This window comes from Triticum aestivum, chromosome 2A, assembly GCF_018294505.1.
Source record: "Triticum aestivum cultivar Chinese Spring chromosome 2A, IWGSC CS RefSeq v2.1, whole genome shotgun sequence".
NCBI lineage: Eukaryota > Viridiplantae > Streptophyta > Magnoliopsida > Poales > Poaceae > Triticum > Triticum aestivum.
In genome coordinates, this window is record NC_057797.1 from 679,332,824 (window position 1) to 679,404,912 (window position 72,089).

General features: G+C 44.9%; 1 protein-coding gene across 1 annotated transcript; it reads right to left on the reverse strand.

Annotated features, from left to right (window-relative positions):
* Positions 1 to 7,728: 7,728 nt before the first annotated feature.
* Positions 7,729 to 60,391, reverse strand: LOC123191838 (protein argonaute 2). Its single transcript, XM_044604417.1, has 5 exons — positions 60,243 to 60,391; positions 60,065 to 60,158; positions 13,339 to 13,831; positions 10,016 to 11,096; positions 7,729 to 9,593 (listed from the first exon to the last, which is right to left on the reverse strand). The coding sequence occupies exons 1-5, from the start codon at positions 60,389 to 60,391 to the stop codon at positions 8,078 to 8,080; spliced, it is 3,333 nt and encodes a 1,110-aa protein (XP_044460352.1). The 3' UTR covers positions 7,729 to 8,077.
* Between the last annotated feature and the right edge of the window lie 11,698 nt (positions 60,392 to 72,089).

Below are 72,089 nucleotides of genomic sequence, written 5' to 3' on the forward strand. Positions count from 1 at the left end.
GGTTGTCGCTTTATTGTATGCAATGCAATCGTGATGTAATGCTTTACTTTATCACTAAGCGGTAGCGATAGTCGTGGAAGCATAAGATTGGCGAGACGACAACGATGCTACGATGGAGATCAAGGTGTCGCGCCGGTGACGATGGTGATCATGACGGTGCTTCGGAGATGGAGATCACAAGCACAAGATGATGATGGCCATATCATATCACTTATATTGATTGCATGTGATGTTTATCTTTTTATGCATCTTATCTTGCTTTGATTGATGGTAGCATTATAAGATGATCTCTCACTAAATTATCAAGAAGTGTTCTCCCTGAGTATGCACCGTTGCCAAAGTTCGTCGTGCCCAGACACCACGTGATGATCGGGTGTGATAAGCTCTACGTCCATCTACAACGGGTGCAAGCCAGTTTTGCACACGCAGAATACTCGGGTTATACTTGACGAGCCTAGCATATGCAGATATGGCCTCGGAACACGGAGACCAAAAGGTCGAGCGTGAATCATATAGTAGATATGATCAACATAATGATGTTCACCACTGAAAACTACTCCATCTCACGTGATGATCGGTTATGGTTTAGTTGATTTGGATCACGTAATCACTTAGAGGATTAGAGGGATGTCTATCTAAGTGGGAGTTCTTAAGTAATATGATTAATTGAACTTTAATTTATCATGAACTTAGTCCTGGTAGTATTAGCTTATCTATGTTGTAGATCAATAGCTCGCGTTATTGCTTTCATATGTTTATTTTGATATGTTCCTAGAGAAAATTGTGTTGAAAGATGTTAGTAGCAATGATGCGGATTGGATCCGTGATCTGAGGTTTATCCTCGTTGTTGCACAGAAGAATTATGTCCTTGATGCACCGCTAGGTGACAGACCTATTGCAGGAGCAGATGCAGACATTATGAACGTTTGGCTAGCTCAATATGATGACTACTTGATAGTTTAAGTGCACCATGCTTAACGGCTTAGAATCGAGACTTCAAAGACGTTTTGAACGTCATGGACCATATGAGATGTTCCAGGAGTTGAAGTTAATATTTCAAGCAAATACCCGAGTTGAGAGATATGAAGTCTCCAACAAGTTCTATAGCTAAAAGATGGAGGAGAATCGCTCAACTAGTGAGCATGTGCTCAGATTGTCTGGGTACTACAATCGCTTGAATCAAGTGGGAGTTAATCTTCCAGATAAGATAGTGATTGACAGAATTCTCTAGTCACCATCACCGAGTTAGTAGAACTTCGTGATGAACTATAGTATGCAAGGGATGACGGAAACGAATCCCGAGCTTTTCATGATGATGAAATCGATGAAGGTAGAAATCAAGAAAGAGCATCAAGTGTTGATGGTTGACAAGGTCACTAGTTTCAAGAAAAAGGCAAAGGGAAGAAGGGGAACTTCAAGAAGAACGGCAAGCAAGTTGCTGCTCAAGTGAAGAAGCCCAAGTCTGGTCCTAAGCCTGAGACTAAGTGTTTCTACTGCAAAGGGACTGGTCACTGGAAGCGGAACTACCCCAAGTGATTGGCAGATAAGAAGGATGGCAAAGTGAACATAAGTATATTTGATATACATGTTATTGATGTGTACTTTACTAGTGTTTATAGCAACCCCTCAGTATTTGATACTAGTTCAGTTGCTAAGATTAGTAACTCGAAACGGGAGTTGCAGAATAAACAGAGACTAGTTAAGGGTGAAGTGACGATGTGTGTTGGAAGTAGTTCCAAGATTGATATGATCATCATCGCACACTCCCCTATACTTTCGGGATTAGTGTTGAACCTGAATAAGTGTTATTTGGTGTTTGTGTTAAGCATGAATATGATTTGATCATGTTTATTGTAATACGGTTATTCATTTAAGTAAGAGAATAAATTGTTATTCTGTTTACATGAATAAAACCTTATATGGTTACACACCCAATGAAAATAGTTCGTTGGATCTCGATCGTAGTGATACACATAATCATAATATTGAAACCAAAAGATGCAAAGTTAATAATGATAGTGCAACTTATTTGTAGCACTGTCGTTTAGGTCATATTGGTGTAAAGCGCATGAAGAAACTCCATGCTGATGGGATTTTGAAATCACTTGATTATGAATCACTTGGTGCTTGCGAACCATGCCTTATGGGCAAGATGACTAAAGACTCCGTTCTTCGGAACAATGGAGCGAGCAACGGATTTGTTGGAAATCATACATACTGATGTATATGGTCCGATGAATATTGAGGCTCGCGACAAGTATCATTATTTTCTGACCTTCACATATGATTTGAGCAGATATGGGTATATCTGCTTGATGAAACATAAGTCTGAAACATTTGAAAAGTTCAAAGAATTTCAGAGTGAAGTGGAAAATCATCGTGACAAGAAAATAAAAGTTTCTACGATATGATCGCAGAGGTAAAACATTTGAGTTACGAGTTTGGTCTTCAATTAAAACAATGTGAAATAGTTTCACTACTCACGCCACCTAGAACACCATAGTGTAATGGTGTGCCCGAACGTCATAACCATACTTTATTAGATATAGTGCGGTCTATGATGTCTCTTACCGATCTACCACTATCGTTTTGGGGTTATGCATTAGAGACAGCTGCATTCACGTTAAAAGGGCACCATCTAAGTCCGTTGAGACGACACAATCTGAACTGTGGTTTGGCAACAAACCAAAGTTGTCGTTTCTTAAAGTTTGGGGTTGTGATGCTTATATGAAAAAGTTTCATCCTAATAAGCTCAAACCCAAATCAGAGAAATATGTCTTCATAGGATACCCAAAGGAGACTGTTGGGTACACCTTCTATCACAAATCCGAAGGCAAGATTTTTGTTGCTAAATTCGGAGTTTTTCTAGAGAAGGAGTTTCTCTCGAAAGAAGTGAGTGGGAGGAAAGTAGAAAACTTGATAAGGTAATTGTACCTTCTCCCTTATTGGAAAGTAGTTCATCACAGAAATCTGTTCTTGTGACTACTACACCAATTAGTGAGGAAGCTAATGATGATGATCATGAAACTTTAGATCAAGTTACTACCGAATCTCGTAGGTAAACCAGAGTGAGATCCGGACCAGAGTGGTACAGTAATCCTGTTCTGGAAGTCATGTTACTAGACCATGACGAACTTGCGAACTATGAGGAAGCGATGATGAGCCCAGATTCCGCGAAATGGTTTGAGGCCATGAAATCTGAGATATGATCCATGTATGAGAACAAAGTATGGACTTTGATGGATTTGCCCGATGATCGGCAAGCCATAGAAAATAAATGGATCTTCAAGAGGAAGACGGACACTGATAGTAGTGTTACTATCTACAAAGCTAGAATTGTTGCAAAAGGTTTTCGACAAGTTCAAGGTGTTGACTACGATGAGAGTTTCTCACTCGTATCTATGCTTAAGTCTGTTCGAATCATGTTAGCAATGGCCACATTTTGTGAAATCTGGCAAATGGATAAACAAAACTGCATTCCTTAATGGATTTATTAAAGAAGAGTTGTATACGATGCAACTAGAAGGTTTTGTCGATCCTAAAGGTGTTAACAAAATATGCAAGCTCCAGCAATCCATCTATGGACTGGTACAAGCATCTCGGAGTTGGAATATACGCTTTGATGAGTTGATCAAAGCATATAGTTTTATACATACTTGCGGTGAAGCCTGTATTTACAAGAAAGTGAGTGGGAGCACTACAGCATTTCTGATAAGTATATGTCAATGACATATTGTTGATCGGAAATAATGTAGAATTATTCTGTAAAGCATAAAGGAGTATTTGAAAGGAGTTTTTTCAAAGAAAGACTTCAGTGAAGCTGCTTACATATTGAGCTTCAAGATCTATAAAGATAGATCAAGACGCTTGATAAGTTTTTTCAATGAGTACATACCTTGACAAGATTTTTGAAGTAGTTCAAAATAGAGCAGTCAAAGAAAGAGTTCTTGCCTGTATTACAAGGCGTGAAGTTGAGTAAGACTCAAAGCCCGACCACGGCAGAAGATAGAAAGAGAATGAAAGTTATTCCCTATGCCTTGGCCATAGGTTCTATAAAGTATGCCATGCTGTATACCAGATCTATTGTATACCCTGCACTGATTTAGCAAGGGAGTACGATAGTGATCTAGGAGTAGATCACTGGACAGCGGTCAGAATTATCCTTAATAAAATAAGGATATGTTTCTCGATTATGGACGTGACAAAAAGGTTCGTCGTAAAAAGTTACGTCAATGCAAGTTTTGACACAGATCTGGATGACTCTAAGTCTCGATCTAGATACATATTGAAAGTGGGAGCAATTAGCTAGAGTAGCTCCATGCAGAGCATTGTAGACATAGAATTCGCAAAATACTTACGGATCTGTATGTGACAGACCCGTTGACTAATATTATCTCACAAGCAAAACATGATCACACCTTAGTACTCTTTGGGTGTTAATCACATATACAATGTGAACTAGATTATTGACTCTAGTAAACCCTTTGGGTGTTGGTCACATATCGATGTGGACTATGGGTGTTAATCACATGGTGATGTGAACTATTGCTGTTAAATCACATGGCGATGTGAACTAGATTATTGACTCTAGTGCAAGTGGGAGACTGAAGGAAATATGCCCTAGAGGCAATAATATAGTTATTATTTATTTCCTTATATCATGATAAATGTTTATTATTCATGCTAGAATTGTATTAATCGGAAACATAATACATGTGTGAATACATAGACAAACAGAGTGTCACTAGTATGCCTCTACTTGACTAGCTCGTTAATCAAAGATGGTTATGTTTCCTAACCATGAACAAAGTGTTGTTATTCAATTAACGAGGTCACATCATTAGTTGAATGATCTGATTGACATGACCCATTCCATTAGCTTAGCACCCGATCGTTTAGTATGTTGCTATTGCTTTCTTCATGACTTATACATGTTCCTGTAACTATGAGATTATGCAACTCCCATTTACCAGAGGAACACTTTGGGTGCTACCAAACGTCACAACGTAACTGGGTGATTATAAAGGAGTACTACAGGTGTCTCCAAAGGTACATGTTGGGTTGGCGTATTTCGAGATTAGGTTTTGTCACACCGATTATCGGAGAGTTATCTCTGGGCCCTCTTGGTAATGCACATCACTTAAGCCTTGCAAGCATTGCGACTAATGAGTTAGTTGCGGGATGATGTATTACAGAACGAGTAAAGAGACTTGCCGGTAACGAGATTGAACTAGGTATTGGATACCGACGATCGAATCTCGGGCAAGTAACATACCGATGACAAAGGGAACAACGTATGTTGTTATGCGGTCTGACCGATAAAGATCTACGTAGAATATGTAGGAGCCAATATGGGAATCCAGGTCCCGCTATTGGTTATTGACTGGAGACGTGTCTCGGTCATGTCTATATTATTCTCGAACCGTAGGGTCCGCACGCTTAACGTTACGATGACAGTTATTATGAGTTTATGCATTTTGATGTACCAAAGGTTGTTCGGAGTCCCAGATGTGATCACGGACATGACGAGGAGTCTCGAAATGGTCGAGACATAAAGATTGATATATTGGAAGCCTATGTTTGGATATCGGAAGTGTTCCGGGTGAAATCGGGATTTTACCGGAGTACCGGGAGGTTACCGGAACCCCCCGGGAGCTATATGGGCCTTAGTGGGCTTTAGTGGAAAGGAGAAAGGGGCAGCCCAAGGTGGCTGTGCGCCTCCCCCCTTCCCCTAGTCCTATTAGGACTAGGAAAGGTGGCCGGCCCCCTCTCTCTCTTTCCCCCCTCAAGGAATCCTATTCCAACTAGGATTGGGGGGGGGGGGAATCCTACTCCCAGAGGGAGTAGGGCGCGCCCTCCCTTGGCCGGCAAGCCTCCCCCCTCTAGTCCTTTATATACAGAGGCAGGGCACCCCAAAGAACACACAAGTTGATCCTTGAGATCGTTCCTTAGCCGTGTGCGGTGCCCCCTGCCACCATATTCCACCTCGATTATATTGTAGCGGTGCTTAGGCGAAGCCCTGCGACGGTAGTACATCAAGATCGTCACCACGCCGTCGTGCTGACGGAACTCCTCCCCGACGCTTTGCTGGATCGGAGCCCGGGGATCGTCATCGAGCTGTACGTGTGCTAAGAACTCGGAGGTGCCGGAGTAACGGTGGTTGGATCGGTCGGATCGGGAAGACGTACGACTACTTCCTCTACGTTGCATCAACGCTTCCGCAGTCGGTCTGCGTGGGTACGTAGACAACACTCTCCCCTCTCGTTGCTATGCATCATCATGATCTTGCGTGTGCGTAGGAAATTTTTTGAAATTACTACGTTCCCCAACAGATGACGGTGATGATGATAATGTGGGCATGGCCGCTGTTGTCATGCATGCCACAACCTCCTACAAGTTCACCATCCTCTTCGACTCCTCCAACGAGAACACGCCTAACACTCATCCGTACTTCATGGCCAAAGAGGTAAAAACAAAGTCCAACTCTCCTAAATCTACCTTCCACACTCCCAACGCATCCTGTGAATATTACACATGGCACTATGCAAACAGAACCAAGGATTGTTACGGATCAGTTCCTACCAGATAACCTAATGTAGGTGAATTGCTCAACATGAAGACATTTTCTTTTTTGCCAATTGTTCAACATGATACATAGTTTTTCATATGACCTTGTGAATGTGGTTTAGCTTCTCTCTTTGTGCATGGACATTTTGTACTTGGCCACAATTTTGGTCTTAGTACCTCACAGAACCTTCATGACAAGTTGAACCATTTTGGTCAGGTTTGCATTCATCTCCTGATAACAATGTGCAGTCTTATCGATTAGTTGTCAGGTTTATCAGTTCTTGTGGCATGCGGGCTTGTGCAGTTCCAACCCTGCAACAGCAGCCATTCCCCGGGAATGGTCAACTAACAAAAGTGAGTTGTTTCGAATCACTGCTTGTCGAGAAGCTTATGCTTGATGCCTTGTTAAGGCATTTGACATTTCTTGTCTACTTGATGAAGTAGTTTTTTAATTCTGAAGTCTTGACTGCATGGTATATGCAGTCATATTGTGAGGTGTGGTTCATACCATTCTTGATGCCATAGTTCAAGCGATGGCACACTGCTGCAGGCCTATCCTAGTGACATGTGCGCGCTGCAGTTCATGTAGACGAATCCCCAGACCGGCCATGAGAATGGCGATCAGAGTCAGTCATCGATACGGGTGTGGGATTTTCTCCGATCACTATGGTTATTACCGGTCAAATGGTGACTGGCTGACCACAACCTGCTGTACGGTGCGTCAGTGGTTCAGTTATAATGCTACCCTGCCAGCCTCCCCACATGTAATAAGAGGCAGATGTTGCCCAATCTACATGATGAGTCTTTCCTCCAATCTACCGAGTGATATGAGCTTGTTTGGCTTAGATAACTGCCATTGTCAAATTCATTGTGATGTGCCCTGAGGTTCCTATGCAGTAGTGCATCCCAAAGGGATATTTTGTACCCGCTCCGTCCCAAAATAAGCGAGTCGCTTATTTTCGGACGGAGTGAGTCATTTATTTTGAGACAGAGGGAGTATGTAACTGTGTGCCTTGTACATACAACATTTGGCTGATCCCAAGAATGCCAAAAGAAATGGTAAAATAATCTCATCCTTCCTCAGGACTGCAGTTCTCAACTTGTTGGAAACTCACATCCAACATCTGCTGGAATATGAAATATGATAAAGCAAAAAGGAAGGAAGACTGAAACTAGTTCTTTGTTGATTTACAGTAATCAGGAACAGAATGTGTGCAGAACAAGTTTGTAACAAGCCAATTTGGCGAGCATGTACAGAAACACAGCAAAGCTGTAACAGCCAATTTGGCGAGCATGTACAGAAACACAGCAATGCTGTAACAGCCAATTTGACGAGCATGTACAGAAACACAGCAATGCTGTAAAGAGTCAGTTTGACGAGCATCTACAGAACACAGCAAATATGTAACAGAAGCGCCAGCCAAAGGCCTTCACCATACACAGCAAGAAGGCGCACACAAGAAGCAGAACGCAGCGTTGGAGCTTATACCATGCTGAAAAGCATGCGGCATCAGATGAAGAAGGAGCTTATACCATGCTGAAAAGCATGCGGCATCAGATGATGAAGATCAGCGTGCACCTCGGGCATACCCCGGAACAGGGGAGCACCCGCGGGGACGGAGGCCGACGATGATGGCCCGGGCTCCTGGACCTGGAACTGCTGGGACACCATCCTGCTGTCGTAGTAGTCCCTGCCGCGGTAGGCCGCGGTGTCGGCGTACTTGATGGGCGCCGTCAGCGACACTGGCTTGGTGCAGCGAGCGAACATGAAGCACATGCTGTACACCAGCTTCTGCAGGTCCACGGGCTTGAAGCCGTGCCCGTTCTTCAGCATGTAGTAGTGCGTGGGCCGGCTCGTCCCGTGCAGCCCGTCGTGGCTGCAGAGGAAGAAGTCATCGTGCGACCCGTCGACCACGACTGTGTCGACGACCGTGCCAGGGAGCACATTGCCATTCGTTGTCTGCAGCTCGTTTTCGTCCTTGGGGAACAGCCGCGTGTTGTGCCGCTTCTTGGCCACGACAACTGTGATCGTCGGCGAGTAGTCGTCTTCGCAGATACCCTTCTCCATAGACACTAGCTCCTTGTCAAGGACCATCTTGAACTGCTCGTCGCTCACGCCATCGCGGAAGTAAATGATCTTGTCTGGCTTGAAGCCGCCGTTCCTTTCCATGTAGACTTGGATGAGCTCCTTACACATGGTACCGAGGTTATCGATCTCCTCCGTGCCGCGCTTCTGGGCACGGATTCTCGGCACGTACTGGCTGGCGCTAGGGCAATCCATGGACGCCACAACAGCTGCTATCGACAGACTCACCGTGTCTCCTGGAGGCGGGTGGTTCACGTCCGCGCCGATGAACATGAAACGTGAGCCAGTCACCTTTGGAAGCTGGTCAGATAGCTGCATGTTGCTTCCCCCGAGCTTGATGTTGATCTTGAGGGCAAGGTTGGACAAGTACTGGTCCTGGCCCTTGCCTTTGTTTGCGAGGTGGCTCAACAGACACTGGGTTTGGATCCCCAGCTCTGTCTCGCAGATCATCTTCAGTATCTTGTACCCACGGTGCTGCTCAGACATCGGGCAGAAGAGGAGTTGCAGCTTCTTCTGCGTGCGCTCCTCCGCATCCTTCTTCACCTGGATAAGCTCCTTGCGTAGTTTGCCCGGATCAGATAGCACTGACATTGCTGACCGACGCACAACACAGTCTTGTCCGTCCATCTGAATGCCAAGGTTAAGACACTTCCTGACAATATTGCGAATGAACTTGTCTCCATCAAGCGGCCCTTCCTGGCCAGAGTGAGATGGCGTTGCACTTGCACTGAAGTCGAGAATGCCCCAGCACTTCAGTACTTTGCCGTCTACCAGTTTCATCCAATTCATGAGGTTCCACTGGCAGTTTTTCTTGGTGATATTGTAGTCGCGGCGGCCAGTGGAGGAGCCGACTGTCAGGGTGGGGGGAGCAAGAATAGTACCCGTGACTTCTGTCATCTCTCTGTTCAATGTAATGTTAAATTGCTGGCCTCTGCTACTGCTGAAAGTAAAGTGATAATTAGTGACTGATAATAAACATGAGTTCAGTTTGCTAAATTTTTACAATTAGATCAGATCCTTTCTTGAATGAAAGGCAAAGATCAGTTCTGTCCAAAGAAAGAAAATTCCAGAAAATACTTAGATACAAACATGGTTAAACTTCATTTTTATACTGAATCCAAGCATGGTTAAACTTCTTTTTTTTCAATTAGCATCTATGTTAGCACAACTTTCAAGTTTTATTCTAGATGTACTGTTTACACAGAAAAAAACCATTGAACTGAATAGCTAGCAAAATGCATTGCATTGGATTTAACAAATAAACAACACGTATAGATTAAGTCGTCAGGTTTGACAAAAAGAAAGAATGCATGGTCAGGCGTTTACAAACAGTAGAAGGGCACCCAAACTCAAAACAGTTACCTGCAAGGCCCTTCTGGAGGTTTTACCATATCCAGAATCCTATCTTTCCGGGCATTTGATTCGAGTGGCTTGTCCTTTGGCTTCTGCTTGGAACCCTTGAGTGTATTGTCCTTGGGATACTTCTGCCGTCGATGAAGAGTACAGAGCTCAATCGGGACATAATTTGGTCTGCCATTTGTCGTGCTCAAGTCCAAGCATGGAAGCATCTTATACTGAATCTCCACTTCATACTGCTCACGATAATACTCAACAAGCTTATGGGGGGGCTTCCCTGAATCAAAGTCCTCGAATGTGATAAGTTGCGCAGGCTCGGCTGTCAAACCTTGAACCTTGTACTTCCGAATTCTGGTCCCATTGTCTTTCCCTTTGGAGGACTTCTTCAGGTAATTCACTGTGATACAGAGGCCTTTCAGCTGACTCTCCAAATATTTCTGTTGCTTCTCGTCTAGAGCTGTTTCCATGTCAAAGGGAATATCAGTGTCAAACCGCTTCACCAAGTGCTTAACAAGATCCATAACACTGCTTCCATCTCGGCAAAACTCCATAACTGAATAGTCTACGCACAACACCAGCCCTTGCTCGGTGGCTTTTAGGGTCTGCATGGTTCCTTCCAGAGCTTCGGTAGTAAAGGCCCCATGAGAGCTGATCTTAGGACGCTGCTGCTGTGAATAAAATGTCTGACCGATGATAATCTTGCCTGAGCTAGAGGCCTCACGCACAATGGCATCAAGAGCCGGCAAGATCCCTTTAGTCACAGGCGGCCGAAGGGGTTGCCTCAGCTCCAGGTCCGGCTTGAGCACTGCTGATACATTGTAGGTCCGTGACCGGACTTCCACTGGATATACACTTTGTGGCAGTTTGGCAAAGGTGAACAGATGGCCCTTGCCATCAGAGGCAGCAGCTAATGAATATGGAGGCCGCGCAAGTATCTCCAAGAGTTTAGCCGTTGCAAACCTCTGATCTGAAGTCTCAGAAGAATCTTGACCAAGCTCGATCCCATAGCAAAAGATAGTTGATCCTCCAAACTCGATTCTGAAGTGGTTCACGAGCAGTTTGACTTCTATCTTTTCAAGTGGACAGCCTAGAGGGGAACAAGAGCAGTTAGAAACAACGAAGGTTGCAAACAAGGAAAACAGTAATGTGGCATGCTGTCAGAGAGGGAGAAGTAAATGCAGAAGAAAATGTAACTATACGGAGAGGAAACCGCTCATCCTTTTGAACTTCAGATAGTAAATGCCTCCCACCACCACCGCTCCGCAATTCATTTCGTACCCCTACTACTACAAAGGGTGACCCCAAAAGGCTCAAAGTTGTTTCCCATGCTGACTCCAAACCACAGCATGAAGCAACTTCTATTGACCCATGCATGCAAGCCTAACTTGTGAAATACACACACTCGTAAGAGAACAGTCCCAAAAAGAATCAGATACATGTTTTCACTGGTGAAAACTGTGATGCTTTCCTGTCTTCGGATAAAGGATACAGTAGTTAAATGATGTTCTGAAACTACAAGGTGACATACCAAATTCTAGTGTTATCTGACAGGATTTATTTTTATCTCATATGCTATGCATCATCTAAAACAACTATTACCATAACAAAATTGTGGAACAGAGGTTACTAATAACAGTTTAGAAGTTCAGTTAGCATGTAGACGAGTTCATCACCGTATCTTCCACTTTTTCAAGCAAAACAGGATTATAATGACCCTATCAAGCTAGGAATCAAACACTTCATATGGATTCAAGACACAAGAGAACAAGATGGATCAATAGCTGCTATAAGTAAAGCTGCAATACAGACAATGCAGCTAAGGGAACTTGTCAGACAGAGAGATAACCCTCATTCCTATTTATCTTAATCTATAAACCTTGGAGTACACACAGGCGTTCATAATACTACAACAGAAGCGTATAAAACTTTAGAAACTGCATAATCATGAGACAATGCAGGCATGCAGCACATGGAACTTATCATACAGAGAGATAAACCTCAGTCTAATCTATCTAGATCCATAAAGAATGAAGTACATTTGGGCATCCACAATACTACAAACAGAAACATATAAAACTTCATGTACTGCATAATCATGAACCATGATCAAAATAAGAAACAATATAAGATTACACCGATGCAAATGCTACTCTAAATCAGCACACAACTAACGAAAATTGCAATCACAGGCCTGTAGCTTCAAACAAGACAGCAGTCCACGCTACTACAACATGGACGTCTGGACAAACGAATCGCCTTGATCAACCACATACGTGAAATCAAACAGCATAGACTCTAATGACTAACCATCACAAAATTGCTGATCACGTGATCGATCAACTCCGCCCATGTTTCGAACATTTCCGAGGAACAACCGAATCATGTCAGAGTTCACAAGGCTCGCAAGTACAATCAGGAAACGGTACTACAAATGGTGCCCCCAAAAGGCCCAAAGTTCTTCTTCATGCTGACTCCAAACCATAGCATGAAGCAACTGATCCATTGACGCATTAATTAATGCAAGCCTACTTGTGAAATAACACATCCGTAGAAAAAATTCCAAAAAGAATCACATACAGGTTTTCACTGGTGAAAACTATGATTCTTTCATGTATGTTGAAGGATATGGTAGTTAAATGATTTTCTACATGTCTGAAACTACAAGGTGACATACCAAACAACCAAGGTTCCTCTAGTGCTATCTGACAGGATTCTTATCCCATATGCTCTGCATCCTCTCAAACAATCATTTGCCATCTCAAAATTGCAGAACAGAGGCTACCAACAACAGTTTTAGGAGTTCAGTTAGCATGTAGGCGAGTTCAACACCACATCTTCCTCCCAATTTTTCAAGCAATTCAGGATTGTAATGACCCTATCAAGCTAAGAATCAAACGCTTCCTATGGATTCAAGATACAAGAGAATAAGATGTAGGTACAGCTCTAATACAGACAATGCAGCAAAGGGAATTTATCCTACAGAGTTCATGATACTACAACAGAACCGTATAAAACTTGATATACTGCGAGTAATCATGAACCAGAATCGAAATCAGATCACACCGACGCAAATGCTACTCTGAATCAACACGCAGCCAACAAAATTTGCAATCACAGGCCCGTAATTTCAGAAGGTAAACAGTACGGCTGGAGAAACGCATCGCCCCGATCAACCGCATACACGAAATCAAACAGGGTAGGCTCTAATTCACTAACCATCACGAAACCCTTGATCGATCAACCGCCCATGTCTCGAAAATTTCAGAGGAACGAAGCAAGGATGCCGAGGTTCACAAGGCTCGCAAGTAGAATCAGGGAGCGGTGCTTACCAACAGGTCGAGAAGAAGACGAGCTCGTCGCCTGTGTGATCTCCTTCGGCTCCCACCATGGCGGGTCATACTGCTGGTTGTTGCGACGCTGCTGCTGCTGCGACGAGCAGTGCTGGCCTTGGAAGCCGCCTCCGCCGTGGCCCTGGTATGGACCGTGAGTGCTGTCGCTGTCGACCCTGCCGTGATTCCCGCCGCCTCGGCCGCAGCCCGCGTTGCCACGGCCGGGATGCTGCTGTCGCTGCTGCGCGTGGTCGTCCCGAGGGAAGCGCGAGTCCCGATGCTGCTGTCCATCCTGACGCCCTCGCCCGCTTGGCTCGAGAGGGGCGCCTGCGCCGCCGCCCCCGCCGCCTCCGCCGCGGCCGCGGCCGCTGCCTTCTCCACCGCCCCCGCCGCGAAAGGGGCCTCTCCTGCGGATTCTGACGGGAGTAAAGCCGTCTTCGTCAACCTCAGCGACCTCGCCGCCGCCGCCTCCCCCGTCTCGGCGGAGGCCCACCTAGCCACCGCCGGGGCCCCCGTAGCCGCCGCCGCGCTGATTGGACATCTCCACGCGGAGGTCGGACGAAGCAGCGACGGATTGATGGGGGGGGATTTGGGTTTTTGGAGGATTTTTCCCCTTCCAGAACTTCGAATGGGGGAGACGGTTGGGGGAACGGCGCTGGGGCCTACTTATAGCAGGCGCGAGATTGAACGCGGGGGCGAGCGCGAGGATTTTCAGAAGTGGAAATGACGTCTTTACCTATAGCACGCCCGCATTTCAGTTGGGGTGAACAGGGGCATTATGGGAAATTAAGCTACTCCCTCCGTTCCGAATTACTTGTCGCAGATATTGATGTATCTAGATGTATTTTAGTTCTAGATACATCCATTTCTGCGACGAATAATTTAGAACGGAGGGAGTAGTAGTTTGGGTGCGTGTTGGTTGACGCCGTGGACCGGAGGTCAACCATTTGCATTTGTTTCAAACAACCGACCCCCTTTATGACTTGTTTCGTTGGTTTCATCATCAATAAACTGAAATGAGAAGCGAGGGCTAGAGCTACACGGGCCTGGTAGAGGTTAAATTGCACCCTCTTTTATAAAATGCGGCTATAAAATATATTGTATCACTTACTTAACACTAAGTTGTCTAGAAGTGGAGACAGCCCAGGATCACATGGGGTTGAAAGTGCTTCATTTCGAAGCTCGCTGGCTAAAAGAGGCCCAGTTTAGAAAGAGCTTGAAGTTGTAGCACAGGAAGCACTCACACCTAAAAATGTGACTCGATAGAAGGAGTTGGCGGACGAGTTTGAAAGGTTATTGGAACAGGAAGAAATCTACCATGCTCAAAGAAGCCGAATTGACTAGCTTAACTTCGGTGATAAAAACACTTCCTATTTCCAAAACTTTGCATCGGCACGAAGGGCACATAACCGTATTAAAAGGTTGAAAGATGATCAAGGTGTATGGCGTGAAGACACTGCATACTTGAATCCCTTGATATCCGATTACTTTGCAGGTCTTTTCTCTACGAAGATAGATGAGCCTAACCCGAATTTGATTGCTAAGGTGCTACCTCAGGTTTCTTAGGTAATGAATGATGAGATGATGAGGCCTTACACAGCTGAAGATGTGAAGAAATCACTTTTCTCTATTGGAGATATGAAAGCACCAGGTGCTGATGGTCTTCATGCAATGCTCTTTAAAAAATGTTGGCATGTACTTGGCGACATGCGAACTATGAAGGTGCTTAGTGCTATAAACGATAAGGTTAGGACGCCGATAACTGCCACACGTGTGGGCGTTAAGGAATCTGCCCACACGTTCTGTGTGGTGCCTAAGAGGATCATCCCACACGTCTGTGTGTGGGCAAAACAACTAGCGCCCACACGTCTCTTTTTTTTCCTCCCGGTCCCTCTTACACGCGTGCGTGTGGGCGAAATAGATAACGCCCACACGCCCGGTACGTCAGGCCTCGTACCTCGTGGTCCCGCACATCCCACGTGACACTTTACCGCGCGCCCCGCAGTTTCCATGGGCCGTACCCTCGTCCATGTTCGTTTAAGTGCAGTTGCCATGTCGTTGAACTACGGTTGCCATGTCGGACAACTACAGTTGCCATGTTTGCTCAACTGCAATTGCCATCTCAGCTCAAAGTTCCAGATTGCCATTTTTTGGACAACTACAGCTGTTGCCATGTGTGGTCTGGTCTACTGCAGTTGCCATGATTTCAAAACTTTAGGAGTTGCCACCTACTAACACTAGGTAGTTGTCATGTAGCACTACAAAAAAGGCATGGCAAAAACATGTTCGAGGAAAAGAGAGAGTTGCCATGTGCTCACAAGCACGCTAGGGCAGTTGCCATTTAAAAAGAAAGAGTTGCCATCTGCTTACGTGCATGCTAGGGCAGTTTGCCATGTACCATGCAAAACATATGGCAACTGACATGTTCGGGTAAAAAAAAGAGTTGCCATCTGCTTGTAATCACACTAGGGCAGTTGCCATGTACATTGCAAAACACATGGCAACTGGCAGCTTGGGTGTGGGAGAGGAGGCGGGTGTGTGGGCGAGATGGCAAACACCCACACACCAGCCCTTGTGCGTGACTGAAAACTGGTGTGTGGGCGAACTGCTAAACGCCCACACACCGGCCCCTCCGTGTGATAAAACGGATATGTGGGCGACCTCTCTCACACACCACACACGCGAGTTGTCCTACGTGGCATACAAAATCAGCTAATCCGTGCCAAGATTCATGCAGAAGTTACTGGACGGTGATGGAGGCGTGTGGGTGAATTGGCTAACACCCACACGTGTGGGCGTTAACATTTCCGCAAGGTTATTCCTGAAGGTTGGAATGATACGGTCATTGTTCTTATTTCAAAGGTTGATGATCCAGAAAAGATAAGTCAATACAGACCGATTAGCCTTTGCAATGTCTTGTATAAAGTTATATCCAAAATGATAGCTTCGAGGCTTAAAATCTTTCTTGGTGATATAATTTCTCCAGTGCAAAGTGCTTTTGTGCCTGGGAGGTTAATCACGGATAACATTCTGTTAGCTATGAAAGTCCGCATACTATAAAAAATAAAAAGAAACGAAAGTTTGGATATTGTGCGGTGAAACTGGACATGCATAAAGCCTATGACCGTGTAGAATGGAAGTTTTTGGAAAGTATGTTGATACAACTGGGATTTCACCGGAATATTGTTGATTTACTCATGGCCTATGTCACATCAGTAAAATATAAGGTGAGATTTAATGATCAAGAAACTGAAGGGTTCATCCCTACTAGGGGACTCCGCTAGGGGGACCCCCTCTCTCCATATTTATTCTTGATATGTGCAGAAGGTTTGTCTAGTTCTTTAGCTCAACAAGAGCAGGTTCATGGCATTGAAGGTGTTCGGATGTGTAGAAATGCACCATCAGTTTCACATTTATTATTTACTGATGATTCCCTTATCCTTATGAGAGCGGATTTGGTTAATGCAACCTCGCTGAGATAGGTATTGGATGAATATTGTGCAAGCTCTGGACAATTGGTGAGTGAAGGGAAAAGCAATATCTTTTTCAGTCCAAATGTGGATGTCGAGTTAACAGCCCAAGTATGTGAAGAGTTGAATAATATGATTGAGGCAATTTCAGAAAAATATCTTGGACTTCCATCTAAGACTGATCTTGATAGAAGTGACAGATTTGAATATTTAGTGGAGAGAATTATTAACCATCTTAAAGGGTGGAAGCAAAAGTTCTTATCCATTGGGGGTAAAGAAATTTTGTTGAAGGCTATTATCCAGTCAATACCGGTGTTTGCTATGTCTGTGTTTAAAATTCCAAAAAAGATATGCAAAGAAATAATTGATGCCATGTCGAGCTTTTGGTGGGGAGACACTGAGGAACAGAAGAGGATGCATCGGTTTGCATGGTGGAGAATGTGTATACAAAAAAGTAACGGAGGTATGGGATTTTGAGACCTTCATGCTTTTAACCTTGCCTTGCTTGCAAAACAGAGTTGGAGATTGATAACCCATCCAGATACTCTCTATGCAAAGGATCTTCGTGCAAAATACTATCCAGACGGTAATTTGTTTAAAGTAGGAGTGAAGAAGGGGTCTTCATGTGAAAGTGCTAGTTGTTGACTAGAGGAGGGGGTGAATAGGCGTTTTTTATAAAAGTCTTCAAAACATGGAAGTTTCGAAGACAAACAATAGAAAAGAACCTATTAACATGTAGCGGAAGGTAGACTACACTAGGCAAGCCATAGCCAAGTATTCAAAGAAGTGAAAGCATGAAGACTAATAGCAGCTAGGTAGTAATGATCAGGATGGAAGATAGTATGAAGCCAATCAGAACAAGTAGTTATACAGTGAAGTCAAACAGATAGTGCAAGCAGGCAATGACTTCATGAAGACAAACTGTAAGTAAAGAGAGAGAGAGAAGATATAACCAGTCTCTTGGTGAGGACAAGGATTTGTTGGACCAGTTCCAGTTGCTGTGACAACTGTATGCCTGGTTAGGGAGGCTGAGATTCAACTCAGAAGACCACATCTTCACCTTATTCCCTTGAGCTAAGGACTAGTCCTCGCCCAATCACTCTGGTAAGTCTTCAAGGTAGACTTCCGAACCTTCACAGACATCGTTCACCAGCGATCCACAATGACTCTTGGATGCTCAGAACGCGATGCCTAACCGGCTGGAGGATTCACAGTCCTCAAGTGTAACAAGTCTTCAGGTCACACGGACAGAAAGACTTCAGTGATGCCAAACCCGAATTTGATTGCTAAGGTGCTACCTAGGGTTTCTTAGGTACTGAATGATGAGATGATGAAGCCTTACACAGCTGAAGATGTGAAGAAATCACTTTTCTCTATTGGAGATATGAAAGCACCAGGTGTTGATGGTCTTCATGCAATGTTCTTTAAAAAATGTTGGCATATACTTGGCGACATGTGAACTATGATGGTGCTTAGTGCTATAAACAATAAGGTTATTCCTGAAGGTTGGGATGATACGGTCAATGTTCTTATTCCAAAGGTTGATGATCCAGAAAAGATAAGTCAATACAGACCGATTAGCCTTTGCAATGTCTTGTATAAAGTTATATCCAAAATGATAGCTTTGAGGCTTAAAATCTTTCTTGGTGATATAATTTCTTCGGTGCAAAGTTCTTTTGTGCCTGGGAGGTTAATCACGGATAACATTCTGTTAGCGATGAAAGTCCGCATACTATAAAAAATAAAAAGAAATGAAAGTTTGGATATTGTGCGATGAAACTGGACATGCATAAAGCCTATGACCGTGTAGAATGGAAGTTTTTGGAAAGTATGTTGATACAACTGGGATTTCATCAGAATATTGTTTATTTACTCATGGCCTGTGTTACATCAGTAAAATATAAGGTGAGATTTAATGATCAAGAGACTGAAGGGTTCATCCTTACTAGGGGACTCCGCCAGGGGGACCCCCTCTCTCCATATTTATTCATGATATGTGTAGAAGGTTTGTCTAGTTCTTTAGCTCAACAAGAGGAGGTTCGTGGCATTGAAGGTGTTCGGGTGCGCAGAAATGCACCATCAGTTTCACATTTATTATTTACTGATGATTCCCTTATCCTTATGAGAGCGGATTTGGTTAATGCAACCTCGTTGAGACAGGTATTGGATGAATATTGTGCAAGCTCTGGACAATTGGTGAGTGAAGGGAAAAGCAGTATCTTTTCAGTCCAAATGTGGATGTCGAGTTAAAAGCCCAAGTATGTGAAGAGTTGAATATTATGACTGAGGCAATTTCAGAAAAATATCTCGGACTTCCATCTAAGACTGGTCTTGATAGAAGTGACAGATTTGAATATTTAGTGGAGAGAATTATTAACCATCTTAAAGGGTGGAAGCAAAAGTTCTTATCCATTGGGGGTAAGGAAATTTTGTTGATGGCTATTATCCAGTCAATACCGGTGTTTGCTATATCTGTGTTTAAAATTCCAAAAAAGATATGCAAAGAAATAACTGATGCCATGTCGAGCTTTTGGTGGGGAGACACTGAGGAACAGAAGAGGATGCATCGGTTTGCATGGTGGAGAATGTGTATACAAAAAAGTAACGGAGGTATGGGATTTCAAGACCTTCATGCTTTTAACCTTGCCTTGCTTGCAAAACAGAGTTGGAGATTGATAACCCATCCAGATACTCTCTATGCAAAGGATCTTCGTGCAAAATACTATCTGGATGGTAATTTGCTTAAAGTAGGAGTGAAGAAGGGGTCTTTAATCACATGGCAAAGTATTTTCTTGGGTCTCCAAACTTTTAAAAGGGGACACATTTGGAGAGTTGGTACTGGCGTGCAAATAGATATCTAGAATGATCATCGGGTGCAGGGTAGTCCAACAAGGAAAGTCCTCACAAGTAGAGGTAACAGTTTGGTTGATAAAGTAAATGACCTCATTGATCCGGTTACAGGGACATGGGATGAGATGATAATTAGGGATATATTCCTTGATGTTGATGCTGAGAGAATTCTAAAGATACCTCTATCTAAACACTTGACAGAAGACTTTGTGGCATGGAGTGTGATAACCCACAAGTATAGGGGATCGCAACAATTTTTGAGGGTAGAGTATTCAACCCAAATTTATTGATTCGACACAAGGGGAGCCAAAGAATATTCTCAAGTATTAGCAGTTGAGTTGTCAATTCAACCACACCTGGAAAACTTAATATCTGCAGCAAAGTAATTAGTAGCAAAGTAGTATGGAAGTAACGGTAGCGGTGGCAAAAGTAACAATAGCAGTTTTGTAGCAATTGTAACAGTGGCAACGGAAAAGTAACTAAGCAAAGATCAATATGTGAAAAGCTCGTAGGCATTGGATCGGTGATGGAGAATTATGTCGGATGTGATTCCTCATGCAAGTTATAACATAGGGTGACATAGAACTAGCTCCAATTCATCAATGTAACATAGGCATGTATTCCGACTATAGTCGTACGTGCTTATGGAAAAGAACTTGCATGACATCTTTTGTCCTACCCTCCCGTGGCAGCGGGGTCCTATTGGAAACTAAGGGATATTAAGGCCTCATTTTAATAGAGTACCGGACCAAAGCATTAACACTTAGTGAATACATGAACTCCTCAAACTACGGTCATCACCGGGAGTGGTCCCGGTTATTGTCACTTCGGGGGTACCGGATCATAACACATAGTATGTGACTATTGACTTGCAAAATAGGATCAAGAACTCACATATATTCATGAAAACATAATAGGTTCAGATATGAAATCATGGCACTCGGGCCCTAGTGACAAGCATTAAGCATGGCAAAGTCATAGCAACATCAATCTCAGAACATAATGGATACTAGGGATCAAACCCTAACAAAACTAACTCGATTACATGGTAAATCTCATCCAACCCATCACCGTCCAGCAAGCCTACGATGGAATTACTCATGCACAGCAGTGAGCATCATGAAATGGTGATGGAGGAAGTTTGATGATGACGACAGCGACGGATTCCCCTCTCCGGAGCCCCGAACAGACTCCAGATCAACCCTCCCGAGAGAGATTAGGGCTTGGCGGTGGCTCCATATCGTAAAACGATGAATCCTTCTCTCTGATTTTTCCCTCCCCGAACGTGAATATATAGAGTTGGAGTTGAGGTCGGTGGAGCACCAGGGGGCCCACGAGGCAGGGGGCGCGCCCAGGGGGGGTAGGCGCGCCCCCACCCTCGTGGACAGGGTGTGGGCCCCTTGGTCTTGATTCTTTTCACCAGTATTTTTTATATATTCCAAAAATATTCTCCGTGAAGTTTCTAGTCATTCCGAGAACTTTTGTTTCTGCACAAAAATAACACCATGGCAATTCTGCTGAAAACAGTGTCAGTCCAGGTTAGTTCCACTCAAATCATGCAAGTTAGAGTCCAAAACAAGGGCAAAAGTGTTTGGAAAAGTAGATACGATGGAGACGTATCAACTCCCCCAAGCTTAAACATTTGCTTGTCCTCAAGCAATTTAGTTGATAAACTGAAAATGATAAAGAATTTTTTTACAAACTCTGTTTGCTCTTGTTGTTTGTAAATATGTAAAGCCAGCATTCAATTTTTCAGCAAAGATTATGAACTAACCATATTCACAATAACACTTAGGTCTCATATTTACTCATATCAATGGCATAATCAACTAGCGAGCAATAATAATAAATCTCAGATGACAACACTTTCACAAAATAGTCATAATATGATATAACAAGATGGTATCTCGCTAGCCCTTTCTGAGACCGTAAAACATAAATGCAGAGCACCTCTGAAGATCAAGGACTGACTAAACATTGTAATTCATGGTAAAAGAGATCCAATCATAGTCATACTCAATATAAATTAATAGTAATGGATGCAAATGATAGCAGTGCTCTCCAACTGGTGCTTTTAATAAGAAGATGATGACTCAACATAAAAGTAAATAGATAGGCCTTTCGTAGAGGGAAGCAGGGATTTGTAGAGGTGCCAGAGCTCGATTTTTGAAATAGAGATAAATAATATTTTGAGCGGCATACTTTCATTGTCAACATAAAAACCGAGAGATCTCGATATCTTCCATGCTACACACATTTTAGGCGGTTCCCAAGCAGAATGGTAAAGTTTATACCCCCCACCACCAACAAGCATCAATCCATGGCTTGCCCGAAACAACGGGTGCCTCCAACTAACAACAGTCTTGGGGGAGTTTTGTTTGCAATTATTTTGATTTGAGCATGGGACTGGGCATCCCGGTGACCAGCCATTTTCTCGTGAGTGAGGAGCGGAGTCCACTCCTCTTGAGAATAACCCGCCTAGCATGGAAGATACAGACATCCCTAGTTGATACATGAGCTATTCGAGCATACAAAACAGAACTTCATTTGAAGATTTAGAGTTTGGCACATACAAATTTACTTGGAACGACAGGTAGATACCGCATATAGGAAGGTATGATGGACTCATATGGAATAACTTTGGGGTTTATGGAAGTGGATGCACAAGCAGTATTCCCGCTTAGTACAAGTGAAGGCTAGAAAAAGACTGGGAAGCGACCAACTAGGGAGCGACAACAGTCATGAACATGCATTAAAATTAATCAACATTGAGTGCAAGCATGAGTAGGATGTAATCCACCATGAACATAGATATCGTGGAGGCTATGTTGATTTTGTTTCAACTACATGCGTGAACATGTGCCAAGTCAAGCCTCTTGAATCATTCAAAGGAGGATACCACCCTATCATACCACAACATAACCATTTTAATAGCATGTTGGCACGCAAGGTAAACCATTATAAACTCCTAGCTAATTAAGCATGGCATAAGCAACTATAATCTCTAATTGTCATTGCAAACATGTTTCATTCATAATAGGATGAATTAGGAATGATGAACTAATCATATTTACAAAAAAAAAGAGGTCGAGTTCATACCAGCTTCTCTCATCTCAGTCAGTCCATCATATATCGTCATTATTGCCTTTAACTTGCATGATCGAACGATGTGGATAATAATAATAGTGCATGTGCAATTGGACTAAGTTGGAATCTGCAGGCATTTTAATACACAGGAGAAGACAAGGTAATATGGGCTCTTTGTTAAATCAACAATAATGCATATAAGAGCTACTCAACGTTTTCATCATGGTCTTCTCCTCTCGACCCCCAAAGAAAAGAAAAGAAATAAAACTATTTACACGAGAAAGCTCCCAACAAGCAAAATAAGAACGAGAAATCTTTTTGGGTTTTCTTTTATTTATACTACTACATGCATTGAAAGTAAACTAGCTAAAAAGCTACAACTGATTTTTTTTGTTTTTCTTAAGGTTTTTCAAACACACATGAAGAAGCTTAGAAAAGAAAATAAACTAGCATGGATAGTACGGTGAAAAAGTATGAGCACCCACAACTAGAATGAGTGTGTGAACATGAATGTAATGTCGGTGAGAAATACGTACTCCCCCAAGCTTAGGCTTTTGGTCTAAGTTGGTCTATGCCCATGGATGGCCTGGCGGATATCCAAAGTTGTAACTGGGGTCGTACTGAGATGCAACAGCTACTACCTCAAGAGCTGCAGCTTGGAGGCGAGATGCCTCCGTCCTCCTCTCGTACTCGTTCGCCTCCTCCCTGGTTATAACATATCTCCTTTTTGCCTGAAAGTCAAAAAAAGCAGGAGCAGGGAGAGCAACATGGATAGTGCAGCGTCTGTCAAAGATTAGTCGGTATTGGAGGAACTGTTCATTCCTCTCAACAAACTGATGACAAACCATAGCATTATAATCTAAATAAGCAAGAGGCAATTCCATATCATTTTCATGTATGGGTATCTCAAGATAATTAGCTACACGGGTTGCATAAATTCCACCAAACAAATCTCCACTAATACTGTTATGATGCAACCTTCATGCAACAATAGCCCCCAAGTTGTATTGTTTATCTCCTAATACACTACTCTTGAGAACACTAAGATCGGGAACACACATGTGACATGCCTCGTCCTTGCCGTTAATGCATCTACCTATAAAGAGAGCAAAATAATGTATAGCAGGAAAATGAATGCTCCCTATGGTAGCTTGTGTTATTTCTCTAGATTCACCCATAGTGATACTAGCAAGAAAATCTTTAAACTCAGATTTGTGAGGTTCACTAGCACTACCCCATTGCGGGAGTTTACAAGCAGTATTAAAATCTTCTAAGTTCATGGTATAAGATTTATCATAGAGATCAAATAGGACAATGTGAGAATTGCGCGAGGATGTAAATTTAAATCTTCTCACAAAGGAATCAGTTAGGTGGTAATATTGGGGCACTTATCTAACATGAAGCCCTCGAGTTCAGCATTACGCACATATGCGTCAAATTCCTCCTTAATTCCTGCTTGGACCATGAAATTTTCTGACAGCCATTCACAAGGCCGCACTTGAGCTTCTCTTGGTAGTTCATAGTCCGGCTCACGTATTGCGGGCCTGGGTCCTTGCTTCCTTGAAGAACCACCTTGGTACATTTTCCTAAACATATTTGTTACTCTGAAAAATTTCTGAAATTTTTAGTAACTCAAAATAAATGTGAACCAAACTCAACAATATTGATAGCAACTACTTCCACAAGTGCCTAGAGACTATATCATGCATTAGAACTATTTGGGACCAAATAAATTTGACATGCAAGCTCAAGAACAGGGTCACCTAAGCAGCAAAAATTTGCAATAAATAAAGCACTAGAACAAAAACTAATTGGACCATTGGAGGACTCACATACCGAAGAACAATCCCCCAAAGCAGTTTTGTGAGTGGAGCTTTGAGCAAGGAGATCAAAAATCGCAGCAAAACGAGCTAGAACACGGGTTTGAGCTATGTGGTGATTTTTTCTGGAGGAAGAAGGAGTGTGTGGTGCTAGAATAAGTGGAGGGGCCCACGAGGGGCCCACGAGGCAGGGGGCGCGCCCTGCACCCTCGTGGCCAGGTGGTTGCCCTCTCTGGTGTGTTCTCAGTGCCAATAATTCTTAAATATTCTAGAAAAAAAATCATATTTCATTTTTGGGGCATTTGGAGAACTTTTATTTTCGGGGTATTTTTTTATTGCAAGGATAATTCAAAAAACAGACAGGAAATACTATTTTTGCTTTATTTAATCTAATTAACAGAAAGTAAAACGAGGGTACAGAAGGTTGTGCTTTCTAACTTCATCCATCTCATGCTCATCAAAAGGAATCCACTAACAAGGTTGATCAAGTCTTGTTAACAAACTCATTCCGAATTGCATGAAACTGGAGAATTTTCGAGCACTAGGTTACCTCAATGGGGATATGCACGTCCCCGACAATAAGAATATCATATTTATTTTTCACAGTAGGAAGAGGAAATTCAAAACCTCCAATAGTAATCGTTGGAATTTTTCCAATAGAATTGATACTGTGGACTTGAGGTTGTTTCCTCGGAAAGTGTACCATATGCTCATTACCATTAACATGAAAAGTGACATTGCCTTTGTTGCAATAAATAACAGCCCCTGCAGTATTAAAAAATGGTCTACCAAGGATAATCGACTGATACATCTCCAACGTATCTATAATTTTTTATTGCTCCATGCTATATTATATTCTGTTTTGGACATTATTGGGCTTTATTATTCACTTCTATATTAATTTTGGGACTAACCTATTAACCGGAGGCCCAGCCCAGAATTGCTGTTTTTTGCCTATTTCAGAGTTTCACAGAAAAAGAATATCAAACGGAGTCCAAACGGAATGAAACCTTCGGGAACGTGATTTTCGAAACGAACGTGATTTTCGGAATGAGGTAGGGGGCGCGCCTACCCCCCCAGGCGCGTCCTCCACCCTCGTGGGCCCCACGTTGCTCCATAGACGTACTCCTTCCTCCTATATATACCTACTTACCCCCAAACGATCAAATACGGAGCTAAAAACCTAATTCCACCGCCGCAACCTTCTGTACCCACGAGATCCCATCTTGGGGCCTATTCCGGAGATCCGCCGGAGGGGGCATCGATCATGGAGGGCTTCTACATCAACACCATAGCCTCTCTGATGATGTGTGAGTAGTTTACCTCAGACCTTCGGGGCCATAGTTATTAGCTAGATGGCTTCTTCTCTCTTTTTGGATCTCAATACAATGTCCCCCCCCTCTCTCGTGGAGATCTATTCGATTTAATCTTCTTTTGCGGTGTGTTTGTTGAGACCGATGAATTGTGGGTTTATGATCAAGTTTATCTATGAACAATATTTGAATCTTCTGAATTCTTTTATGTATTATTGGTTATCTTTGCAAGTCTCTTCGAATTATCAGTTTGGTTTGGCCTACTAGATTGATCTTTCTTGCAATGGGAGAAGTGCTTAGCTTTGGGTTCAATCTTGCGGTGTCCTTTCCCAGTGACAGTAGGGGTAGCAAGGCACGTATTGTATTGTTGCCATCGAGGATAACAAGATGGGGTTTTTATCATATTGCATGAATTTATCCCTCTACATCATGTCATCTTGCTTAAGGCGTTACTCCATTCTTATGAACTTAATACTCTAGATGCATGCTGGATAGCGGTCGATGTGTGGAGTAATAGTAGTAGATGCAGGTAGGAGTCGGTCTACTTGTCTCGGACATGATGCCTATATACATGATCATACCTAGATATTCTCATAACTATGCTCAATTCTGTCAATTGCTCAACAGTAATTTGTTCACCCACCGTAAAATAATTATGCTCTTGAGAGAAGCCACTAGTGAAACCTATGGCCCCCGGGTCTATTTTCCATCATATTAATCTTCCAACACTTAGTTATTTCCGTTACTTTTATTTTACTTTGCATATTTATCATAAAAATACCAAAAATATTATCTTATCATATCTATCAGATCTCACTCTCGTAAGTGACCGTGTAGGGATTGACAACCCCTTATCGCGTTGGTTGCGAGGATTTATTTGTTTTGTGTAGGTGCGAGGGACTCGCGCGTAGCCTCCTACTGGATTGATACCTTGGTTCTCAAAAACTGAGGGAAATAGTTACGCTACTTTGCTGCATCACCCTTTCCTCTTCAAGGGAAAACCAACGTAGTGCTCAAGAGGTAGCAAGAAGGATTTCTGGCGCCGTTGCCGGGGAGGTCTACGCATAAGTCAACATACCAAGTACCCATCACAAACCCTTATCTCCCGCATTACATTATTTTCCATTTGCCTCTCGTTTTCCTCTCCCCCACTTCACCCTTGCCGTTTTATTCGCCCTCTCTTTTTCGTTCGCCTATTTTTCGCTTGCTTTTCGTTTGCTCGTGTGTTGGATTGCTTGGTTGTCATGATGGCTCAAGATAATATCAAATTATGTGACTTTACCAATACCAACAATAATGATATCCTTAGCACTCCGATTGCTCCTCTTACCGATACTGAATCTTGTGAAATCAATGCTGCTTTTTTGAATCTTGTCATGAAAGATCAATTTGCCGGCCTTCCTAGTGAAGATGCCGCTACTCATCTAAATAGCTTCGTTAATTTGTGTGATATGCAAAAGAAAAAAGATGTGGACAATTATATTGTTAAATTGAAGCTATTTCCTTTTTCGCTTACAAATCATGCTAAAGCTTGGTTTTCGTCTTTGCCTAAAAATAGTATTGATTCTTGGAATAAGTGCAAAGATGCTTTTATCTCTAAGTATTTTCCTCCCGCTAAAATCATCTCTCTTAGAAACGATATTATGAATTTTAAGCAACTTGTTCATGAACATGTTGCACAAGCTTGGGACAGGACGAAATTAATGATACGTAAATGCCCTACTCATGGTTTGAATTTGTGGATGATTATACAAAAAAATTATGCCGGATTGAATTTTGCTTCTAGAAATCTTTTAGATTCGGCCGCGGGAGGCACTTTTATGGAAATCACTTTAGGAGAAGCTACTAAACTCCTAGATAATATTATGGTTAATTATTCTCAATGGCACACTGAAAGATCTACTAGTCAAAAAGTGCATGCGATAGAAGAAATTAATGTTTTGAGTGGAAAGATGGATGAACTTATGAAATTATTTGCTAGTAAGAGTGTTTCTTCTGATCCTAATTTTATGCCTTTGTCTACTTTGATTGAGAATAATAATGAATCTATGGATGTGAATTTTGTTGGTAGGAATAATTTTGGTAACAACGCGTATAGAGGAAACTTTAATCCTAGGCCTTATCCTAGCAATTCCTCTAATAATGATGGTAATTCCTACAACAATTCTTATGGAAATTTTAATAAGATGCCCTCTGAATTTGAGACTAGTGTTAAAGAATTTATGAATTCGCAAAAGAATTTCAATGCTTTGCTTGAAGAGAAATTGCTTAAAGTTGATGAATTGGCTAGGAACGTTGATAGAATTTCTCTTGATGTTGATACTTTGAAACTGAGATCTATTCCTCCTAAGCATGATATCAATGAGTCTCTCAAAGCCATGAGAATTTTCATTGATGAGTGCAAAGAAAGAACCGCTAGGATGCGTGCTAAGAAAGATTGCTTTATGAAAGCGTGTTCTTCAAATTTCTATGAAAATAAAGATGAAGATAAAAAGTTATTGATGTGTCCCCTATTAAATCGTTGTTTTGCAATATGAATCTTGATAATGATGGGACTGAATATGATCCACCTTTACCTAGAAGGCATTCAAAAAATTCGGAGTTTCAGATCTTGATGCTAAAATTGATAAAAGTGGGATTGAAGAAATCAAAACATTAGATGTTAATAAACCCACTATTTTGGATTTCAAGGAATTTAATTATGATAATTGCTCTTTGATAGATTGTATTTCCTTGTTGCAATTCGTGCTAAATTCTCCTCATGCTTATAGTCAAAATAAAGCTTTTACCAAACATATCGTTGATGCCTAGATGCAATCTTATGAAGAAAAGCTTGAGTTGGAAGTTTCTATCCCTAGAAAACTTTATGATGAGTGGGAACCTACTATTAAAATTAAGATTAAGGATCATGAATGCTATGCTTTGTGTGATTTGGGTGCTAGTGTTTCCACGATTCCAAAAACTTTGTGCGATTTGCTAGGTTTCCGTGATTTTGATGATTGCTCTTTAAACTTGCACCTTGCGGATTCCACTATTAAGAATCCTATGGGAAGAATTAATGATGTTCTTATTGTTGCAAATAGGAACTATGTGCCCATAGATTTTATCGTTCTTGACATAGATTGCAATCCTTCATGCCCTATTATTCTTGGTAGACCTTTCCTTAGAACGATTGGTGCAATTATTGATATGAAGGAAGGGAATATTAGATTCCAATTTCCATTAAAGAAAGGCATGGAACACTTCCCTAGGAAGAAAATAAAATTAACATATGAATCTATCATGAGAGCCACTTATGGATTGCCCACCAAATATGGAAATACCTAGATCTATCCTTGCTTTTATGCCTAGCTAGGGGCGTTAAACGATAGCGCTTGTTGGGACGCAACCCAATTTTATTTTTAGTTTTTTTGCTTTTTGCTTCTGTTTAGGCATAAATATTTGTTCTAGCCTCTGGTTAGATGTGTTTTTATGTTTTAATTAGTGTTTGTGCCAAGTTAAACCTATAGGATCTTCTTGGATGATAGTTATTTGATCTTGCAGAAAATTCCAGAAACTTTCTGTTCATGAAAATAATTGTTAAAATTAGAAGAATGTGATAAAATATTGATTCCAATTTCTTCTGATCAATAAACAAATTTTATAGGTCTTCCTATTTTGTCTAATTTTTAGGAGTTCCAAAAGTTTGCGTTAGTTACAGATTACTACAAACTGTTCTGTTTTTGACAGATTCTGTTTTTCATGTGTTGTTTGCTTATTTTGATGAATCTATGGCTAATAAAATAGTTTATAAACCATAGAGAAGTTGGAATACATTAGGTTTAACACCAATATAAATAAAGAATGAGTTAATTACAGTACCTTGAATTGGTCTTTTGTTTTCTTTCGCTAACGGAGCTCACGAGATTTTCTGTTAAGTTTTGTGTTGTGAAGTTTTCAAGTTTTGGGTAAAAGATTTGATGGATTATGGAACAAGGAGTGGCAAAAGCCTAAGCTTGGGGATGCCCATGGCACCCCCAAGATAATCTAAGGACACCAAAAAGCCAAAGCTTGGGGATGCCCCGGAAGGCCTCCCCTCTTTCGTCTACTTCCATCGGTAACTTTACTTGGAGGTATATTTTTATTCACCACATGATATGTGTTTTGCTTGGAGCGTCTTGTATGATTTGAGTCTTTGCTTTTTAGTTTAACACAATCATCTTTGCTGTACACACCTTTTGAGAGAGACACACATGATTCAGAAATTATTAGAATACTCTATGTGCTTCACTTATATCTTTTGAGTTATATAGTTTTGCTCTAGTACTTCACTTATATCTTTTAGAGCACGGTGGTGGACTTGTTTTAGAGAAATTATTGGTCTCTCATGCTTCACTTAGATTATTTTGATAGTATTAAATAGCATGGTAATTTTCTTAAATAAACCTAATATTCTAGGTATTCAAGATTAGTAAAAACTTTCTTATGAGTGTGTTGAATACTAAGAGAAGTTTGATGCTTGTTTTGAGATATGGAGGTAGTGGTATTAAAGTTGTGCTAGTTGAGTAGTTGTGAATTTGAGAAATACTTGTGTTGAAGTTTGCAAGTCCCGTAGCATGCACGTATGGTAAACGTTATGTAACAAATTTGGAACATGAGGTGTTCTTTGATTGTCCTCCTTATGAGTGGCGGTCGGGGACGAGCGATGGTCTTTTCCTACCAATCTATCCCCCTAGGAGCATGCGCGTAGTGCTTGGTTTTTGATGACTTGTAGATTTTTGCAATAAGTATGTGAGTTCTTTCTGACTAATGTTGAGTCCATGGATTATATGTACTCTCACCTTTCCATCATTGCTAGCCTCTTCGGTACCGTGCATAGCCCTTTCTCACATTGAGAGTTGGTGCAAACTTCGCCGGTGCGTCCAAACCCCGTGATATGATATGTTATTTCACACATAAACCTCCTTATATCTTCCTCAAAACAGCCACCATACCTACCTATTATGGCATTTCCATAGTGCCGGGGTACTGATCCACGGGCACCTATGGGACCGGCGGACCGGGTCCCTTTCGATTTGGCGGGGGCGGAGGTCGCGCAAAGAGCGGATCGAGACGATGCACGCAAGCGATTTACCCAGGTTTGGGCCGCACGGATGCGTAAAACCCTACTCCTGCTTTGTGGTTTGTATTGGTTTCTTGCTCGGGAGCGCTGAATGCTACAGTACACACCAGCAGCTAGCAAGACCGAGCGTGAGTGTTCGAACCCCCCTCTACGTTGCACACGGGCCTCCTTTTATATGCTCAAGGGGTTACCGATAGGTGGCAACGGAGGTAAAGGGCAAAAATGGAAAGGTGTTGTGGTAGGCACAGCTACCCGCTACAGTGTATCATACCTAACCCTGACGGCAGGGGACAAGGGCCTTAAATGCCCGTCTATGTCGCCTAAACAGTGCGAAAAGGGACCGCCAGGGACGCCACCGTTCGCCATGATGGCGATCTTGTCAGCGCCGCTTGCCACCGCGCACCACAAGCTGCACAACCTTCCGCCACGTACGCCTGGAGGGGTCCCAGAACGACACATTGGTGGATGTGCTGGAGCACGGGCACAGTGGCGTCTTGCCGCGGCAAGCGCCTTGCCGCTGTCGTTGTCTTGTCGCGTCCGGGAGTTTGTCACTCACCGGGCCTTGCTGGGGCGCGTGGCGCGCCGCGGCAAGTTCCTTGAAATGCCTTGGGTGGCTTTCCCGGCAAGCTCCTCTTCTCAGGGTCTTGGGATGCTTTTGTTAGCCTTCCCAGCAAGCTCCCCTTGCCGGGGTCTTGTCTTCTTGGCTTGGACACTTTGTTCTTGAATGGCTCCAAAGGAACCACGGAGGACCTTGGCGGTCACCCGGCAAGCCTTGCCGCAGGACGCTGCGACTGCCCGTGCACAAGTTCGGGGTACTAGGGTACCCCTGCTCTAGTACACCGACAGGAGCCCCCGGGCCTGGGCCATACACGGTGCCGAGTGCTGTTGGGCTAGGCCCAAAGCAGGGCACGGGTACGCGCGGCCTAGATTACGCCGTATCTCACTCCGTATCCACCGCGCCCTCCCCGAACGGCACGCGTCAAATGCGGCATCGTGGGAGAGATCGTGGGGGTTTCTTTATTCGGAAATGCGGAACGTCCGTCCCCTCCCCCTTTATAAACAGGGGAAACAGGGGCAGTTCGCCCACTTGCCCGTTGCCGTTCCAATCTCAGAAATCTCCGCCGCTCCCTCGCCTTCCCAAAACTAAGAGAGAGAGAGAGCAGCGCTCCGCCCCCCATCGCCACCAGCACCACCAACGCCATCGACTTCCTCCACTATTTCCGCCATGGCTCCAAAAGCCGACAAGGGGAAGGCCGTGAAGTCGACCGAGGCGCAGCGGCTCGCGGCGCTGCGGAAGGAGCGGTCCGTCTTCCCCCCAAGCTTGGCGCGAAGGAGCTGAGGGAGAACTATGACTTGTTCTGGTCGGCGGAGACACGCGCGCATCCGCGCACAAAGGTACTCCCCGCCGCCGCTTGGAAGAAGGCTCCGAATGGATACCCCTTCTTTGCTCTGTTCTTCTACTGCGGGCTCTGCCCGCCTTTCTCTGATTTCTTCTGCGACATCATGAACACCTATGGATTCCACCTCCTTGACTTCACCCCCAATGTCGTCCTGACAATGGCAGTTTTCGCACACCTCTGCGAAAACTTTGTCGGAGTCCTTCCCAACGTAGCCCTCTTCCGCCACTTCTTCATACCCCGAGTGGAGAGAGGAGAGCCTCTATCTGGCGGAATCGCCTGGGTCTCAAGGTCCGACAAGAAGGAAACGTATCTGGAGGGAGAATTCTGCGGCAAGTGGGAGGAGTGGAGAGCTGATTGGTGCTGGATTGACGAGGAGAGCCCGCAGCCATTCACCGTCCGGCGCCGAACCCCAGTAGCCCGCGACAGCGATTGGAGTGACGTGGCCCCGGAGGACGACAAGCTGAAGATTGCTGTCACCAGGATCCTGAGCCTGAGGCTTGCTGGGCTTACTGTTGGCGTTGTTGGCGCAGACTTCCTTCGCCGCCGCATCGCCCCCCTGCAGGAACGGGGGAGGCCTACTTGGGAGTTCAAGAACACGGCAGATATCATGAGGCTGCGGCCGGGCCTCAACTACAACTTCACAGTCCTGGAGCTCAACGCGATGCTACAGGAACTGTTCAAGTATGACCCCCAACATCCCGAGGTGTTCAGGTTGCCGGGGGGCGTCGTGCCTTTGTGCAACAATTCCGCGCTCGACCGCATCCGTGCAATGATGCCGGAGTGCGACTCGCACGGGATTGTGCCAACTTGGCAGGAGCCTGCAGACGAGGTCGTGCAACAGTTCTTCGATGACTTGGTGGAAGTGCCGATCCGCGCCGACGAGAAGGACGGCCTCACCCGCGACACCACCGATGCAGAGATGGCGCTCATTGCCACCAGGCTGGAAGAGGCAGCGGCAGCCGCAGCCGCGGGCGAGTTTGGATTCACTATGGAGGAGGCAGATGCAGCGGAGGCGGCAAGCTGTGCCGTGCGAGGGGAGCCTGCCGGCAAGAAGGAGCTTGTCGGGCGCGACGCCGAGCCGAGTGAGCCCGCCAAGGACACGAGCGGCTCGTTGGAAATCAACTCTTCTTCCTCCTCATCGTCGAGCAGCTTGCCGCAAGCAGAGCCTCCATCCCCACCAAGAAGGCGTCTCCGCAAGGTCGGTGATGTGGCGGAGCGGCAAGCGGGTCAACAGTCGCCACGCCACGTGACACGCTCGACCACGACAAACACCGTTGCCGCAGGGGCGCCTCATGCTACGACGGCAACTGGAGCGGAGTCTAGCCGGACCACCGCTTCAGTCCCTACCGCTACTCACGCCGCGCCGACAGCCGGAGCGGGGTCGTCTCAGACCGCCGCCACTGCTCCCGCCAAGCGGCCAAGGGAAGCTTCTCCTCCGCCTTCTCGCGCCGGGCGCGCGCCGGGCTTCGACTTCTCCGTGTTAAGCTCCAACGAGGAAGAAGAAGAAGAGTAAGCTTCTCTTGCTGTACTTGCATTTCTTCAGTTCTTGCTGTTTGTCTTGTTTCTCACTTGCTTTTCTCTGAACTTGTTCCTCTTTAGGACTCTGGCCCAGAGGGCGGCAAAGAGAGCCAAGGTCCCGGTGATCGTCATCGAGGAGGAGCCTACTGCGACAGCAGGTGGCGCGCCCGAGACAACCTTGCCGGACCCGGCGACTTTTCTCCAGGGCAGCCCCCAGCATAAGTGTTTGATTTGCTTTCCGCTGCGAGGCGCGCATGGGTACTTGTCTTTGCTGATATCTGCTTATTGACTTGTATAGGAGCCGAGCAGCCCCACCAGGAGCCAAGGGAGAATCCCCCGACAAGGGAGAACTCTCCGGCAAGGAATGGCTTCCCAGTAAGGGAGAAGTCTCCGGCAAGGGAGGGCTCTCCGGCGAGGAACAGCACCAGCGGCCCCCCGACAGCGGAGACCACGACTGCAGAGCCTGGTGCAGGTACTCCTCTTGCCTCAAAACTTCTCTTGGGTTCTTCTTCTTTTGACCTTCTTGAGTTTTTGCTAGATTTGCTTGACTCTTCTCCCCTTGCCGGCTGTCAGACCCATCTGCTGCGGAGCGGATGGAGACCGAGGTCGTCGCCGAGGACGTAGCCGGCGCGGGTGATCTCGCCGGCGCCGAGGCCGCCAAGGCTGGCGCCGCGGCGACTGGCAAGGGATCTGGCGATCGTACTGACGGCCCAGAGGCCGCAAGAGCGCCAGGTGCTACACCGACCGCCGACCCGTCCGCCGAAGCCGCAGCGCCAAGCACCGAGGAGCCCCAGCCGAGCGTTTACTTGAAGGCCGGCGAAGGCGTCTTCATCAACCTCCCCTGGGCATCAAGCTCCAGGGCACCGGTCGAGGGGGAGATCTTCGACGGAGAAGTGCTTGCCTCCACGGGGTTGACGCTAGTCGACGCGCCAAGCAGCGGCAGCAACGAGCCCGAAGAAGAGCGGCTGCTGCGGAAGCTGATGTCGTTTTACCGCGCGCGGCAAGCCAAGCTGGAGTCCCGCGAGGCACTTGTCGCGAAGGCGGGAGCTGACATCGAAAAGCGCGCGGAAGAGCTCGGGGGTTTCCACCGGGAAGCCCTCCGGTCCCTGGCGGAGGAGCGGGAGCAGCTTGGTGAAGCATAGAAGGCCTTCCTTCTTGAGAAGGCCGAAGTCGAAGAGCGGCAGTGACTTGCCGCTGTGAAGCTAGCCGCGGAGGAGGGTGAGCTGGCGCAGCGGAAGGTCAATCTCGACTCCCACGAGGAGGAGCTTGCCGCGCGCGAGGGAAAGCTCGGCGAAGCCCTCAAACAAGCAGAGGACGCCGCCGCCGCCGCCGAAGCCGCCAAGGAAGAGTTGAAGACGAAGGTGGCGCAGCTAGAAGCCGATCTCGCCGAGAAGGGCAGAGAGCTCAGCGCCGCCAAGGTCTCCAACGTGGATCTTGAGTTGAAGCTAACCACTTTGACCAAGACTCTGGACAGCGCCAAGAAGCGGGAGGCAGCCTTGAAGGAGGAGATCAAGGCCGACAAGGCGCTGTTGGAAAGCGCCGCCGCCGCCCGGAACGCCTTCAGGGAGACTGTGACGCACTGGACGGAGAGTCTGGTGAACGCCGCCACAGATATCGACAAGGAGCTGGCGCAGCTGGGAATGGTGGATCTTGGGTATCCCTCCGACGACAACCTCCAGCCCAGCGCCAAGCTCGTCCTGTTCTTCAAGGGCGTGGCGACAGCCCTCCAGCGACTCCGGGAGAGGATCCCCAAGCAGCTGGCCGACGAATCGCGCAAGATCTGCGCAGGAGCCCTCGAGAAAGTGTTGATGAAGGTGGCCTTCCGCAATCCGGGCCTCCGCCTCACCAACATCCTCAGGACCTTGCCGCCGGAGGCCGATCTGGAGGAGCTCAAGGCCCTTGTCGCACCCATTGTGGACAAGGTGAGCGGGATCAAGAGGGTCGAAGGCGATCGCGTAGATTAGGCCGCCCATTTCTTCTTTCCTTGTCGCTGTTTGGCATGTTATGAAAACAAACTATTAGAGCCGCGACAAGCTATCCTTGTAATATAACTTTTATTCTGGGCAATGATTGCAACGTTATTTCCTTTACTTGACTCCCCCCTTTGTATGTCTTTTTACTCTACGCTTTTAGGGAACTTGCCGGTGCAGGCACCTGGGCCGCGAGCGCTGAGTGCGGGACGTCAGCAGCCTGCTGGCGGTGTCGCTACCGGCAAGAAACCTTGTCGCAACTAGTTGCAGCTCACTTAAGTTGCCGAGCGAACTCGAAACAAAGTAAGGGCGCTGGCAGCTCACTTAAGTTGCTGAGCGGACTCGAAGCAAAGTAAGGGTGCTAGCAGCTCGCTTAAGTTGTTGAGCGGACTCGAAACAAAGTAAAGGCGCAACTAGCTACGAGTTGGTTCCTCCGCGCACAGGTTTTCCATACAAAGTGTGGTCGTTCAAGGGAGATAACTTAAAATTTTAAAAAATTTGATTGCTCAAACTTTGGCAACTTAGCTTTTCTGTTGTTTGCTTCCCAGCAAGGCAAAACTTCCTTGAGCAACACCTGGTCCATACCATCGTCTTCTCCTCTCCCCCCGGCAAACTTATGGGCGAGGGGAACCTTCCTTTCGAAAGAAAGAAGAGACAAATACAGATATGGAACTTTACGGCTCGTTACTGCTTACCGTGGAGTAGGTGCTGCACAAAGTGTCAGATCATATATGCCAAAAAATAGAAAGCATAAAATCGACAAAATGTGCGGAGCACATGAGCTTTATTTACGCACGGGGTCTGCGCCTGGCTTTGTACGAAGGATTACATGCAACAGCGGCAAAACTTGTACAAAAGGTGGTTGTCGGAACAGGTTCCGACAACCGCGCCTTACGGGTAAAACTTACAAAGATGTTCAATGTTCCAGGAGTTGCTCACCGGAATGCCATCTTCGGTCTCAAGGCGGACAGCGCCAGGCCTAGTGACTCGTTTCACCCGGTAAGGGCCTTCCCACTTCGGCGTCAACTTGTTGGAATTCTTGGCGGACTGAACACGCCGAAGAACAAGGTCGCCTTCCTAGAGACTTCTGGCATTAACTTTGCGGCTATGGTAGCGGCGCAAAGCTTGCTGGTAGTGAGCAGCTCGCACAGCAGCCTGAAGACGATCTTCCTCAAGGAGCAGCGCGTCATCTTGTCGCAGCTGCTCTTGCTCAAGCTCATCATAAGCGAGCACTCGAGGTGACCCGTATACGAGTTCTGTGGGGATAACTGCCTCTGCTCCATAGACTAGAGCGAAAGGTGTCTGGCCAGTGGCTCGATTTGGCGTCGTCCTGATCGACCAAAGAACCACCGGCAGCTACTCGATCCAGTTTCTTCCGCACTTGTGCAGCCTGTCGAAAGTTCTGGTCTTGAGCCCGCGCAGCACTTCAGCATTTGCCCTCTCCGCTTGACCGTTGCTTCTCGGGTGAGCAACAGAAGCGAAGCAGACCTTGGCGCCAAGATCTTGGACGTACTGCATGAAGGTGCGGCTCGTAAATTGTGTACCGTTGTTGGTGATTATCCTGTTAGGGATCCCGAAGCGGCAAACAATCGACCTGAAGAACTTGACTGCTGACTGTGCTGTCACCTTCCTCACTGTTTCCACTTCCGGCCACTTTGTGGACTTGTCGATTGCAACGTACAAGTACTCAAAGCCCCCGACAGCTCGGGGAAAGGGGCCGAGGATGTCGAGCCCCCAGACCGAAAATGGCCAGGATAAAGGGATCGTCTGGAGAGCTTGAGCTGGTTGGTGTATCTGCTTGGAATGAAACTGGCACGCTTCACACTTGGTTACTTGTGCAGTTGCATCCCGGAGGGCTGTTGGCCAGAAGAAACCTTGCCGGAATGCTTTGCCAACAAGCGCTCTTGCGCCAATGTGGTGACCACATATGCCTCCATGTATCTCTGCCAACAGCTTTTGTCCATCTCCCCGGTGAATACACTTCAATTTCACACCGTTGAGTCTTCTTCTGTACAGTGTCTTGTCGACAAACTGGTACATACTTGACCGCCGGGCTATTCTTTCCGCTTTTCTTGCTCCTCGGGAAGTTCTCCTGTCTGAAGGAAATGGACAATCTGTTGCGCCCATGCTGGAGCTTGTGGCTCGACAACAAGGACTAAAGGCGAATCTGCGGCTGCGGGAACGTCCGCTTCTATGGCGAGAACCTGGGTCTCTGCCGGAGCTTGACGTTCCCCGGCAAGCTTGCCGGAGCAAAACTTGTCGGGAGCTTCTACTACAACGGAGCAAACCCTAGGGCTTGCCGGAGCAGACTGCTCCTCAGCGCTCTCGGTGTTGATCTTGGGGACTGCTGCGGGAACATCCGCTTCTACGGCAAGAACCTGCGGCTCTGCCGGAGCATGACGTTCCCCGGCAAGCTTGCCAGAGCAAAACTTGCCGAGAGCTTCTGCCTCAACGGAACAAACCCTAGGGCTTGCCGGAGCAGACTGCTCCTCAGCGCTCTCGGTGTTGATCTTGGGGACCTTCTTGGCGGCGGCTTCGGGAAGCTCTGCCGGCAAATAGTCACCAGAAATCAACTTCCTCTGCTTGCTCTGTCCAGTTGATGGCGTAACGGACGGCTGAGTTAGCTTGAGCACAAAGATCCCTGGTTCCACAGGTAACTTAAGTGCGGCGCACTTTGACAGGCCATCTGCAATGGCGTTCTGAGCTCTTGGAACGTGTTCCATTTGTAGGCCGTCAAAGTGTTCTTCTAGCTTTCTCACTTCGTCGACATAAGCTTCCATCAATGGACTCTGGTAGCTCTTGTTTACTTGGCGGATGACAAGCTATGAGTCACCCCTAATAATGAGCTTCTTGATCCCAAGGTCTGCCGCGATCCTGAGACCGGCAAGCAAGCCTTCATACTATGCAGTATTGTTTGTTGCTTGCTCCTTGGGAAAGTGCATCTGGACTACGTACTTGAGGTGCTCTCCAGTGGGTGTGACAAGCAGCACGCCAGCGCCGGCGCCTTGCAGTGAAAAGGCACCATCAAAGTACATCGGCCACTCTTTGTTTACTTCCTTGTCGGGGATGCTCGTTTCTGGAATTTCTTCATCTGGTGTTGGAATCCATTCTGCTATGAATTCTGCCAATGCTCTGCTCTGGATAGTTGAAGTACTTTCAAACTTGAGGCCAAAGCTCGACAATTCCAGTGCCCACTCAACAATCCTGCCTGTCGCTTCTGGATTCTGCAGTATCCTCTTCAGCGGAAAGCGAGTGACAACTATGATCTCATGTGCTTGGAAGTAATGGCGCAGCTTTCTCGAGGCCATGAGAAGGCCGAAAAGCAATTTCTGCACGCTAGAGTACCTTGACCTAGCCCCCTGCAGAAGGGAGCTGACAAAGTAAACTGGGCGCTGCACCATTTTCTTCTCTATCTCCTCTCGCATCTGCGCAGATTCATCTTTGTCGGGACCAGAGCTTGCCGGGGAAGCCCCTTGCTTGTCGCTGGATGTGCTTGCCGTGGTTGCAGGCTCATCATATGCCTCCCTCTCCGCTACTAACGCAGCACTAACCACTTGATTGGTTGCCGCTATATAGAGCGGCAACTTCTCTTGTGGCTTAGGTGCGACAAGTATTGGGGGGAGGACAGGTACCTCTTCAAGTCTTGCAGCGCAGCCTCCGCTTCCAGAGTCCATCTCATTGGACCTGCCTTTTTCAATAATTTGAAAAATGGCAGGGCGCGCTCAGCAGACCGAGAGATAAACCTGCTGAGAGCAGCCACGCAACCGGCAAGCCTTTGTACATCCTTGACGCGCCTTGGTGCTTCAATCTGCTTGATGGCCTTGATCTTGTCGGGATTGGCTTCAATTCCCCGCCGAGACACAAAGAACCCGAGAAGCTTGCCGGAGGGAACTCCAAACACACACTTCTCTGGGTTGAGCTTGAGGCTGATCTTGCGCAGATTTGCAAAGGTCTCGTCTAAATCTTGTATCAGGGTTGCTCTGTCCTTGCTCTTGACTACTATATCATCCATGTAGGCTTCCACATTTCTGTGTATTTGCGACTCAAGAGCGACATGGACTATTCTAGCAAATGTTGAACCAGCATTTTTTAATCCGAAAGGCATTCATACGAAACAGTACGTGCCACATGGAGTAATAAATGCGGTCTTCTCCTCATCTTCTTCTGCCATGAAGATCTGATGGTATCCTGAATATGCGTCAAGAAATGAAAGCAAATCACATCCGGCTGTGGAGTCAACAATCTGGTCAATGCGCGTCAAAGGAAATGGGTCCTTGGGACAAGCTTTGTTAACATCAGTAAAATCGATACAAAGTCTCCATTTCCCGTTTGCCTTGCGCACGACTACAGGATTGGCCAACCACGTGGGATGGAGCACTCCTCTGACAAGGCCTGCTGCTTCCAGTTTCTTGATTTCTTCTGCAATGAATTCTTGGCGCTCCACTGCCTGCTTCCTGACCTTCTGCTTGACGGGCCGCGCATGAGGACAAACGGCAAGGTGGTGCTCAATTACTTTCCTGGGAACACCGGGGATGTCAGACGGTTGCCATGCAAACACGTCGACATTCGCCCGCAAGAAAGCAACGGCGTGCTTTCCTATTTAGGGTCGAGAGTGGCACTGATGGTGAGGGTACCACCAGTGCCGTCCTCCTTGGCGAACACCTTTTTCGTCTCTGGCGGAGCTGCCATCGTCTTCTTACACTTGCCGGTGGAGCTCGATGGTGCGTCCTCGACGGTAGAGCAGCACTGCGAAGAGGTGCGCTTGCCGGAGTGGGCATCAGAACTCTTGCCAGGCTTGGTCTTCTTCCCCCCGGGAGCTTCAGCGGCAAGTGACTTGTGATCTGTTGCGGCTGCTGCTTCCCGGTAGATCTTGTCGGCGCAGATAAGGGCATCTTTCTTGTCGCCAGGGACAGAGATGACGCTTATCGGGCCTGGCATCTTCAGTATGTTGTATGCATAATGAGAGGCTTCCATGAACTTGGCGAGTGCTGGACGGCCAAGTATCCCATTGTAAGGCAACGGAATATCGGCAACGTCAAATGTGACCCTCTCAGTCCTGAAGTTGAGCTCGCTGCCAAATGTCACTGGCAGCGTGACTTTCCCCTTCGGCTTGCTCCTTCCCGGATTGAACCCTTGGAATGTGCCGGTCTCCTCGAGCTCGTTGTCAGGGATTTGGAGTTTTTGGAGTACAACAGATGAGATCAGGTTCAAGCCGACCCCGCCGTCAACTAGCATCTTGGTGACCTTGAGGTTGCGGATAGTTGGTGAAACCAACATCGGCAAACACCCGACCGTAGTTGTGCGATCAGGGTGGTCCTCAATGTCAAAGATGATAGGCGTGCTGGACCATTTCAGAAGTTTGCGCAATTCGACAGGTGGTTCCACTACATTGACTTCCCGCACCCACTGCTTGAGTTGGCGGTGTGAAGTATGCAGGGAAGCACCGCCGTCAACGCACAAGACCTCTGTGGCTTTCTGAAACTCCTGCTCACTGGTCTCAACATCATCCATGTCTTCGTCGTCGTCGTCTTCTTCATCGTTGTCGCGGCCGCGGGGAGGTCTATCTCCTTGCCGCTGCTTGGCCTTGCCGCGGCGTCCTCCCCGGCCGGCACGCTTCTTGCCGGATTCTGCAGCACCCCCTTGGGCCCTCTCCTTGTCGCGTCGCTCGTACTCAGCCTTTTGCTGCTGGACAAGCTGCTCGACCTTCTTGCAGCTTTGGAGGTCATGGCCCTTGGTGCGGTGAATCTTGCAATATTGCTTGTCGGAGCCGTCCTACTTGTCCGCGACTGCCACAGCCTGACAGTTGGTGCACGCGGCAACTTCCTTGCCGAAGCTACCAACTGTAGCCTTCTTGGCGCCACCTTCGTTGCCGGACTGCTCAACGACTAGCACCTCTTTGCCTTTCTTCTTCCTGTTGCACCGCCGGTTTTTCTTTGCCGGGGCAGCATCCTCACTGTCAGATCCTTCTGCTCCGGTCTTCTCTCCGGGGAGTCTCCTCCCTTCCTTAGCACGTGCACACTTGTCGGCCAGGGCATACAGCTCACTGACGTCTCTGATCCTGCACATCGCCATCTCCTCCCGCATCCTGCGGTTACGCACGTTCTGATGGAAGGCGCTGATGACCGCGGCGGGGTGGACGTCTGGGATGTTGTACTGTACACGGCTGAACCTCTGAATGTACTTGCGCAGGGGCTCTCCTTCCTTCTGGGCGAGCAGATGAAGGTCACTCTCTTGGCCATGAGGTTTGTGGCCGTCTATAAAGGCGCCAACAAACTGATGGCACAGGTCTGCCAGGAGGATATGGAGTTGTCCGGCAAGTGCATGAGCCAGGACCTGACGTTGGGCTTGAGCACCAACGGGAAGTAATTGGCAAGGATCTTGTCGTCTCGCCCCCCGGCAGCCTGCACCGCGATGGTGTAGATGCTGAGGAACTCCGACGGATGCGTCTTGCCGTCGTACTTCTCCGGTACATCTGGCCTGAAATTCTTCGTGCTGGGCCACTGGACTCGCCGCAGCTCACGAGTGAACGCAGGGCAACCTACCGCCTACGGCAAGTCGCCTGGTTCCCCTGGCACATGCATGTCAACAGAGGGCCCAGCGCGCTGGTCTGATTGACGTCGCGCTTCTCTTTGGCGGTCGATGCGAGTACGAGCGTCTTCTTGTTGTCGTTCTTGAAGAACTTGGCGCTGATCGGGACGAGCTCGCGGATCTGACGACGCGGTGGAGTCGCTGTCGAGGTGGACCCGACGAGTCGGCGATCTTGGCCTTCGGGGCGGAGAGTGCACAGTAGTTGCACCCCCACCAGTCTTGTCGTCTCCGGCTCGTGCCTGGTTGGCTTGCCGCGGCTGCGACGTGCTCGACTGCCGTGGTGTGTCGCCATTGGCGAAGCCGATGAGACTCTGGATGGTGGCCCTCCAATCGTCGATCTTGTCCGCCGTTGGAGGGTAGTCTAGGAGCAGCTGAGCTCGCGCCAGAGCTTCTGCTGCAGTGGCGGGTGGCGGCGGAGACCGGTGCGAGGAGCGGGATATGCTCGGACTTCTAACCACGTTAGAAGGAGCAGTATCCCGTCCAGGCGACCGTGTCTCGCTCGCGCCAGCAGGTTGACATGCATGGTGGTCGTGAGCGCTCCGAGATCCACCAGCTCGATCTTGGTCTAGCGAACGCATGGTACCGTGAGTACCATGACGCTGCCGGTCCCGCGCCTCGTGAGACGGGCGCGGTGCATGCACGGACGCCGAGGTCTTGGAGTGCGCCCGGTCGTTGTGGGAGCCGGCTTCGCCGCTGATGGGCAGCGCAGCCCTGTCCTTGGACCTGGCAGCACTGCGAGCTCCCTCGTCGGCGCCCGTTCTTCCGCCGGCGTCTGCCCCACCAATCATTTGCTCCGGCGGTGGTTGGCTCGGCGCGGATGGAGCAGCTGCCTCCGAAACCTTTTTCTTCGGCGGCATGTTGATGAAGATGATGAAGATCTAGCTCGCGAGAACGCCGGATCTGATTCACACAACTTCGACGCCCCCCTACCTGGCGCGCCAAGGATGCCGGGGTACTGATCCACGGGCACCTATGGGACCGGCGGACCGGGTCCCTTTCGGTTCGGCGGGGGCGGAGGTCGCGCAAAGAGCGGATCGAGGCGATGCACGCGAGCGATTTACCCAGGTTCGGGCTGCACGGATGCGTAAAACCCTACTCCTGCTTTGTGGTTTGTATTGGTTTCTTGCTCGGGAGCGCTGAATGCTATAGTACACACCAGCAGCTAGCAAGACCGAGCGTGAGTGTTCGAACCCCCCTCTACGTTGCACACGGGCCTCCTTTTATATGCTCAAGGGGTTACCGATAGGTGGCAACGGAGGTAAAGGGCAAAAATGGAAAGGTGCTGTGGTAGGCACAGCTACCCGCTATAGTGTATCATACCTAACCCTGACGGCAGGGGACAAGGGCCTTAAATGCCCGTCTATGTCGCCTAAACAGTGCGAAAAGGGACCGCCAGGGACGCCACCGTTCGCCATGATGGCGATCTTGTCAGCGCCGCTTGCCACCGCGCACCACAAGCTGCACAACCTTCCGCCACGTACGCCTGGAGGGGTCCCAGAACGACACGTTGGTGGATGTGCTGGAGCACGGGCACAGTGGCGTCTTGCCGCGGCAAGCGCCTTGCCGCTGTCGTTGCTTGTCGCGTCCGGGAGTTTGTCGCTCACCGGGCCTTGCCGGGGCGCGTGGCACGCCGCGGCAAGTTCCTTGAAATGCCTTGGGTGGCCTTCCCGGCAAGCTCCTCTTGCCGGGGTCTTGGGATGCTTTTGTTAGCCTTCCCAGCAAGCTCCCCTTGCCGGGGTCTTGTCTTCTTGGCTTGGACACTTTGTTCTTGAATGGCTCCAAAGGAACCACGGAGGACCTTGGCGGTCACCCGGCAAGCCTTGCCGCGGGACGCTGCGACTGCCCGTGCACAAGTTCGGGGTACTAGGGTACCCCTGCTCTAGTACACCGACACATAGCCATTCCGAGATATATTGCCATGCAACTTTCCACTGTTCCGTTTATCATGACACGTTCATCATTGTCATATTGCTTAGCATGATCATGTAGTTGACATAGTATTTGTGGCAAAGCCACCATTCATAATTATTTCATACATGTCACTTTTGGTTCATTGCATATCTTGGTACACCGCCGGAGGCATTCATATAGTCATACCTTGTTCTAGTATCGAGTTGTAATCATTGAGTTGTAAATAAATAGAAGTGTGATGATCATCATTTAATAGAGCATTGTCCGGAAAAAAAGAGAAAGGCCAAATAAAAAAAGAAGGCCAAAAAAATAGAAATAAAAAGGGACAATGCTACTACCCTTTTACCACACTTGTGCTTCAAAGTAGCACCATAATCTTCATGATAGAGAGTCTCTCGTTTTGTCACTTTCATATACTAGTGGGAATTTTTCATGATAGAACTTGGCTTTGTATATTCCAACAATGAGACTCCTCAAGTGCCCTAGGTCTTCATGAGCAAGCAAGTTGGATGCACACCCACTTAGTTTCTTTTGTTGAGCTTTCATACATTTATAGCTCTAGTGCATCCGTTGCATGGCAATCCCTACTCCTTGCATTAACATCAATCGATGGGCATCTCCATAGCTCATTGATTAGCCTTGTTGATGTGAGACTTTCTCCTTTTTTATCTTCTCCACATAACCCCCATCATCATATTCTATTCCACCCATAGTGTTATATCCATGGCTCACGCTCATGTATTGCGTGAAGGTTTATAAAGTTTGAGATTACTAAAGTACGAAACAATTGCTTGGCTTGTCATCGGGGTTGTGCATGCTGAGAGCATTCTTGTGTGATGAAAATGGAGCATGACTAAACTATATGATTTTGTAGGGATGAACTTTCTTTGGCCATGTTATTTTGAGAGGACATAATTGCTTAGTTAGTATGCTTGAAGTATTATTATTTCTATGCGAATATTGAACTTTTATCTTGAATCTTTCGGATCTGAATATTCATACCACAATTAAGGAGAATTACATTGAAATTATGCCAAGTAGCATTCCACATCAAAAATTCTATTTTTATCATTTACCTACTCGGGGACGAGCAGGAATTAAGCTTGGGGATGCTTGATACGTCTCCAACGTATCTATAATTTTTGATTGCTCCATTCTATATTATCTTCTGTTTTGGACATTATTGGGCTTTATTATTCACTTTTATATTATTTTTGGGACTAACCTATTAACCGGAGGCCCAGTCCAGAATTGCAGTTTTTTGCCTATTTCATAGTTTCGCAGAAAAAGAATATCAAACGGAGTCCAAACGGAATGAAACCTTCGGGAACATGATTTTCGGAACGAACATGATCCATGAGACTTGGACCCTACGTCAAGGAAGCTTCCAGGCAGCCACGAGGTAGGGGGCACGCCTACCCCCCAGGCGCGCCCTCCACCCTCGTGGGCCCCAAGTTGCTCCACTGACGTACTCCTTCCTCCTATATATACCTACGTACCCCCAAACAATCAGATACGGAGCTAAAAACCTAATTCCACCGCCACAACCTTCTGTACCCACGAGATCCCATCTTGGGGCCTGTTCCGGAGCTCCGCCGGAGGGGGCATCCATCACGGAGGGCTTCTACATCATCACCATAGCCTCTCCGATGATGTGTGAGTAGTTTACCTCAGACCTTCGGGTCCATAGTTATTAGGTAGATGGCTTCTTCTCTCTTTTTGGATCTCAATAGAATGTTCTCCCCCTCTCTCGTGGAGATCTATTCGATGTAATCTTCTTTTGCAGTGTGTTTGTTGAGACCGATGAATTGTGGGTTTATGATCAAGTTTATCTATGAACAATATTTGAATCTTCTGAATTCTTTTATGTATGATTGGTTATCTTTGTAAGTCTCTTTGAATTATCAGTTTGGTTTGGCCTACTAGATTGATCTTTCTTGCAATGGGAGAAGTGCTTAGCTTTGGGTTCAATCTTGCGGTGTCCTTTCGCAGTGACAGTAGGGGCAGCAAGGCACGTATTGTATTGTTGCCATCGAGGATAACAAGATGGGGTTTCTATCATATTGCATGAATTTATCCCTCTACATCATGTCATCTTGCTTAAGGCGTTACTCTATTCTTATGAACTTAATACTCTAGATGCATGCTGGATAGCGGTCAATGTGTGGAGTAATAGTAGTAGATGCAGGCAGGAGTCGGTCTACTTGTCTCGGACGTGATGCCTATATACATGATCATACCTAGATATTCTCATAACTATGCTCAATTCTGTCAATTTCTCAACAGTAATTTGTTCACCCACCGTAAAATACTTATGCTCTTGAGAGAAGCCACTAGTGAAACCTATGGCCCCCGGGTCTATTTTCCATCATATTAATCTTCCAACACTTAGTTATTTCCGTTACTTTTATTTTACTTTGCATCTTTATCATAAAAATACCAAAAATATTATCTTATCATATCTATCAGATCTCACTCTCGTAAGTGACCGTGTAGGGATTGACAACCCCTTATCGCGTTGGTTGCGAGGATTTATTTGTTTTGTGTAGGTGCGAGGGACTCGCGCGTAGCCTCCTACTGGATTGATACCTTGGTTCTCAAAAACTGAGGGAAATACTTACGCTACTTTACTGCATCACCCTTTCCTCTTCAAGGGAAAACCAACGCAGTGCTCAAGAGGTAGCATCGACATACTATCGTCCTCGGGAATATCAAGAATAACAAAGTCTGTTAAAATAGTAACGTTTGCAACCCCAACTGGCACATCCTCACAAATACCGACAGGTATAGCAGTTGATTTATCATCCATTTGCAAAGATATTTCAGTAGGTGTCAACTTATTCAAATCAAGTCTACGATATAAAGAGAGAGGCATAACACTAACACCAGCTCCAAGATCACATAAAGCAGTTTTAAGATAGTTTCTTTTAATGGAGCATGGTATAGTTGGTACTCCTGGATCTCCAAGTTTCTTTGGTATTCCACCTTTAAAAGTATAATTAGCAAGCATGGTGGAAATTTCATCTTCCGGTATCTTTCTCTTATTTGTAACAATATCTTTCATATACTTAGCATAAGGATTCATTTTAAGCATATCAGTCAAACGCATACGCAAAAAGATAGGTCTAATCATTTCAGCAAAGTGCTCAAAATCCTCAGCATCCTTTTTCTTGGATGGTTTAGGAGGAAAAGGCATGGGTTTCTGAACCCATGGTTCTCTTTCTTTACCGTGCTTCCTAGCAACAAAGTCTCTCTTATCATAACGTTGATTCTTTGATTGTAGGTTATCAAGATCAACAACAGGTTCAATCTCTACATCGTTGTTATTGCTAGGTTGAGCATCAACTTGAACATCATCATTAATATTATCATTAGGTTCATGTTCATCACCATATTGTGTTTCAGCATCAGAAATAGAAATATCATTGGGATTCTCAGGTGTGTCAACAACAGGTTCACTAGAAGCATGCAAAGTCCTATCATTTTTCTTTTTCTTCTTCTTAGAAGGACTAGGTGCATCAACATTAGTTCTTTGAGAATCTTGCTCAATTCTCTTGGGGTGGCCCTCAGGATACAAAGGTTCGTGAGTCATTTTACCCCCCTAGTCATAACTCTAATAGCATTATCATTTTTCTTATTATTTAATTCGTTGAGCAAATCATTTTGAGCCTTAAGCACTTGTTCTACTTGAGTGGTAACCATTGAAGCATGTTTACTAATAAGTTTAAGTTCACCTTTAACACTAGACATATAATCACTCAAGTGTTCAATCATATAAGCATTTCATTTCAATTGTCTACCAACATAAGCATTGAAGTATTCTTGTTTAACAATAAAATTATCAAACTCATTTAAGCATTGGCTAGCACACTTATAACGAGGAATATCACCTTCATCAAATCTATAGAGAGAATTTACCTTTACTACCTGTGTCGGGTTATCAAGACCATGTATTTCTTCAATAGGTGGTAAACTCTTAACATCTTCAGCTTTAATACCCTTTTCTTTCATAGATTTCTTTGCCTCTTGCATATCTTCAGGACTAAGAAATAGAATACACCTTTTCTTTGGAGTAGGCTTAGGAGTTGGTTCAGGAAGTGTCCAATTATTTTCATTACTCAACATATTATTCAATAGCAATTCATCTTGATCAACCGTTCTTTCCCTGAAAATACAACCAGCACAGCTATCCAGGTGGTCTCTGGAAGCATCGGTTAGTCCATTATAAAAGATATCAAGTATTTCATTTTTCTAGAGAGGATGATCAGGCAAAGCATTAAGTAATTGGAGAAGCCTCCCCCAAGCTTGTGGGAGACTCACTTCTTCAATTTGCACAAAATTATATATTTCACGTAAAGCAGCTTGTTTCTTATGAGCGGGGAAATATTTAGCAGAGAAGTAATAAATCATATCCTGGGGACTACGCACACAACCAGGATCAAGAGAATTAAACCATGTTTTAGCATCACCCTTTAATGAGAACGGAAATAATTTAAGAATATAGTAGTAACAAGTTTTCTCATCATTAGTGAATAGGGTGGCTATATCATTTAATTTTGTAAGATGTGCCACAACAGTTTCAGATTCATAGCCATAAAAAGAATCAGATTCAACCAAAGTAATTATCTCAGGATCGACAGAGAAATCATAGTCCTTATCGGAAATACAAATAGGTGAAGTAGCAAAAGCAGGGTCATATTTCATTCTAGCATTCAAAGATTTTTCTTTCAGCTTAGCTAATAATTTCTTAAGATCATATCTGTCATTGCAAGCAAGAAAATCTCTAGCAGTTTCTTCATCCATAACATAACCCTCAGGCACAACAGGCAATTCATATCTAGGGGGATAATCTTCATCATCACTTTCATCAATATTATCAGTTTCAATAATTTCATTCTCTCTAGCCCTAGCAAGTTATTCATCAATAAATTCACCTAGTGGCACAGTAGTATCAAGCATAGAAGTAGTTTCATCATAAGTATCATGCATAGCAGAAGTAGCATCATCAATAACATGCGACATATCAAAATTAATAGCAGAAGCAGGTTTAGGTGTCGCAAGCTTACTCAAAGCAGAAGGTGAATCAAGTGTAGAGCTAGATGGCAGTTCCTTACCTCCCCTTGTAGTTGAGGGAAAAATCTTAGTTCTTTCGTCTTTCAAGTTCCTCATAGTGATCAGCAGATATAAATCCCAAGTGACTCAAAGAATAGAGCTATGCTCCCCGGCAATGGCGCCAGAAAATAGTCTTGATAACCCACAAGTATAGGGGATCGCAACAGTTTTTGAGGGTAGAGCATTCAACCCAAATTTATTGATTCGACACAAGGGGAGCCAAAGAATATTCTCAAGTATTAGCAGTTGAGTTGTCAATTCAACCACACATGGAAAACTTAATATCTGCAGCAAAGTAGTATGGAAGTAATGGTAACGGTGGCAAAAGTAATAGTGGCAGTTTTGTAGCAATTGTAACAGTGGCAACGGAAAAGTAACTAAGCAAAGATCAATATGTGAAAAGCTCATAGGCATTAGATCGGTGATGGAGAATTATGTCGGATGCGATTCCTCATGCAACAGTTATAACATAGGGTGACACAGAACTTGCTCCAATTCATCAATGTAACGTGGGCATGTATTCCGGATATAGTCATACATGCTTATGGAAAAGAACTTGCATGACATCTTTTGTCCTACCCTCCCGTGGCAGCGGGGTCCTATTGGAAACTAATGGATATTAAGGCCTCCTTTTAATAGAGTACCGGACCAAAGCATTAACACTTAGTGATTACATGAACTCCTCAAACTACGGTCATCACCGCGAGTGGTCCCGATTATTGTCACTTCGGGGTTACCGGATCATAACACATAGTAGGTGACTATTGACTTGTAGAATAGGATCAAGAACTCACGTATATTCATGAAAACATAATAGGTTCAGATCTGAAATCATGGCACTCGGGCCCTAGTGACAAGCATTAAGCATAGCAAAGTCATAGCAACATCAATCTCAGAACATAATGGATACTAGGGATCAAACCCTAACAAAACTAACTCGATTACATGGTAAATCTCATCCAACCCATCACCGTCCAGCAAGCCTATGATGGAATTACTCACACACGGCGGTGAGCATCATGAAATTGGTGATGGAGGAAGGTTGATGATGACGACGGTGACGAATTCCCCTCTCCGGAGCCCCGAACGGACTCCAGATCAGCCCTCCCGAGAGAGATTAGGGCTTGGCGGTTCCTCCGTATCGTAAAACACGATTAATCCTTCTCTCTGATTTTTTTCTCCCCGAACGTGAATATATAGAGTTGGAGTTGAGGTCGGTGGAGCACCAGGGGGCCCAGAGGCAGGGGGGCGCGCCCAGGGGGGTAGGCGCACCCCCACCCTCATGGATAGGGTGTGGCCCCCCTGTTCTTGATTCTTTCGCCAATATTTTATATATTCCAAAAATATTCTCCATGAAATTTCAGGTCATTCCAAGAACTTTTATTTCTGCAAAAAAATAACACCATGGCAATTCTGCTGAAAACAACATCAGTCCGGGTTAGTTCCATTCAAATCATGCAAGTTAGAGTCCAAAACAAGGGCAAAAGTGTTTGGAAAAGTAGATACGATGGAGACGTGATAACCCACAAGTATAGGGGATCACAATTGTTTTCGATAAGTAAGAGTGTCGAACCCAACGAGGAGCTAAAGGTAGAACAAATATTCCCTCAAGTTCTATCGACCACCGATATAACTCTACGCACGCTTGACGTTCGCTTTACCTAGAACAAGTATGAAACTAGAAGTACTTTGTAGGTGTTTTTGGGTAAGCTTGCAAGAAAGTAAAAAGCACATAAATAAAGACTAGGGGTTGTTTAATGTAAAAACACAACTAAATTAGCTTTAGTAGAGAGCTTTTGTCAACAAGAAAGTTATTTGTCCCTACGCAATCTATAACTAGACCGGTAATCATTATTGCAATTTTATTTGAGGGAGAGGCATAAGCTAACATACTTTCTCTACTTGGATCATATGCACTTATGATTGGAACTCTAGCAAGCATCCGCAACTACTAAAGATTCATTAAGGTAAAACCCAACCATAGCATTAAAGTATCAAGTCATCTTTATCCTATACGCAAACAACCTACTTACTCGGGTCTGTGCTTCTGACACTCACGCCACCCACCATAAGCAAATCATGAATATATTGCAATACCTCACGCTTGCGCGACACGGAGAGCACCATAGGACATCACCAATAATAAAACATGCAACTCAAACCAATCTTGATCATCAAATAGCCATTAGGACAAAACAGATCTACTCAAACATCATAGGATAGCCATACATCATTGGGAAATAATATATAGCGTTGAGCACCATGTTTAAGTAGAGATTACAGCGGGTAAGAGAGAGGTTACACCGCCGCATAGAGGGGGGAAGAGTTGGTGATGATGGCGGTGAAGTTGTTGGTGAAGATTGCGGTGATGATGATGGCCCCGGCAGCGCTCCGGCGCCACCGGAAGCAAGGCGGAGAGGGGCCCCTTCTTATTCTTCTCCCTTGACCTCCTCCCTAGATGGGAGAAGGGTTTCCCCTCTGGTCCTTGGCTCCCATGGTGTGGGAGGGGCGAGAGCCCCTCCGAGATTGGATCTATCCCTCTGTTTCTCTCTGGTTGTGCGTTCTGTTCTGCTGCCTTTTCACCGTTTCTTTTATATCCGGAGATCCGTAACTCCAATTGGACTGAAACCTTTGCCGTGATTTTTTTTCCAAAAATTAGCTTTCTTGCGGCCGAAGAAGGGCATCAACCGCCTTACAGGTGGCCCATGAGGGTGGGGGCGCGCCCTCTTGGTTCGGGCGTGGGCCCCTGCCTCGTGGCCACCTCGAACACCGTTTCGCGTTGATCTTTCTCCCAGATTTTCCAAATATTCCAAAAATAAGCTCCGTCCATTTTTATCCCGTTTGGACTCCGTTTGATATGGATATTCTGCAAAACTAAAAACATGCAACAGACAGGAACTAGCACTGGGCACTGGATCAATATGTTAGTCCCAAAAATAGTATAAAAAGTTGCCAAAAAGTATATGAAAGTTGTAGAATATTGGCATGGAACAATCAAAAATTATAGATACGATGCAGACGTATCAGCATCCCCAAGCTTGATTCCTGCTCGTCCTCGAGTAGGTAAATGATAAAAAAGATAATTTTTGATGTGGAATGCTACCTTTCATAATCTTGATCGTATGCCTAATCATGTCATGAATATTAAGACACGAGTGATTCAAAGCAATAGTCTATCATTTGACATTAAGACGATAATACTTCAAGCATACTAATAAAGCAACCATGTCTTTTCAAAATAACATGGCCAAAGAAAGTTATCCCTACAAAATCATATAGTCTGGCTATGCTCCATCTTCACCACACAAAATATTCAAATCATGCACAACCCCGATGACAAGCCAAGCAATTGTTTCATACTTTTGATGTTCTCAAACCTTTTCAACTTTCACGCAATATATGAGCGTGAGCCATGGACATAGCACTATAGGTGGAATAGAATATGATGGTGGAGGTTGCATGGAGAAGACAAAAAAGGAGAAAGTCTCACATCAACTAGGCGTATCAACGGGCTATGGAGATGCCCATTAATAGATATCAATGTGAGTGAGTAGGGATTGCCATGCAATGGATGCACTAAGAGCTATAAGTGTATGAAAGCTCAAACTGGAAACTAAGTGGGTGTGCATCCAACTTGCTTGCTCATGAAGACCTCGGGCATTTGAGGAAGCCCATCATCGGAATATACAAGCCAAGTTCTATAATGAAAATTCCCACTAGTATATGAAAGTGATAACTCAAGAGACTCTCTATATGAAGAACATGGTGCTACTCTGAAGCACAAGTGTGGTAAAAGGATAGTAACATTGCCCCTTCTCTCTTTTTCTCTCATTTTTTATTTTCTCTTTTTTTTATTTTTTTTATTTTTTGGTGGGCTTCTTTGGCCTCTTTTTTTTATTTGGGCTTCTTTGGCCTCTTTTATTTTTCATAAAGTCCGGAGTCTCATCCCGACTTGTGGGGGAATCATAGTCTCCATCATCCTTTCCTCACTGGGGCAATGCTCTAATAATGATGATCATCACACTTTTATTTACTTACAACTCAATATTACAACTCGATACTAGAACAAAGATATGACTCTATATGAATGCCTCCGGCGGTGTACCGGGATGTGCAATGATCTAGCGTAGCAATGACATCAAAAAATGGGCAAGCCATGAAAACATCATGCTAGCTATCTTACGATCATGCAAAGCAATATGACAATGGATGCTCAAGTCATGTATATGATGATGATGGAAGTTGCATGGCAATATACCTCGGAATGGCTATGAAAATGCCATGATAGGTAGGTATGGTGGCTGTTTTGAGGAAGATATATGGTGGGTTTATGGTACCGGCGAAAGTTGCGCGGTACTAGAGAGGCTAGCAATGGTGGAAGGGTGAGAGTGCGTATAATCCATGGACTCAACATTAGTCATAAAGAACTCACATACTTATTGTAAAAATCTATTAGTCATCGAAACAAAGTACTACGTGCATGCTCCTAGGGGGATAGATTGGTAGGAAAAGACCATCGCTCGTCCCCGACCGCCACTCATAAGGAAGACAATCAATAAATAAATCATGCTCTGACTTCATCACATAACGGTTCACCATACGTGCATGCTACGGGAATCACAAACTTCAACACAAGTATTTCTACAATCCACAACTACCCACTAGCATGACTCTAATATCATCATCTTTATATCGCAAAACTATTGCAAGGAATCAAACATATCATATTCAATGATCTACAAGTTTTATGTAGGATTTTATGACTAACCATGTGAATGACCAATTCCTGTCATCTCTCTAAATAGATATAAGTGAAGCACGAGAGTTTAATTCTTTCTACAAAAGATATGCCCACACTCTAACAAATATAAGTGAAGCAAAAGAGCATTCTACAAATGGTGGTTGTCTATGTAAAGAGAAACAGGCAATCCAAGCTTCAAATGATATAAGTGAAGCACATGAAGCATTCTATAAAGCCATACTCAAAAGATATAAGTGAAGTGTAAAGAGCATTCTATAAATCAACCAAGGACTATCTCATACCAGCATGGTGCATAAAATAAAAATGAAAACTAAACGCAAAAGTCGCTCCAAGATTGCACATATCGCACAAACGAATCTGAAAACATACCGATATTTGTTGAAGAAAGAGGGAATGCCTTCCCAGCATCCCCAAGCTTAGACGCTTGAGTCTCCTTGAATATTTACTTGGGGTGCCTCGGGCATCCCCAAGATTGAGCTCTTGCCTCTCTTCCTTCTTCTCACATCGAAACCTTCTCGATCATCGAACACTTCATCCACACAAAACTTCAACAGAAAACTCGGTAAGATCCGTTAGTATAATAAAGCAAATCACTACTCTAAGTACTGTCGCAAACCAATTCATATTTTGTTTTTGAATTTTGTCTACTGTAATATAACTTTTTCATGGCTTAATCCACTGATATAAATCGATAGTTTCATCAAAACAAGCAAACTATGCATCAAAAACAGAATCTGTCTAAAACAGAACAGTCTGTAATAATCCGAACATTCACCATACTTCTGATACTTGAAAAATTCTGCAAAAATTAGGAAAAATAAAAAATTTGTACAGAAAGACAGTGCAAAAATAATCAGAGCCATTTGAAGTTCCAGTAAAAAATTAAAATTCGAGCACTACAGCCAAAGTTTCTGTCCTGCACCGTACAAACCAACAAGTATTGTAAACATCCTAAAGGCAAACCTTGGCATATTATTTTTATAATACAATGGAATTGTACAAGGGGATAATTATTTTTATTGAAAAGTTTCTGTAATTAAGATTCACAAAGTTGCCATGAGCATGAACAAAGTTCAAGGCTAGCTAGCTCCCACTTCAACAATGCTCGTCTTTCTCACTTTCACTTTCCTTTTTGAAAAGGTTTTGGGTTCCCCTCTTTATTTTTGTTGTTTTTAAACTATATTAAAGCACTCAACAGAAATAAATGACTCTCTAAAACTTCCGGGTTGTCTCCCTGGCAGCGCTTTCTTTAAAGCCATTAAGCTAGGCATATAGTGCTAAAGTAGTGAATCCACCCGGATCCCAAGGTATATCAAAGCCAATTTTAATTAGCAATGATTTGTAATTTAGTAGTGAGCACAAAGTAACATATATCAAGCAATGACGAAGTCTAACTCTCTTCCTATGCATCGGCATGTCATAAAAGAACAATTCATGCACACATAGTGAAGGCCAATGCATAGTATAAACAGTTTCTTTCAATTTTATCGTATTGGAAACATAGAGAGGTGAAGATATAGTTCCTCTCTCATAATAATTGCAAGTAGGAGCAGCAAGCACATGCATATTATACTTATCAAAATCATCATGTGCAATGGTAAAAGGCAACCCATCAATATAATCCTTAACAAGTGCAAACTTCTCCGATATAGTATAGTTTGGAGAATTCAAAAAGATAATAGGACTATCATGCGTGGGTGCAATAGCAACAATTTCATGTTTAACATAAGGAACTATAGCAAGTTCATCTCCATAAGCATCATTCATATTGGCATCTTGGCCACAAGCATAGCAAGCATCATCAAAAGGGATATTTCAAGAGAATCAACGGGATCATAATAGTCATCATAGCAATCATCCTTCGGTAAGCACGAAGGGGAATTAAACAATGTATGAGTTGAAGAGTTACTCTCATTAGAAGGTGGGCACGGGTAGCTAATCTGCTCTTCCTCCTTTTGTTCTTCGCTCTCCTCATCAACTTTTTCATCCAATGAGCTCACAGTTTCATCAATTTCTTCTTCCATAGACTCCTGCAAAATATTAGTCTCTTCTTGGACAGCGGAGACTTTCTCAATAAGTGCATTAATTTCATAATTGTATTCATAATTCTCATAGCAATACTTGAGGATATCTAAACTTTCAGATCTATAAACAGCATCATCAAAATCTTTAAACTCTTTACACATAGATTCAATTTCATAAGCACCCATAAAAGCAACAAATTCTTCTATTTGTTCCACATCATAGTAATCATAGATACCATTAGCATAAGAAGCTAAGGTTTTATTATCATTGAATTTGCACGAAAAGGGAAGGTGTGGAGCATTCATCCTAGAGCAACAAGTATAATCATATTCCACGCATAGTTGCCAAGCATACCACTTCAATATATGAATTTGATCCCATAATAGTTTCCCTTTTTGTGTTAAGCGATAATCCCTAAAGTATTCACGTTGATCCAACGTTACTCCCATTACATAATTGAATGGGGTTTTCTCAGGATTATTAAAGTAGTACATAATATCTTTCACATAACCAGCATCGAGGGTTTTAGGAGGTTCCCCATCTCCATGAGCAGCAAGTACACCTAATTTTTTTGGTATTTCGTGTTCCATATCCATAACTAAAGATAAAGAACAACTAAGAACAGCAAATAAAAATTACTTAGTGATAAAGCAAACAAGCACACACGAGAATATTCACCCCACACTATTGCTCCCCGGCAACGGCGCCAGAAAAAGGTCTTGATAACCCACAAGTATAGGGGATCACAACAGTTTTCGATAAGTAAGAGTGTCGAACCCAACGAGGAGCTAAAGGTAGAACAAATATTCCCTCAAGTTCTATCGACCACCGATACAACTCTACGCATGCTTGACGTTCGCTTTACCTAGAACAAGTATGAAACTAGAAGTACTTTGTAGGTGTTTTTGGGTAAGCTTGCAAGAAAGTAAAAAGCACGTATATAAAGACTAGGGGCTGTTTAAAGTAAAAACACAACTAAATTAGCTTTAGTAGAGAGCTTTCGTCAACAAGAAAGTTATTTGTCCCTAGGCAATCGATAACTAGACCGGTAATCATTATTGCAATTTTATTTGAGGGAGAGGCATAAGCTAACATACTTTCTCTATTTGGATCATATGCACTTATGATTGGAACTCTAGCAAGCATCCGCAACTACTAAAGATTCGTTAAGGTAAAACCCAACCATAGCATTAAAGTATCAAGTCCGCTTTATCCCATACGCAAACAACCTACTTACTTGGGTTTGTGCTTCTGTCACTCACGCCACCCACCATAAGCAAATCATGAACATATTGCAAACCCTACAGTGGAAATCCCTCACGCTTGCGCGACACGGAGAGCACCATAGGACAACACCAATAATAAAACATGCAACTCAAACCAATCTTGATCATCAAATAGCCATTAGGACAAAATAGATCTACTCAAACATCATAGGATAGCCATACATCATTGGGAAATAATATATAGCATTGAGCACCATGTTTAAGTAGAGATTACAGCGGGTAAGAGAGAGGTTACACCGCTGCATAGAGGGGGGAAGAGTTGGTGATGATGGCGGTGAAGTTGTTGGTGAAGATTGCGGTGATGATGATGGCCCCGGCAGTGCTCCGGCGCCATTGGAAGCAAGGGGGAGAGGTCCCCCCTTCTTCTTATTCTTCCTTGACCTCCTCCCTAGATGGGAGAAGGGTTTCCCCTCTGGTCCTTGGCTCCCATGGAGTGGGAGGGGCGAGAGCCCCTTCGAGATTGGATCTATCCCTCTGTTTCTCTCTGGTTCTGCGTTCTGTTCTGCTGCATTTTCACCGTTTCTTTTATATCCGGAGATCCGTAACTCCGATTGGCTGAAACCTTTGCCGTGATTTTTTTCCAAAAATTAGCTTTCTTGCGGCCGAAGAAGGGCATCAACCGCCTTACACGTGGCCCACGAGGGTGGGGGGCGCGCCCTCCTGGTACGGGCGTGGGCCCCTGCCTCATGGCCACCTCGGACACCGTTTCTCATTGATCTTTCTCCCAGATTTTCCAAACACTACTAGGGAAAAGCCTAGCAGCAGCGCGGGTTTTAGGCCTATCAGCAGCGCGGGTACCCGCACTACCAATAAGGCGCTACAGCTAATAGTTAGTAATAGCGTGGGTTGAACCCGCGCTACTACTAACAAAGTTAGTAGTAGCGTGTGCCACCCACGCTACTGCTATTTAGTACCCACGCCACTACTAACAAAATAGTAGCAGCGTGTCCACACTACCAACGCTAGTAGTATCCTAAGTACTAGTAGCGCGCAGTCTTTTCCCACGCCACTACTAACTAATTTATAATTAAGAAAAATAAAATCCACCAATTCCATTTTATGCATACAGTTCCCAGTAAACACAACAATAGTGAGCATTGCTGGGCTCCTATTTCATGGTTAACCTGAAACCGAAGGAAATAAATCAGCCAAAAAACCTCATTATGCATTGCAACTCACAAATGACCACTTCAAAGAACATGCAAGTATCTATGTCATTAACAATTGCAAACATAAGTTTCTTTTTACTACAGTTGTTGTATGTACTATCACACAGTTCCTCAATCTGTTCTCACTCAATAATAAGAAAAATGAAAAGAAAAGATAGAGATAATCTGCCGCAATTGCACTTCGGTGTCATGGATTCAGTCTGCCGCTTCAACATCTCATTATCCGGCAGCACTCTGTCGCTATCTTCTACCTATGAATAAAAACAGACCTTGTCAAAGAAGCAAATGTGAAACCTTATTACAACATGTATGCTAAGTCGCTAACCCATAGAGACAGCTAGAACAAATGTGGAAACTTTCCATGTTGCCGAGTAAGTATATTAACTAGACAAAGTTAGATGACAGTGAAGCTTAAAGCTGCAGTAAGAAATATTAGAAATACACATTTTGAAAATCAACCTCAGAAGTGGATACTCTAGTAGACCTGCAAGAGCAGATATGGTAGTAACCAAAATCCTATAAAGATTCGAGGTTAAAGATTATAAATCCAATTTGTCATTAGCATAAAAATATTAGTTCCATGAAGAAGTTTGTCAAGAGATATTTTCTAGTGTTTCTAAGACAGCGACTGAAACATAATGAAAGAAAACATGTTTCTGCATTTTAATTAGGGGGAGCTTTAGTTCTAAAATACTGGAACTGTGACTGAATGATCATATATACTATTAGAAAAACAGACCAAAATCCCCGCAGAACAAAACAGACCAAAAAAATTAACTTCCTACTTACAGTGGCAAGAAAATCTTATATGAATGTGTTATAATAAATAATGCTAACCATGAAGTCTTCTTCCATATAACAAAGGACTGACGAAACCAAAAAACCTGTAATTCAAGTACGACATGCAGTTAGTTAATTATTTGCATGTCAACAGTTCTAACGTCTAGCTACAGATCTTCAAAATAAAGATTGTGAACTCTATTAGACATGATTATATCAATTAGACCAAATAGAAAATAATTCAATATGTTGTATATCCATTAAACGAAGTTCAATCTATCTTCTGATTATTAGTGTTTCAGTTAGGTGATTAGTCCTTCTACGGCCGCGGGTTAATAGGTGAGCCATGACTTTTTATAGTAAAAAATGCAAAGGAAATAACAAGTTAGTATTTTTCCAAATCTAATTATACGGACACGTTGATCATACCTTACTAATTCTGGCCGGACACTAGTAACACAAGAAAAACTCCCATGCTTTATCGGTGCACATTCACCATTTAATAGTGTGATCATTTGAGATCACTAAATCATCTTCTATACAACATAGGCCAGTAACATTTACATCAGCTTGCTCACTTGTAGCTGCTGGAGCAACCAAATCATCCTGAGCCAATACAGGGTTGCTGCTCAGGCCAAGAACAACAACTGTAACAAGACTGGAATTAGGATTGCCATGGTACCAAATATGATATTTATTTCATTAAATCAAATGGAGCAGGCTGCATATGCAGAGAGCAGACCTGTTTGCCCAATCAGTATAGCGGCACATGTTGCCGTGCAGGAGCACGCGGCACCTATGACCTTCGCTCGGGTTGATGATGATGTCTCGCTTGATACTCCCTTGTCCGCTGAGATGGCACTCTGTCGCCGCTGCGTCCACCAGCGGCATTCTGCTCAATGGCGGCCAAGGCATGCCTTGTGGGTGTCCAGGAAGCTCGAATCAGGCTGGACCTGAGAAGAAACAGAGCATGGCCGTGTGATGTCCTGGCTGAATCAGAGTACATTGCCTAAGGAAATAAAATGGGAAAAAGGAGGAGCGTACTTGGGAGTCACAACTCTTTAGGAACATCCATCTTGGCAGTGCTAGTACAAGAAAATGGCAGCTACTGAACATGCGTGTAGTGCACAAAGGGATAGCAAATACAGTTGAGTCTATTAAGCCCTCCATTGTAGTAAGGCAGCCATCTCCATCCTCCTCTGAAACCACTTGACAAGGTCCAATGCTCTGTCACTGTAATCCCTCTTCTTCTGTAAATTGGTCTGCAAGAACTCCTATCACTGTAAAAAATTTGCGACAGCAAACATATACTACAAGGACATATCCACGACGCGCTTAACACTAGAGAGAGATGCTATAGCCAAACAAATCATGACCAAACACATATCATCCAGTCCAGGACTTGCTCACTGCTATTTTGCTTGTAGATTCTGCCTTCAGGTTACCGCAACCAACTGAAAATAATACTACATAGAAATCACAAGTAGTCTTTAGCCTACGTGCAAATACAAATACTTGGTTCTCTCAACCGCATAAAAGTGCAAATACAAATCACAATACAAACTGTCCACAGATAATGCACAATGCACGACACTCTTCTTTCCCGATCAAACTTTTGATTCATATGGGACCCCTATAAGTAGCACATTGGCTCGTTGCGACAAGAACAAAATTCAGAAGTGTGGTAGGGGTATCAGTAATTTTAGGAGGAAATTATTGGCGCTTAATTGAGGAAAGTGAGTGTGCACGTGGTGTTTCTTGGACTTACTAATTTTCTATCTTGAGTTGGACTTCAAGATGTTTTTATTTTCTTTGAGAAACAGATTGAGACGTTGACTGTCAGCATTGTGCGTGTTAATTCAAAATGATCCGGTCTCCGGATATCCATTCTGTCACTTTTCAAACACTTTGTGGTGTCAGGTTGGTTACATGCTGGAAGGAAGCATCGAACTTGTTGTTTATTAATATATATATATATATATACATATATATGCAAAAGCGGGTAGCAATTAGCCTAATCAGTGTCTGTTGGGACGTCAATCCCTGCATAAAAGTGCAGTAGTTTTCTTCAGTGGAATCCTTGTGACATTCCAGTCTTGGTCTCCAATGTGACCAACCAACCAGAGATCTAAATAGTGCAGCATCTACGTACAGAACATGAATAAACTTGATCGATTGCCTTGGGCAAGATAGAGATCTGTGAAGAGGGGGGAAGGAGAGGAGAGGAGAGGAGGGCATACCTCGGCTAGGAGTTGCTGTTGTGGGAGGCGCAGGTGGAGCCGTTGTGTACCTCGCCAGCTCCAACATCCATGCGTGGCGTCAGCCCACAGCAGGGAGGCGTCGGCGGTCTCTTGTGACCTGTGTTGCGTGAGGAATCCAGCCAAATTGAATCAGAAAATGGCAATTCAAATTGAATCGAACAACATCTGGGATCTGGCCAAATCGTGTCCAACACACACACGCGCATGAAGGGAAGGTAGGGGGGGAGAGACCTCCATGGCGTCGGTCGGAGCACCATCTCCATCTCTCTCCCTCACGTGGGCATACTTAGGAAGACATACGATCGAGGGCGGAGAGACCTCCGGCGGTCGTATGACACGCTCAGGGCGGCGTGCGGGCAGCGGCGCGAGACAGGGAGCGGCGGGCGCGTGGCCGCCGGCATGGCGCACGCGGCGGGGGGCATGGGGGCGGACGGACGGAGGAGAGGAGGTGGAAGGGAGGCCGGCGGCGAGTGGGTTGGGAGAGGAGGTCGGGGATCTGGATCGGGCTCCGTGTTTTTTTTTGAGACAGACGGGAGTGGGTGGACAGGGACGGTTGGTGGGGTGGGGGTGGGGATCGGGCCGGGGTGGACACGCTTAGTAGTAGCGTGGGGTCTCACCCGCGCTACTACTACTTACTTAGTAGTAGCGCCGGTTTTATACCCCTCGCTACTACTATGGCCTATCCCGGGGGCATTGTTGGAGACCATTTAGTAGCAGCGTGGGTTTATACCCCTCGCTGCTACTATCAACTTAGTAGTAGCGTGGTTTTTATACCCCTCGCTACTACTAATTAGCAGTAGCGCTCATTTTTAAACCGCACTGCTGATAAGCTTCTGTGTATAAGGTTTTCCCTAGTAGTGAAATATTCCAAAAATAAGCTCCGTCCGTTTTATCCCGTTTGGACTCTGTTTGATATGGATATTCTGCGAAACCAAAAACATGCAACAGACAAGAACTGGCACTGCGCACTGGATCAATATGTTAGTCCCAAAAATAGTATAACAAGTTGCCAAAAAGTATATGAAGTTGTAGAATATTGGCATGGAACAATCAAAAATTATAGATACGACGGAGACGTATCAGAGTGCAACAAAATACTTTAGTTTTTCTATCAGGTCAGCATATTACATTGAGTGGGAGCATCAGCTTAGACCTCGATTCAGAAAGGACTCCCCAGAATCTTTGATGACAAATCCGGTATGGGAGATATTGTGGAAGCTGCACATACCAAGAAAAATTAAGATTTTCTCTTGGCGAGCCTTACATGGAATTATTCCAGGAGTATGTATTTTGAGCAACAGACACATAAAGGTAACGGCACAATAGGTCAGGGTCAGTGGTGCCTGTAGATATACTTCATGGCCCATCAAGGAAATCCCCTATTCTAGGCCACCTGGGTCTGCAAGAAACAATTGTTATCGGTGCATGGTATATATGGTGGGAGCGCAGAGAAGCAGTAAAAGGAGAAAGAGTTAAACATGCGCCTAGTTCAGCCTTTGATATAAATGCCACTGCTGCTAACCATGCCCCCTGGCTAATACAAAAGGACCAAGAACTTACCTAGCACAAACCTTCTCCGGGTTCATATAAGATGAATACTGATGCAAGTTTCTTCGCTGATGGAACAGGTTCAGTTGCTACAGTGCCTAGAAACTCTCGAGGGGAAGCTATTGCAGGAACTTCTAAGCTAATTGACCATGTCCTTAATGCCCAAACTGCTAAAACTTTGGCATTGTTGCGAGGTTTGAAGCTTCTTTCAGAGATTGGGTGCACCAAGGTGACAGTCGAATCAGATTGTCTAGAGATGATTGAAGCATGCACTAGAAAAAAAATGAGATTTTGGGTACCAATGCAGCGATACTTGCAGACTGTTTTCATATTGCTCATGAAATTCATGTAATTTGTTTCAAGCATTGTCCAAGGGGAGCTAATGGATTGGCACATTTTCTGGCTAGGTACTGTTATGACGTTAAGTCAAGTTTTGTTTGGGCAGATGTTGCTCCCAGGTTTTTACTATCTCATGTACTTAGCAATGTAACACTAAATAAAGTGCCATGAGGCTTTCCTTCAAAAAAAAGTTGTCTAACATTTCAAAACCGGGATTATTTGGTAGAATTGTGATGATATATACAGACCAAAGTATATTGTTTGTAATGTATGCATTGCATTAAAAAGAAGTGAGTTTGTCCGAATAATGATGGAAATCGGACCCACAAACAAAGCAAACAACTAGCTATCAAGGCACTTGGTCCTGGTCGGATACAAGGGCGCATAGGCCTATGACTGTTGAAAGCACTATTGGGGAATGCAGTAATTTCAAAAAAAATCCTACGACCACGCAAGATGTATCTAGGAGAAGCATACCAACGAGCGGGGAGAGTGTGTCCACGTACCCTCGTAGACCGAAAGTGGAAGCGTTTAGTAACGCGGTTGATGTAGTCGAACGTCTCCGCGATCCAACCGATCCAAGCACTGAACGTACGACACCTCCGTGTTCAGCACACGTTCAACTCGAGGACGTCCCTCGTACTCTTGATCCAGTTGAGGCCAAGGAAGAGTTCCGTTAGCACGACGGCGTGGCGACGGTGATGATGATGTTGTTGGGGAATGTAGTAATAATTCAAAATTTTCCTACGTGTCACCAAGATCAATCTAGGAGATACTAGCAACGAGAGAGAGCAAGTGCATCTTCATACCCTTGAAGATCGCTAAGAGGAAGCGTTACAAGAACATGGTTGATGGAGTCATACTCGCGGCGATTCAAATCGCGGAAGATCCGATCTAGCGCCGAACGGACGGCGCCTCCGCGTTCAACACATGTACAGCCCGGGGACGTCTCCTCCTTCTTGATCTAGCAAGGGGAGAGGAGAAGTTGAGGGAGAACTCTAGCAGCACGACGGCATGGTGGCGATGGAGCTCGTGGTTCTCCAGCAGGGCTTCGCCAAGCACTATAGAGGAGGAGGAGGTGTAGGAGGAGGGAGGGCTGCGCCAGGGAAGAGGTGCGGCTGCCCTCCCACCCCTCTACTATATATATAGGGGCAAGGGGAGAGGGGGAGGCGCCCTAGGGTTTCCCCTAGGGGGGGGCGGCCAGGCAGATTGGATCTCCCTAGGGAAAATCCTAGGGAGACTTGCCCCCCAAGCCAAGCAGGTGGAGGGTTGCCTCCCAAGCCAGGTGGAGGCGCCCCACCTCCCCAAGTAACGTGGGAAAGGGTGCGGGGGGCGCACCACCCCTTAGTGGGCTGGTTTGCCCCTTCCGCTTTGGCCCATGAGGCCCTCCAACACTTGCCGGGGCTCCCGAAACACCTTTCGGTCATGCTGGTCATAGCCTGGTACCCCCAGAACACTTCCGGACTCCAATACCCTTCATCCAATATATCAATCTTCACCGCCGGATCATTCCGGAACTCCTCGTGACGTCCGGGATCTCATCCGGGACTCCGAACTACCTTTGGTAACCACATACTATTTCCCATAACAACTCTAGCGTCACCGAAACTTAAGTGTGTAGACCCTACGGGTTCGGGAACCATGCAGACATGACCGAGACACCTCTCCGGCCAATAACCAATAGCGGGATCTGGATACCCATATTGGCTCCCACATGTTCCACGATGATCTCATCGGATGAACCACGATGTCGGGGATTCGATCAATCCCGTATTCAATTCCCTTTGTCAATCGGTATGTTACTTGCCCGAGATTCGATCGTCGGTATCCCAATACCTTGTTCAATCTCGTTACCGGCAAGTCACTTTACTCGTTCCGTAACGCATGATCCCGTGACTAACTGCTTAGTCACATTGAGCTCATTATGATGATGCATTACCGAGTGGGCCTAGAGATACCTCTCCGTCATACGGAGTGACAAATCCCAGTCTTGATTCGTACCAACCCAACAGACACTTTCAGAGATACCTGTAGTGCACCTTTATAGCCACCTAGTTATGTTGTGACGTTTGATACACCCAAAGCACTCCTACGGTATCCGGGATTTGCACAATCTCATGGTCTAAGGAAATGATACTTGACATTAGAAAAGCTCTAGTAAACGAACTACACGATCTTGTGCTATGCTTAGGATTGGGTCTTGTCCATCACATCATTCTCCTAATGATGTGATCCCGTTATCAATGACATCCAATGTCCATGGTCAGGAAACCATAGCCATCTATTGATCAACGAGCTAGTCAACTAGAGGCTTACTAGGGACATGTTGTGGTCTATGTATTCACACATGTATTACGGTTTCCAGTTAATGCAATTATAGCATGAACAATAGACAATTATCATGAACAAGGAAATACAATAATAACCATCTTATTATTGGCTCTAGGGCATATTTCCAACAGTCTCCTACTTGCACTAGAGTCAATAATCTAGTTCACATCACTATGTGATTGTAATGAAATCCAACACCCATGGGGTTTGTTCATATCTCGCTTGTGAGAGAGGTTATTAGTCAACGGGTCTGAACCTTTCAGATCCGTGTGTGCTTTACAAATCTCAATGTCATCTTGTAGATGAAGCTACCACGCGCTACTTGGAGCTATTCCAAATAACTGCTCTACTATACGTATCCGGTTTACTACTCAGAGTCATCCAGATTAGTGTCAAAGTTTGCATCGACGTAACCCTTTACGACGAACTCTTTTACCACCTCCATAATTGAGAAAATTCCTTAGTCCACTAGTTACTAAGGATAAGTTCGACCGTTGTCATGTGATCCATTCCTGGATCACTCTTGTACCCCTTGACTGACTCATGGCAAGGCACACTTCAGCTGCGGTACACAGCATAGCATAATGTAGAGCCTACGTCTAAAGCATAGGGCACGACCTTCGTCCTCTCTCTCTCTCTCTTCTGCCGTGGTCAGGTCTTGAGTCTTACTCAATACACACACCTCGTAACACAGCCAAGAACTCCTTCTTTGCTGATCTATTTTGAACTCCTTCAAAATCTTGTCATGGTATGTATTCATTTAAAAGTACTATTAAGCGTTTTTGATCTATCCTTATAGATCTTGATGCTCAATGTTCAAGTAGCTTAATCCAGGTTTTCCATTGAAAAACACTTTTCAAATAACCCTGTATGCTTTCCAGAAATTCTACATCATTTCTGATCAACAATATGTTAACAACATATACTCATCAAAAATTATATAATTCTCCCACTCACTTCTTTGGAAATACAAGTTTCTCATAAACTTTGTATAAACCCAAAATCTTTGATCATCTCATCAAAGCATACATTCCAACTCCGAGATGCTTACTCCAGTCCTTAGAAGGATTGCTGGAGCTTTGCATACTTGTTAGCATCTTTCAGGATTGACAAAACCTTCTGGTTGTATCACAACCTTTCCTCAAGAAAAACGTTGAGGAAACAATGTTTTGACATCCTATCTGCAAGATTTCATAAATAATGCAGTAAATGCTAATATAATTCCAACAGACTCTTAGCATCGTTACGAGTGAGAAAGTCTCATTGTAGTCAACTCCTTGAACTTGTCAGAAAACATCTTAACGACAAGTCGAGCTTTCTTAATTACCATCATTATCCGTCTTTCTTTTAAAATCCATCTGCACCCAACAACCTTATGACCATCAAGTAGTTCTTCCAAAGTCTATACTTTGTTTTTATACATGGATCCTCTTTCGGATTTTATGGCCTCGAGCCATTCGTCGAAATCCAGGCCCACCATCGCTTCTCCATAGCTCGTAGGTTCATTGTTGTCTAGCAACATGACTTTCAAGACATGATTACGTACCACTCTGAAGTCGTACGCATCCTTGTCGTCCTATGAGGTTTGGTACTGACTTGATCCGAAGTTTCATGATCACTATCATAAGCTTCCACTTCAATTGGTGTAGGTGCCACAGGAACAACTCCCTGTGCCCTGCTACACACTAGTTGAAGTGACGGTTCAATAACCTCATCAAGTCTCCACCATCCTCCCACTCAATTCTTTCGAGAGAAACTTTTCCTTGAGAAAGGACCCGTTTCTATAAACAATCACTTTTGCTTCCGGATCTGAAATAGGAGGTATAGCCAACTGTTTTGGGTATTCTATGAAGATGCATTTATCCGCTTTGGGTTCGAGCTTATCAGCCTGAAACTTTTTCACATAAGCGTCGCAGCCCCAAACTTTTAAGAAACGAAAGCTTAGGTTTCTCTAAACCATAGTTCATACGGTGTCGTCTCAACGGAATTGCGTGGTGCCCTATATAAAGTGAATGCGGTTGTCTCTAATGCCTAACCCATAGACGATAGTGGTAATTCGATAAGAGACATCATGGTATGCACCATATCCAATAGGGTGCAGCTATGATGTTCGGACACACCATCACACTATGGTGTTCCAGGCGGTATTAGTCGTGAAACAATTTCCACAATGTCTTAATTGTGTGCCAAACTCGTAACTGATATTCATCTCTATGATCATATCATAGACATTTTATCCTCTTGTCACGATGATCTTAAACTTCACTCTAAAATTACTTGAACCTTTCAATAATTCAGACTTGTGTTTCATCAAGTAAATATACTTAGCATCTACTCAAATCATCTGTGAAGTAAGAACATAACAATATCCACTGCGTGCCTCAGCACTCATTGGACTGCACACATCAAAATGTATTACTTCCAACAAGTTGCTTTCTTGTTCCATCTTACTGAAAACGAGGCCTTTCAGTCATCTTGCCCATGTGGTATGATTTGCATGTCTCAAGTGATTCAAAATCAAGTGAGTCCAAATGATCCAGCTGTATGGAGTTTCTTCATGCATATATACCAATAGACATGGTTCGCATGTCTCAATCTTTTCAAAAACGAGTGAGTCCAAAGATCCATCAACATGGAGCTTCTTCATGCGTTTTATACCAATATGACTCAAATTGCAGTGCCACAAGTATGTGGTACTATCATTACTATCTTATATCTTTTGGCATGAACATGTGTATCACTACGATCGAGATTCAATAAACCATTCATTTTAGGTGCAAGACCATTGAAGGTATTATTCAAATAAACGGAGCAACCATTATTCTCCTTAAATGAATAACCGTATTGCGATAAACATAATCCAATCATGTCTATGCTCAACGCAAACACCAAATAACAATTATTTAGGTTTAACACCAATCCCGATGGTAGAGGGAGCATGCGATGTTTGATCACATCAACCTCGGAAATACTTCCAACACACATCGTCATCTCACCTTTAGATAGTCTCCGTTTATTCCGTAGCTTTTATTTCGAGTTACCAACACTTAGCAACCGAACCGGTATCTAATACCCTGTTGCTACTAGGAGTACTAGTAAAGTACACATTAATATAATGTATATCCAACATACTTCTGTCGACCTTGCCAGCCTGCTTATCTACCAAGTATCTAGGGTAGTTCTGCTTCAGTGACCGTTCCCCTTATTACAGAAGCACTTAGTCTCGGGTTTGGGTTCAACCTTGGGTTTCTTCACTAGAGCAGCAACTGGTTTGCCATTTCATGAAGTATCCCTTTCTTGCCCTTGCCCTTCTTGAAACTAGTGGTTTTACTAACCATCAACAACTGATGCTACTATTTGATTTCTACTTTCGCGGTGTCGCGAATAGCTCAAGGATCATCATATCTATCCCTGATATGTTATAGTTCATCATGAAGCTCTAGTAGCTTGGTGGCAGTGACTTTGGAGAACCATCACTATCTCATCTGGAAGATTAACTCCCACTCGATTCAAGCGATTGTAGTACTCATACAATCTGAGCACATGCTCAACGATTGAGCTTTTCTCCTTAGTTTGCAGGCTTAAGAAACTTGTCAGAGGTCTCATACCTCTTGACGTGGGCACTAGCTTGAAATCCCAATTTCAGTCCTTGGAACATCTCATATGTTCTGCGATGTTTCAAAAACGTCTTTGGTGCCTCAATTCTAAACCATTTAGCATTACGCACTGAACTATCATGTAGTCATCAAAACGTGTATGTCAGATGTTCGCAACATCCACAACCGACGCTCGAGGTTCAGCTCACTGAGCAGTGCATTAAGGACATAATCCTTCTGTGCAGCAATGAGGACAATCCTCAGTTTACGGACCCAGTCCGCATAATTGCTACTATCAACTTTCAACTAAATTTTCTCTAGGAACATATCTAAAACAGTAGAACTAAAGCGTAAGCTACGACATAATTTGCAAATACCTTTTGACTATGTTCATGATAATTAAGTTCATCTGATTATTTAATGAACTCCCACTTAGATAGACATCCCTCTAGTCATCTAAGTGATACATGATCCGAGTCAACTAGGCCGTGTCCGATCATCACGTGAGACGGACTAGTCATCATCGGTGAACATCTTCATGTTGATCGTATCTACTATACGACTCATGTTCGACCTTTCGGTCTCTTGTGTTCCGAGGCCATGTCTGTACATGCTAGGCTCATCAAGTCAACCTAAGTGTTTTGCATGTGTAAATCTGGCTTACACCCGTTGTATGCGAACGTTAGAATCTATCACACCCGATCATCACGTGGTGCTTCGGAACAACGAACCTTCGCAATGGTGCACAGTTAGCGGGAACACTTTCTTGAAATTTTAGCGAGGGATCATCTTATTTATTCTACCGTCGTTCTAAGCAAATAAGATGTAAACATGACAAACATCACATGCAAATCATAAAGTGACATGATATGGCCAATATCATCTTGCGCCTTTTGATCTCCATCTTCAAGGCACGACATGATCACCTTCGTCACCTCCATGACACCATGATCTCCATCATCGTGTCTTCATGAAGTTGTCTCGCCAACTATTACTTCTACTACTATGGCTAACGGTTAGCAATAAAGTAAAGTAATTACATGGCATTTTTCATTGACACGCAGGTCATACAATAAATTAAGACAACTCCTGCCGGTTGTCATACTCATCGACATGCAAGTCGTGATTCCTATTACAAGAACATGATCAATCTCATACATCACATATATATAATTCGTCACATCCTTTTGGCCATATCACATCATATAGCATACCCTGCAAAAACAAGTTAGACGTCCTCTAATTGTTGTTGCATGTTTTACGTGGCTGCTATGGGTTTCTAGCAAGAACATTTCTTACCTACGCAAAAGCCACAATGGTGATATGCCAATTTCTATTTACCCTTCATAAGGATCCTCTTCATCGAATCCGATCCGACCAAAGTGGGAGAGACAGACACCCGCTAGCCACCTTATGCATCAAGTGCATGTCAGTCGGTGGAACCTGTCTCACGTAAGTGTACGTGTAAGGTCGGTCCAGGCTGCTTCATCCCACAATACCGTCGAATCAAGATAAGACTAGTAACGGCAAGCAAACTGAACAAATCATCGCCCACAACTACTTTGTGTTCTACTCGTGCATAGAATCTACGCATAGACCTAGCTCTGATACCACTGTTGGGGAACGTAGTAATAATTCAAAATTTTCCTACGTGTCACCAAGATCAATCTAGGAGATACTAGCAACGAGAGAGAGGGAGTGCATCTTCATACCCTTGAAGATCGCTAAGCGGAAGCGTTACAAGAACGCGGTTGATGGAGTCGTACTCGCGGCGATTCAAATCGCGGAAGATCCGATCAAGCGCCGAACGGACGGCGCCTCCGCGTTCAAAACACGTACAGCCTAGGGACGTCTCCTCCTTCTTGATCCAGCAAGGGGAGAGGAGAAGTTGAGGGAGAACTCCAGCAGCACGACGGCATGGTGGCGATGGAGCTCGTGGTTCTCCAGCAGGGCTTCGCCAAGCACTATGGAGGAGGAGGAGGTGTAGGAGGAGGGAGGGCTGCGCCATGGAAGAGGTGCGGCTGCCCTCCCACCCCTCTACTATATATATAGGGGCAAGGGGAGAGGGGGAGGCGCCCTAGGGTTTCCCCTAGGGGGCAGCGGCCAGGCAGATTGGATCTCCCTAGGGAAAATCCTAGGGAGACTTGCCCCCCAAGCCAAGCAGGTGGAGGCTTGCCTCCCAAGCCAGGTCGAGGCGCCCCACCTCCCCAAGTAACATGGGAAAGGGTGTGGGGGCGCACCACCCCTTAGTGAGATGGTTTGCCCCTTCCCCTTTGGCTCATGAGGCCCTCCAACACTTGCCGGGGCTCCCGAAACACCTTTCGGTCATGCTGGCCATAGCCTGGTACCCCTAGAACACTTCCGGACTCCAATACCCTTCGTCCAATATATCAATCTTCACCGCCGGACCATTCCGGAACTCCTGTGACGTCCGGGATCTCATCCGGGACTTGGAACTACCTTCGGTAACCACATACTATTTCCCATAACAACTCTAGCGTCACCGAAACTTAA

Bases quoted from the DNA above. Each gene is read 5' to 3' on its own strand.
- LOC123191838 (XM_044604417.1), bottom strand. From the start codon at position 60,391: ATGCCGCTGGTGGACGCAGCGGCGACAGAGTGCCATCTCAGCGGACAA. The intron at 13,832-60,064 runs GTAAATGTTACT...GGCGGTGGCTAG, and splicing joins CTACAAGTGAGCAAGCTGAT to GTGGGCCTCCGCCGAGACGG. The intron at 9,594-10,015 runs GTAACTGTTTTG...CTTTACTTTCAG, and splicing joins CCTCCAGAAGGGCCTTGCAG to CAGTAGCAGAGGCCAGCAAT.